Source organism: Mesoplodon bidens (genome assembly GCF_964165515.1).
Source record: "Mesoplodon bidens genome assembly, chromosome: 17".
Taxonomy (NCBI): Eukaryota; Metazoa; Chordata; class Mammalia; order Artiodactyla; family Ziphiidae; genus Mesoplodon; species Mesoplodon bidens.
The window spans coordinates 28,308,664-28,380,752 of NC_138174.1; positions in this window are offsets into that span (position 1 = coordinate 28,308,664).

A 72,089-nucleotide genomic window follows, 5' to 3' on the forward strand; every position below is an offset into this window, starting at 1 on the left:
GGATTAAAATATACCTGTCATCTTTATGTAGAATGCCCATATAGTTTTTTTACAAGACAGAGGATTTGCTGTTTGTTGGTCAGTTCTTTTTCTAAGTTCATATGTAATTGGTATATTCTAGGAAGGAGAATTCTACTGAATATTTCTTCCTAATTTAAAAAAAAAAATCATAGTCAATATTATTAAATCCCTATAATCAGAATTCAAGGATAACATTAAATTCATGGAGGCTGTTATCTTTACAATTTTTCTTACATATGTTTCATTTTGCTCATACGTTTTAAAATATATTTGCTTCAATAACTATTGTATTCATTATATAACAAAAATTGTACTGGTCATCGGGAATCTTAAAGTGCTAATTGCATCCTCACCATGAAAATATTGCATAGTCTTAATTTTGTCTTGAGATTGAGAAACCTGACTGCAATAGCCTGGAAAGACTGTGAAATTTCTTTTTCAGTGCAAACATCCTTATATGCATTAATTGGAACAATTTCTAAAAGTCAGTATCAAAAAGCTCCTAGTGGATTCAACAAGAAATTTTTTAATCCACCTCAATAAATGTTGCAGAGTTGAAAATTTGACTGTTTTTCTCTATCTGGTATTGCTTTCATCACTTCTGGAAGGAGGAATGTTTGTATTTTTACTAGAATGATAATGGTAATAAAAATCATTTGTGTCACAAAGAGAAAAAATTACAAAGAAATCCTACCAATGAGTAAAGAATCAACCTGGCACAAATTTAAGCCAAAAGAGTAATTGGGAGTGGCAGGGGGCTTTCAGCATACAATCACATTATGTTTTGCTTACAAACAGCAGGCACAGAAAGGACTATCTCTTTTGCAGCAGGCACCGTTAGTTGCCTTGTCAGCATCTCTTCTAACTTGATCCTTGTAATATAGCCTCAGATTGCTCAACAGACAATCTGCAGAGACACCTGGGAGGAATAGGAATATTTATAACTAATTGTCATAATGATATCTCCCTTCACAAGTTACTCAGTTGTTCACCTAAGTATGAGCCTGTGAGTCTGGATCCAATGTTCTACGAAGTCTGCTGTTAGGGAGGGGAGGGGAGGTAAGAATTTTTTTTTTCCTAAAGAAAGACACACAATGAGGATATTCTCTGAGGATGAATCACTAACTTCCGTCACATGTGACTTCTCAGAAAAAACCTGTGACCTTGAGGACAGGAGCTAATTATACAGTGAAGGTGTAAGAGTGGAAGGGTTGGTTAGTGAGGCCCGGGCCTTTTGAGAATATTATTATGGATAATCAAACCCTGAGGGTTCTTACCTTTGGAATTATCATTAAATAACAATAGATTTCCTTCAAGTTTAACTGCTGGATTCTCCAACCCGGGAATTTGTATCCCTAGAGTAGGGAATGGGGTTTGTTTGAAGACAGTCCAAACTACTCCAGGATAAATATTGCTAGGGAATCAGTTTCCAAATGTACTCTATTTTTTTTTTAAAATGATAAGTCTAAATATTTACTTCATTTGGCATTATTCTAGCTCTAGATCTCATTTTACAACAATTCTTCCATTCTAAAATAGAAAAATAGCAACAGCATCCAGGGGGCATACACTTTGTAAAGAATACAATGACAATTCAAGTTGTGACAATGGTTGACTAAGTTATTTCACACCAGTTGAATAATCTGGAATGTGTGTGTGTGTGTGTGTTGTTTGAACTTTTGTTTCAATGGAATATAGAAAGTCACATGACAATAATAATTACAAACTAGATAACTTACAACACGGTAATTTTTTAACCCATTGTAGAATTGAGGTCTCAAAGAAACACTTGTACTCAAAGCTAGAAGAGCCTGCTGACTTTCTCATCCTTTCTGGAGCAGTAGGAGAAGGAGAAACTGCAAGAATCACAGGGTAAGAAGAGAATAGCTGAATTTCTAATGAATTTTTAAAGTTTGAGCATATGCCAGAATGACGGTTTAGAGTCACTAGGAGCCCCAGATGTAAGGAGAGTCTGTACTCACTTGCCAAGTTTTCTATGCAGGCGTTTACTGAGTACTCATAAGAAAGATTAGGGGCAGGGTAAGAGCTGAGAGCTATTCCTCACTTGGAGCCTACAGAAGTCTTAACGTTGGCCATGAATGCCTCCAGGAGCTCCAGGTCTTCTACTGTCTCTACTTGTGGGAGGCACAGGTTATTTGAGGGAGAAATGCCCCAAAGCACAGGTACAAGCAGGAGGGCACTGGACGCTAAGCATACCATCCAGGCAGTGGAGGCGTTATGTGGAGTATTAGGCAAATGCTTCCTGCAGATGAGTGAGGTGGAGAAATGCAGAGAAAGGCCCACATCCCAAGGTGCCAGTGCCAGAGTGCTAAGGGTGAGGGCAGTACTGAAGAACTGAGGCAAATGTGCTGGATTCTCATATCAACGATGAAGTGTTAGCCCCAAATTCTATATGAAGCAAAATCTTCATCCAAAAATCAATGCTACATCAAGACTTTTTCAGACAGATTCAATGCTGAAAGATGCATTGTTGGTTAACTAGTACTGTATTCAAGAAATTTTTAAAGATGATTTTTGAAATGAAAGGAAATTATACTGAGAGAAGGCCATAAAGATGAAGAACACCAGAAAGTGTAATATGTCAGTAATTATAAAGCACTTTTTAATATCCAGATGTTAAATCCCTGTAAAAGATTATCCATTTTGCAGAGTAAAAATAATAGCAATGCAGTATGCTTTCATAGCATACGTGAATGTAAAATATTTGACAACAAGAGCACAATGTATGTCAGGAACAATTGGAAACATATTTTTGTAAAATTCTCACATTATGTGAGAGGTAGTAGAATATTTTAGAAGATAACTATACTAAGTTTAAATGTATGTTGTGATATTGAGAAAGCACTAAAAACAATACAATTAGACATAACTAAATAAACAGAGGAAAAAGTGGAACAAATGTTTGACTCATCAAAATGAAGGAAGGAGATGAGAAAAAAAAGCAGATGGGAAAAATAGAAAACAAACACCAAATTCAGATATTTCAACAGATATATTAAATTAAATTACAGTCAGCTCTCTGTATTTTTGAGTTTCATATCCACTGATTCAATGAACCATGGATGGAATTTCAATTCATTGTTGGTTTAATCCATGAATGCAAAACCCAAGGATGCCAAGGGCTGACTTTATTCTTTTCACTACACCATTTTATATAAGGGACTTGAGCATCCTCAGATTTGTTATCCACTGGTGTCCCTGGAAGCAATCCCCTATAGATAACCTAGGAATTGTAACGAGCAGGACCTGTGGGTCCTTACCAGAATAGCACTCCACTCCATGTCCTCCACCTGCCTTTTGTCTGTAGAAAAACTTTAGTCAAGGAATAAATGTAATCAGAGAAGTGAGAAAATGCAGAAGGAAAGGAAACCAGTCAAGCAAGACAAAATAATAGTATAGCCATTTGGCAATGTCAGGACTTTTAGGTGCTTCTCAAGGACTACAGATAATATTCTGAGCCAAATCCTTTGAGCAATTTTGCAGATACCAAACCCTCATTGGGGGAAGAAGTTAACTATATCATGCCCACAAGCAAGTAGACCCTAGACTGGTTGGAACCAGAAGGTTAATGACATTGACTCCCAATTACCTCGCCACCAGTCAATCAGAAGAATGTCCACAAGCTGATCACATAACCCACAACACCCCTCCCTCACCCTGTGTTTAAAAACCTTTCCCTGAAAGTCTTCAGGCAGTTTGGTTTTTTAAGCACTAGCTGCCCTGGACTCCTTCCTTAGCAGCCTGCAATAAATGCTTCACTTTCCTTCACCACAGTCAGGTGTCAATAGATTGGCTCGGATCTGTGTGATGGCAAGCAGACTCAAGTTTGTTCAGTAACAGAAATATTGTATTTTAAATACATAATGGAAAGACAGAGATTGTTAAAACTCAATGGTCTTCAGAAGAAGCAATCTTTACACCTAAAGACAAAAATATGTTGAAAGTAAAAAGATAACAAAAATAATGTATCACTCAATCATGAATGATTAGAAAACTAGTAAGATTATGTTAATATTATTTCAACACAAATAACAAAGAGATAAATAAAGATGTATCACTGATATTAAAATGGTATATTCCAATGTAGTACACATACCATCTCCCTTCTGGTTAATGGAGTTTTCACAATTTACCGAGAAAACTCACATTTTGAGCTATATTTGTTTATCAATGTCATTTTGGCATTTTCCTAAAATTGAAAGTTTTAAACAAACTTAAAAAACAACACCTATTCTCAAAGGTTAATGAAATCTACATCTTTAAACCTCTACAGGTAGTTTATATAAAAATCACCTTCCCTTCCTGCTTCTTTTTTATTTTTTTTCATAAATTTTAAGTTCTAACCACAAAGAAGATAGGTTGTTACAGAATTTTTTCTTATTCATCATCTGTACCTTAATTTGAAATCCTCACTTTAATGTTTCTCACACTTTAGTGTGCATTGTAATCTGAGAAACTTGTTAATAAATAGTCTGAGAACCACCCCCCTAAATTTCAGATTAATTATGGTTGTGATGGAATCCAAAAGTGGTGTTTTTTATAAAGTTTCCCATTTTGATTTTGATGCAAGTGAGCCAAGAGCTAATATTCAAAGAAATACTGTTTTAGTCTTTTCCATTCTGTTGTTTGCCAGACTGAGTGTCCTTGAGAATTTGAGCTCTACTTCTTTAGTTATTATTCCACTAGATAGTAGCTCTGGACTTGTGAATAATAATTGCCGTTCTTTTTCACTGGTGGAAGGGGTCACTCTATAACCCAAGTGTGAACCACATGGAAGGTATCAGAAGAGAACTCTATACAATTCTGGCAAGGAAAGATAGAATGTGATGATTATATAAATACATGTTAATATAGGTCATATAAAGATGCACTTGTTACAGTTGGGCATGATGGAGAATATTTGAATGTGATGTTAGAAAAAAGCATGAGCTGCTGAATTATGAGTAATATGAGAGAAATATACAAAAAGGATGAGGAGAAGAAGCCAGATACTGTGACTTTATAAAAGAGTCCTCTAAAGGAACTATGAACTTGGAGATAGCGAGATAGATAGTTTTCTTGGTAATATTTGTGATTGTCTTCCTTTGATAACAGCTGAGGTTGCTTGTTGTGATGATTGATTATCTGATTCATTTTACATCAGGGTCAAACCTATATGAATGAATAAAAGAGTTAGAACAGGAATCCAATAGACTGTTCTATTAGATTTTTGAAAAAAAACTTGGTAATGCACCTTCACCATGTTCTCTGGACTGGCTTCAGAGCACTGATATCTTCAAATTGTGTATCTTTTCTGAAACAAAATACTAAATACTCATTTTATCTAGATATTTTATTAACAATGTAAAGCTGATTTTATTCCTTTTTAAGCATATTATTACCTTAAATATACAACAGTAGTTTCAATAATTACTTTATTCTTCTTTTTCCACACATAGGTGGGAACACTGTAAGCAAGTGATTTGTCCAAGCCAGGAAAGTGGAATGATATCATTCATAATTAACCCAGAACTTTACTAGATGCCACACTCCTTCCTATTTTGAGGTGTTTGGAAACAGTTTTGCTAATGGTGGAGATAGGAGATGCACTCCAGGAAATTATCCAGGCTTGAGGCAGATATAGTCTTTCTAATCCAAGGAGGACCTGCTTTATGTCTAACCTATCATCTAAGAAAACTGCATTTCTTCTGGTTAACTAATCTCCTAATTCCATGCCCCTCATACTTGTTTATATTTACAGTGTATGGTTCTTTTACTGTTCACATCTCTACTAACCTATCAAGAGATATACTAACACTTATCTATAGTTTGATATCCCTCATGCATTTTTGAAGTAGTTCTATGAAGTCATTTCAGAAAATAGATATAGATAAAAAGAGAAATGCTATTTTTAATTGACAAAATAATTGTTGAAGGACAGTCGCCTTGGAATGGAGCTCTCTTTCTTTTTTGTGGTACACAGGACTCTCACTGTTGTGGCCTCTCCCATTGTGGAGCACAGGTTCCGGACACGCAGGCTCAGCGGCCATGGCTCACGGGCCCAGCCGCTCCACAGCATGCGGGATCCTCCCGGTCTGGGGCACGAACCCCTGTCCCCTGCATCGGCAGACAGACTCCCAACCACTGCGCCACCAGGGTAGCCCATAACTGCATTCTTTGAATCACCTTTGGCTACTACATTATTTATAGACAGAGTCATAGAGATACATCCTTATATTTATAAATTATATGTATACATACCTGTTTTTATAGGTATTCAAAGAAGGAAATATATCTTAAACCAAAGAAAAGACACAAAAACTGAAAACAGATAGGAATTATTTTCATAAAAGTCTATATCTCAGTGTTTAATGTACTCACCTGTTGTGCTAAACACCTGTTATGAACTTTAACTTACTGAAAAGCTTCATGAGGTTTGAAAGGCTAAAGAAGAACAACCAGTCAATGTGACATTTTTCCTTATAATAAGCAGAGGGATTCTTGGCAGCATTAGTCCTTCAGTATGCTGATGTCACTCAGCCCAACTCTACCTTTGATCTGACCCAGATGGTGTTTTGCCAGCTGTTTTTTTGTGTGTCTTGCTGTTAGGGAGGCGGATTAAAACAAAGTGACCAAGTTGCAGTCCCAACAAGAAAGAACACTGAAAGGCAGGAAGAATAGTCTGGAGCATGCAAAAGAGCAGTCCCTCAGTTATTTTTCTCTCTTAGCTACTGACATTTGTAGTCTAAGGCTTCTGTGATCCACAATACCAGTGGTTAAAATCCAGTTGTATATGATTTATAATTTTCATGTCTATTTGAAAGAAAATCCAGAGGAGGAACTCTATAGGTGCTTACCCTTCCAATAGGGAAAATAAAAACGCCTAATAACAAAATTAATAGCCTAAATATTTGATATGCAAGAGAACCATGTAGATATCATGCTGTGCTTTGCTATGAGAGTAAATTGAAAGCAATAAAAGTAATGAGTCTTTTGACATAGCATGCCATTTGATAATAAAGAGCAGATTATGTTATGAACTTTGTACTGGAATATTCCTAAGTATCATGTTTACTAGTATCTAATTTTCGCTTTCTCTACCCCTATTTGAATCACATGGTGTAAGACATTATTTTCTCCATTTCCTGTCTTATTTCTAAAATATAAACATGATGATAGCTAACCACAAATTCGAGCTAATCTATTTTGGTTCTTTTCCCTGCTAAGTTAACTGCAGGAGATTTAAGTTATGATTCTAACTCAGCTATTACTTTAACTGTGACATTGAGTAAATTATTTAAGCTTAAAAAAGTAGTTTAGTCATAGGCAGAATGATAAGTTAATTAAGATGATGCCCAAGGATTCTTCACCTAACACTATAAGATATTTTATTCATTTCTGTTAGATTTCATACAATGTTCCTCTGAGGAGGACTTTTACAAGGAAACTTCTAAGACTTCTAAAGTCCTCTACACCCATAACCCATACTCTTGAGAAGATTCAGACTATTTCAGATTGTGTGTTTCCTACTGACCAAAATGGCCTTAATATTCCACTATGCGTGGTTAAACTTTACACAGGTTCCTTCTTGACTATAGGCACTTGATCTTATTGTTTTCTTAGAGCACTTACTTAGAAAGCTTGCAATTGTAAATTCTTTCTCTGCCTTTTTGAAATGTATGCAAATATTCTCCCAGTCCCTTGCCAATTTTACAAGTGGCTCAAGCAATTGGAAACCATTTCTTTGATGTGTAAACTTCTAAGGAAGTAGGACCACTATCTCTCAATTCCTGTGGGAGGGTAGGAGCAACTTTGATGGGCACCAATTATCAGACACAGAGCCCAAATCACAGAGAGAAAAAAAAAAATTGCAAAGTCAATGTTCTTTACATATCCCATTGATTAACCTTCCCCTTAAAGTCCTCCAATATTTTTTTCCACTATTTCACCCTAATGCTTAAGCACTTTTATTTCAGTTGAGTTGATTTGAACCTTTCTTCCCTATTACAATAGTTTGAATAGTCTTCCTTGTCTGTCTGTTTAAGTTTGTCTGGTATAAAATTTGCTTTGACACTCCTCGCTTTTGTGTGAATATTTTTGCTAGAACTAGGGGGAAAAGCCCATTCTTATTTTCCCAGTTACTGCCACAACTTTCTGTACTCAAGTTTCTAGCTAATTCTTTTTTGCACATCCTATACTCATATTCCCTAATTTTGCTCACATTTTCCCCTGATGCTGCCATTATCCATGCTAATTAATTGAAATTCTGTTACTCTTTCAAAGTCTTGGCAAATGATGCCTACACCATGAAACATTATCCTATTTATTTTTTACTTAAAAGTGATTTTTCCTTGTCTGAATTCCTACTGTACATTTTATACTACTCTCTCAACTTAGTGTTACACTAATAATAATGTATTATTGTATGTGTATATATAAATACACATATATATATGTATAACAACACTATTATATAATGTGTCATATATGTATACTTTATATACATAATAAATACATATATATGACACATTATATATGTAATGTCAGTGTCATTTAGTCTTTTTTTTAAATAGATGAATTTGTATTATTTTTTTTTGCAAGAACAGAAGTGAGCATAAATTATCTTCAAACCAGTGGTTCAAAGAATTCAACTTTTAATTAATTTAAGTGTAATTAATTCAGTTTAAACAACAGAAACTATTGGTTATCATATTAGATAGTATAATTCTAGATTCTTTTAGATAATATAAATATTAATTTAACTTACTAGAATTGGTCTAATATTCATGTTTAATTTTAATAATTATCTAATTAAACATATGCTTGATTTCCAAAATTCTGCATTCTTACTAGATGATGTTTTACAGATTAAAAATATTATTATTACAAAATAAAGATTGATAGGGACTTAGGCTAGTTTAAATTAATTTCATCAGCTAATTCAACTTTATATTACTTCCAGCTAGATAGTGAAGAGGCAAAACAAGAGGAATAAGATGCTTGAATTCTACGTTATTTTAAGTAATGACCTTGCTTTATCCCTATAATTAGCTAATATAGTTGCTCAAATGCAATAAAATGGGAATAAATTTAATGTTGATGGTTTAGTAAGTTGTTATATTTACATGTCCACATAATAAAGAAAAGTATTTCCTTTAAGAGATAAAGGAAACAAATACTTTGATACTGGTTAGGCTATTAGAAAATTAAAATAATCTGATATCACTATTATTTTCTACCAGACAAATTAATTTTCTAATAACATTTGGTGGGGGAAAACATTATAAGTTTATTTTTTTAAACAACACATTCCTCATCAAACTATAAAGATTGCTCATATTGATTTCCTTTATCTTATTTTTTGCACACATTTTTATTTAGTTAGACCAGTGATTTGAGCTTGTGTTTCAGAATTGGATGGAAAAAATACAAGGGGGTAAGTACAGACACATAGATTGAATTAGGAGAGTTATTTAGAGATACAGATAGATGTTAGAGCATCTTTTCATTAGTGTGTGAAGAAAAATGAATGAGAGAGTTTGACTTTTGAGAAATTATGTTATATGGTATAACATATATTATTAAAAATGAAAGCTAAACAATCTTTACTATGCCAACTACAAATTGGCACTTGCCTTCTACCTCTATCTACAAGGATTAAATCATGAGCTACTGAAGCTGCTGACCTTCAACACCTCCTGAATGGAGTTCAGGGTGGAGATCAGGAATGAGGCACTCTGTGCTCTGGGAAAAACTGACAGAACGGGTCTTCAGAAATATATTTTCAGGAGATTTTATGAGCCCAATTCTTGCATCTCCTCGTATCTAGAATAGCACTCAAATTTTTCATGGTGATGTCTGCTCCTTGTAACTAGCAGTAATATTCACAAGACTAGAAGCAAACTTCTGCAAAACTGTGTGCTTGATTGATGTAACTTCCTTCACCAAACTCGCATATATACAAACCATTCCCCTGGCCTCTTCCGAGGGGTTTCTCAGAGCTATCTGAAACGTTGACCCCCAGGACTATAGTCCTCATTTTGCCCCAAATAAAATTTAACTCACAACTTTCATGTTGTGCATTTTTTTTTCAGTCGACAACTATTACAAGTTTAATTGGCGCTTGTTGGTTATATATAAATTTATTTATAAAATATACAAGGAACTATGATAGTATACAGACATTGATTTCACAAGGTATTTGATACAATGCAACAGGTTAAACCATTTTAGTGTAATATGGATGGGCTAGAGAAATGGTTTGAACACAAAATTTAACAGGACAGCTTTTATTTTCCAAATAAAATTAATACATATGTATACATATATATGTAAATATACATTAAATACACGTAAATACATTTTACATGCATATATAAATAAATGATAATGATTGGAAACTCCCATAATAATAGTTTCCCATATCTATATCTATATCTATATCATCTATATATCTGAATTCCAGTTTAAGAGTGTGATAAATATTTTCAAACTGTCATTGAATTTAAGAGAAAACCTTCCACCTCTCCTATTTATCATGTTGTTTTCACTTTAACAGAGAATACATATGCTTGTCGGGTTACCGGAAACTGGGAGAAATACTTAATCCATTAGCAACAGCATGACTAAATAAAATGTTTTTTTAGCTTTTAATGACAGTTGGAAATGGGATTTTTTATAAATAAATGTTAATTACAAGACAATCGCGTTCATTCATTTATGTTCTGCCTATGGTTGCTTTCCTACTACAAGGATAGAATTGAGTTCAACAGAATGGTTTAAACTCACAAAGTGTAAAATATTCACCATCTGGTTCTACACAGCTTTAAAAAAAGTTAACTGACACCTTTTCTTATCTAAAAAAGATTAGTAATGTAAATAAAAAATTTTAGCTATCCACATTTTGATAGATATGTAGGTTTATGATGAGTTAATGTGGAAAAGTTACTGAGATTTTAGTGTCCATAAACTCACTATAATTCAAGGTTTGTGGTGTCCTCACTCAACATGTGAATACAATTTAAAGATTACATTACTTTGATGAACTTTTTTTAATCAGAAAAGCTTCCTTTGGTGGATTAAATCAGAGGTAGGCAAACTATTGCCTGAATGTCAAATCCAGCTTGCAGCTTGTTTTTGTATAGCCTTGGAGTCATAAAAAAATATTTTATTTGATTATTTAAAAATATAACACAAAAACAAAGAATATATTACAGTGGCCATATGTGACCAAACCTAATATATTTATTATACATATTATACCACTTTTTACAGAAAAACAGTTTGCTTATCTCAGGATAATGTGTTTGTGCTCTCTATTAAACAAATCATGTTTTGAAAAACAAACATATAAATAAACAGTACAAAAGATAAGTTTAATTTCTCCTACAAAATGAAAACTTTAATGGAACAGAAGCTACTTATTTTGTAGAAGAGACTACTCAGGGAAATATGCTTTGAGGCTTCTTTTATCTGAAGATATCTCTTGCAGACAAGAATCCCTATTAATTTGTTGTTTACAGGGCAGAATTAGAAGGTGGATGCAAATGTATGGAAGTCACAAATATGCAGACTTCTAAGATAGAGTGTTTTCTATAATAAGATGACATATAGAATAAAATAGCATAACAGTATAAAATAGTCTACTTAGAGTGAAATGGAATTAAGGACTCTAATGTACTTTTATCACATTTTTAATTTTGAAGAACATGTTACATTTCCTGAATATTATTATTTTATCATTAAATTTTATTATTGTTTTATAAAGAATTATCTTCACTAAGTGTGAATATAAATATATTTTTATAAACTTCTCTTTCCAAATTTTTTATTCTTTCATTTTCATCTGTGAGATTTGATTTCTGGTTTACATACTAGAAGTTTTATCTGAAATTCCTATTGATTCTTGACTTTTTCTCATATTTGATAACTGACCATTGAACTGCTGATTGGGAGCCTTATGCTTATAGGTGGATCTTGTCTTCTCTGGAGTTTGTTCTGGTTGTGATGCTATCTTTGAAATCAAGAAAGTTGTGTTTTTAGGCCTTTTCCCTTATGTTCTTCAGATAGTTCTTCCTATACTTAGCATGTAAAGTATGTCTATAGGTCTATCTTACAGAAATCTCTTAGATGGAGATTAGAGTTTTCAATGTTTGGTATTGGATTAAATATTTAACAGCTGGCTTGGCCTTCTCTAGGTTCAGGAATGCCCAAGGATTTGATTCTTACTTAAACTCTCCTTCCACATTAACTCAAGGATGGTATAAGTACACTAAGTACAAGGTAAATCAGGGTTCTGCTCAGTTATTATCTGCCAATCCAAGCATCTGTGCCTGGTTACAGATAGTGTTTATTAAGGAACATGTAATTGATAAATAATCTATAATTGATGAGTAATATATAATTAATGAGATGCAGCTCCATCTGTGTATGGGAGCTTTTTATGTACTTCTGAGGGAGGATATGAACAGTAGTGTGTAAAAACTGAAGGAATTCTAATGCTAATGGATTCACTCCAAAGGTATGCAGTCTGCATTTTCTTCCATGTGGGGCTCAGTGCAGTGTTATTGGAACTTTCAGGTAACATGTATGGGAGGCCTAAGAATTTTGCCATGCTGTTACAATGCATGCTGTGTTGCTGCATATTCTGTACCCTTTCCCATCACTAAATGTTTTGATGATGCCATGTTGCCTTATAAGTTTGACTATCAATTCAAATCCAGGAACCCTGCTTCTGGACCAGAGTGCTCATTGCTGGCTAGACTTTTATTCTATTCCTCTCAGTTACAGTATGATAATGACTTATGCCTGACTTAAATTTAGCCCTTTATTACACTGTTACTGTGTCCCTTTCTTTTGCTTTTTTTTTTCTGAATATAAATCATCAGGCCATGTTTGCTATGCACAGTCACAGTTCCACAGAGTGGCAGAAGAGGCAAGGAGGTCCAACCTCGACTTAAATAAGTTGCTTAACCAACTTTATTTAACCCCACATTCACTTCACTTTTCAGGAGCAGCTAACATTGCCAATTCCTGAACCCTTGGATGAGTTTGTTACATCAATCAGTTCATTCTTCACTTTACATTCTGTTGATTTAGTGTTCAGCTCAATTGCCTCTTCTAAGTTACCACTTTCATCAGATTATGGCTTCCAATATCGTGTTTTTGATTTTTTTTCTCCCATTTGTGTTGATTTTGAAATTATGCTTTAAAAATATACCTACTATCCTTTTGGAGTAGGGGTTCCTCATACATTTGCTCTATACATCTCTTTGGCAGGATAGTAAAGCCTATGGAGTTATCCAAATAATGATTTAAATTCATGAAATAAAATATATAGAAATAAAACAGAAAACAACTGCACTGAAAAGTGGTCATACAAATATTTTCAACAGCTTTTTAAATATAAGAATAAATGTATCTCCAGTCATGCATTAGATAGAAATATTGAGTTTCAGGTTTAAAAATTATCATAATTTGGTAGTAATCAGTATAATCTCAATTTCTACATCTTCAATAGGTAAAACATGTTATGAAGCTACTTGCGTTTTTTAATGATAATAAAGCTATAAATATTGCTAATACTACTGTAGTTTTTTGCCTGTACATGTAATTGAAGGAAATAGACAAATGAAAATAAATATGTACATCAAAGTTTAAATTCATTCAAACTCAGGGAGCCTGGTTATGAATTCCTGATTTAGAGGGTCTTTAAGAATGGAGAAATTAAATCTGTGTTTCAATGTTCCACCTTAAACTGGAAGTATCATAACTTAAATCCATGAAAATAAAAGCAATTTTCCACAATAATAATTGTTAAAAACACATTAAAAATGTTGGAAATAATTCATGTTTGCTGTATATTATGTTTCACCACTCTTGTTCAGAAAAAAAAGCATAATATAAATATATTTAATGGGCAATATGTATTATTTTGAATGTGTTCATGCAGGCAGAAGGCTACCAGAATAAAGATGCAGTGCTGATATTTAAACTGAATTGAAGTATATTCTTGTTATTAAAAAAGGTCATGCTTCAGTTATTGAGGTAAGTGGGATGAGAAATGAAAACATGTTTTGAAGTTGCCATTATTCACATTGTGGAACTTCTAATGTAATACATCAGGGGGCATGGAGTATGATTTGCTGGCACATGAGTGTTTCCAAATATGTGGGAGAGAGAGAGCTTCTCTGAACATTTGCTCATATCTGTGTGGTTTTTGGAACAGAATCTTTCTGATCTCAAATATTATAGTACTTTATATTTTCTTTGTCTACTCGACAATTTGTATAGTTAAAAAGTATGTATATATATATATATATATATATATATGTACACATATATATAAAGCATATATAAATTTTATATATGTATATTGTCTGAAGTGCTTTATTAAAATCTACAATTTTGGGCTTCCCCGGTGGCGCAGTGGTTGAGAGTCCGCCTGCCGATGCAGGGGACACGGGTTCGTGCCCCGGTCCGGGAAGATCCCACATGCCGTGGAGCGGCTGGGCCTGTGAGCCATGGCCGCTGGGCCTGCGCGTCCAGAGCCTGTGCTCCGCAACAGGAGAGGCCACGGCAGTGAGAGGCCCGCGTACCACAAAAAAAAAAAAAATCTACAATTTTAGGAAGGATAAAACTATATACAGACTTCTGGTTCAGCCAAAATGTAATAGACTAATTTTTCCCTGCTCCTTTATGCCAAGCACAACTAAAACCCTGGATATAACACACCAGGCAATCTAAGGACAACTGTGAGGTGGTGTGAGGATGAACTGGTTTAACCCCACACCCCCATAACTGAAGGAAAAACACAACTACAAAGTGTCTTATGTCATCCCATGAAACAGAAGGCAGGAGACCTTGGCTCAGAGTGTTTACGTTTGCTAATCTGGCAACAAAAGGCAGATACAATCATTTAATCTCTGGATCAAATTGGAGTCCCTCTGACAATAGATGAGCCTGACAAAAGTAGCCCTGCTAAAAATAAGTGACCAGGTGAAATATTCTCCTTGTCTGCTGGCTCTCAGACTTCCCCACCAGACTAAGGGATAACAGGATAAATGGGTGGCACTGGCAAGAGGGATTCTACCATAACAAGTATTCCTTAGTTCCCATGCCATGGACATATCCATACTCCATACAGAGACACCAGGGTGGCCAAGAAGCACTGGCAAGGAGGCTCACATCACAAGAACCTACCAATTAAATACCCTTCATGCCTGAACATCATAGGGCTGGGTAGGGAGACAGGGACCATGCCACCACAACTGTGGACAAAGAATGTCAACTGCCACATCAGTAAACAAAGAATGTTGTGGTCATCAAGCCAGCAGCTACTGCAGCCAATACACTCTCTCAACAGTGCATCCTGAGGGGATACAGGATGGAGAAAAACATGATACAGGCCTTAGATAGTTAAGGTGCATATTAAAGAAATAATTTCATTAAGCCCAGACTGTTGTATCTTCCCATACTTAGAAAAGTGCTAAATTCATTAACTTGAGATGTCTGTTTTTTCTTTAATTAGCAGCAATCTTTTGATGTTCTGGCTACCTGTTTTTGTTTGTTTTGTTTCATTTTCTGCAAAAACTCCTGTATACCCTGGCTCCTCCCTTGTGTCTTCAAAACAGCCTCTCAGGACTATCTGAGAGTCTGCATTCTGAGTTTAAGTCCTCAGTAAGTCTGCCAAATAAAACATAATTCTAAACTTTTAGGTCGTACATCTTTTTTGTTTGTTTGTTTGTTTTCAGTCGACCCAGCAAAGGTCTAACCATAAAATCCTCTTTGTCCCTGAAGTTCTGAGATATTTGTCTCCCACTTTTTTAGGTTCTTATTTCTGCTGAAACAGTACCACAAATTTAGTGTCTTAAAACCATGGAAATTAATTTTCTTACATATCTGGAAGTCAGAAATCTTAAAGTAAAGGGGTCATCAGTGCTATATTCCTTCTGGAGTTTCTAGGAAACAATCCTTCTCTTGCTTTCCAGCTTCTAGACTCAGTCTGAATTTCTTGGCTCATGGCCCCTTCCTTCAGCTACAAACTGTATGACTCCAACCTCTGTCTCTGTTACCATATATCATTCTCTGATGTTCTGTCCCCCTTTCTATCTTATAAAGACTCTTGTAATTACATTGCACTCACCCAAATAATCCAGGATAATCTTTTCACCTCAAAATCCTTAGCTTAGTCACACCAAAAAGTCCCTTTTGCCATGTAATGTAACATATTCACAGTTCCAGAGATTAAGATGTAGATGTCTTGGGGGGATATTGTGCCTACTATAGTCTCCCTTGCATCTCCCGATATTCATGTGTTCTCCACGTGTAAACTATATTCACCCCATCCCAACATTTATGTAAGTCTAAATCCACTATAGCATTATTTCAAAATCCAAAATATCATCTAAACTTTATCAGCCTCAAAGTCCCAAATATCATCATCTAAATTACATATAAGGGAATATCTGACTATGACACTTCCTGAGACAAAATTCCTCTCTATCTGTAAATCCAAGGAACTCAAGAAAGAATTTAACTGATCTTAAGATAAAATTGTGGGTCAGGCATAACATTTAAAAACACAACCATTTTAAAAGAGAGAAAATGGAAGGGGAAAAAAAATCTTAGAAATTTTGAAAGTCAGACTGAAAAACTCCATCAGGTTTTAAGCCCTAGGAAGAACAATTTCTGGTTCTGAAGTCAATTCTTCCCTGACTTCATGCTTCTTGGTTCAGTCCTCAGAGTCATCCTTCTTTCACAAGAAAGGTATTGTAGAATGTGTTTTCATCTGAGTAGTTTTATCAGCCATGAACTTGCCTGTAGAACTTTGGGAGTTTGTCAGCTTAGTTTATTTTGTCCTGTCTCTGTCCCTTTCCATCTAAGACGGCAGTGTTTCTGCTGTTATAACATTCACAAGAGCATTGTGCATCACACATATATGTCTCAAGGAATCATTTAATTAGACACAAGGTTGGTACACAGATCTTTCCTAGATAATCTCATCTTTATTTCTGGCTTTTTTTTTTTTTTAGAGGAATCTGTGAATGACATGCCTAATCTCTTCAAAGAACCTTCAGTGCAACAGGACTTTTTTTCCTTTTGAGCACTCTCAGAATATTGTACAATCCAAGTATCTCTGCCTGGTTACAGATAGTGCTTATTAAGTAACATGTAATTGATAAATAACCTATAATTGATGAGTATTTATAATTGATGAGATGCAGCTCCACCTGGAAACAGAAGCTTGTTATGTACCTGTGAAGAAACACATGACCAGAGCATGGTGTCTCCAGAGCATGCTTTCCTTTCAATTAATCTTCTAATTTTAGCACCTCTTGAAATCTGGATAAGTGAAGAAGTTCCCCAGACATCAAATCCTGCTTCCTTTTTTCTTAACAGTTCTTCCTCAGTTCATTTCATTTCTTTCACATTATAGTAACAACAGTAAGTGAAAACAGCAAGAGAAAACCAGGCTTCATCTTAAACACTGCTTAGAAATTATCTTTGGCTAAATGCCCTTGTTTGTCACTTAAAAATTGTACTTTCTGTATAACTCTAAGACACAATTCAGCTAAGCTTTCTACCGTTATATAACAAAGAGATATTTTCCTACTTATCAATAATGTATTCCTCATTTCCTTCTGAATCCTCACCAGCAGCATTTTTAATACCCATATTTAATGGTTAAGAGTCTCTATACAACAATTTATGTTTTCTCCAACAAGATATGTTTTCTCTTCCATGCTCCTCACTTCTGAGCTCTTACCAGCAAAGTCCTTAATATCCATATTTGTTCTGATAGTCTGTTTTTGATTATTTAAATATCCTCTAAGAAAATATACCTTGGATCTATCATATTCTACACTTCCTACTGATTACTTACTAGCAAAGTGGTTAATATCCATATTTCTACTAACAATCTCTTCAAGGAAATCAAGGTTTTTTCTATCATGCTCCTTAAAACTCTTTCAGCCTCTACCCATTACCCGATTGCAAAGCCACTTCCACATTTTTAGTTTTTGTAATAGCATCATCCCACTTCATTATTCATTGCTACTATAAGAATTACTAAAGTATTGTCTTAAAACAAGTCAAATTTATTATCTTACTGATTTGGGGTCCGAAATCTTAAAATCAAAGTAAGGGCATGGTTCAATTTCTTTTGGATGCTCTAGGGAAGAATTATTTCCTTGACTTTTTCAGGTTCTAGAGGACATCTGAAATTCTCAGCTTGTGGCTCCTTTTTCTATTTCAAAGTTTACCACTCCGATTCTCTGCCTGTTGTGTCTTCTCTGACTCTCTGTCTCAATTCTTTAAAGATCCTTGTGATTACACTGGGCCTGCCCAGATGATCCAGGATATTCTTCTCATCTCAAGACTCATAACTTAGCCACATGTTCAAACAACTTTTGCCATGTAATATAACATATTCACAAGTTCCAGGGGTTAGGATGTTAACATCTTTAGGGGGCCACTGTTTTGTCTAGCATACCCACCTAAAGACACTGGACAGCTTAAACTGGGGAAAACCTCTCACTACCATCATAAAACAGCAGGGGTCTTTGGATTTCCCAGAGATAGATAGCATATAACTGAAGAAATCCAAAATTACCTGGCAAAGTCTCTGAAAATGAAAATGTCTTTGGAACCAAAGCACACAAGAGTAAGGCAAGACATGTTTGTTAAACCTAAACATTGAATTCCTGCTAAAATAAAATAGTTAAATAAGATCCAAGTCAAATTATATAATAGACAAAGTGTCCAGGCTATCATAAAAAAATCACTCATCTTACTAAGAAACTGGAAAAATAAATCACAACAGATGTTAACACTAAGATGAATCAGATGTTGGGAGTATCTGACAAGTGTTTTAAAACAGATATCTTCAAAATGTTTCAACAATAAATTAAAGATTCTCCTGAAATAAATAAAACTCTGCAAATTAATATGTTATAAAAAACCAAATGTAAATTACAGAACAAAAAATACAAAACAAAAATTTCACTCAGTTGGTTCAATATTAGACTGGTAATGACATAGATAGAATCAGTAAACTTGTAGAAAGAGAAATGTAATTCACATAATCTGAACAAGTATGGACTAAAAAAATGAACAAAGCCTTAGGAACAATGTGTAAATAGCAAAGGGTACATCATTTGTGCCATCAGAGTCATAGAGAAGGGAAGAAGGAGAATATACCTGAAAGGGGGTCTGAAGAAGTAATGGCTGAAAACGTCCTACATTTGGAAAAATAAATAACCCACAGATACAAAACACTTAGCAAACCCTGAAATGAAAAAAAAAAAAAAAAACCTAAAAGAATTCCTCCCCAGACATACAACAATTCAATTTTGAAAACTAAAGGCAAAAAAAATCTGGAAAACAGCCAGAAAGAAATGACACATTACATATAGGGGAACATTAATTTGAATAAGTGTAGATTTCCTATTTGAAAATACAGAGGCAGAAGGAAGTAGCACAATCTTTTTCCATTGTTGAATGAAAATTACTGTCAACCTCAAATTTTTTTATTCTTTAAACTATCTTTCCGAAATGACAGGGAAATAAACACATTTTCAAGTGAAGGTAAGCTTTAAAAAATATATATATATGTCTATAACAAACCTATTCTTAAAGACTGACTAATTCAAAGCCTTGGAAATAAGAATCACATTGTTCACAGTAGGATCTGGGATAAGACCCTCTACTCTCATCCTTTTCTCTTTGGATTCTGTAGTTCTCTCTACTCCTCCCACAGCCTACATACAAAATGCTCCACAGTCCATCTGTGTAACACTCACCTTCACAAACATAACTTGCTTTAGTTGAATATAATTTTCAGATTCAATTCTACTGAAAATCAAGTCTAAACAGATAAAAATAATAATCACTCAAGACTTGCTATAGGTTTTTTCAGTAATTGTGCCACTCAGTATAAACTAACATTTCTTTAACTAAACACAAAAGTTCCTTGAAACGAAGGATAATGGAATGGTATTTTGGGTAGTCTTTATAATGCTTTTTTTGTGTGTGTGTGGTACGCAGACCTCTCACTGTTGTGAGAGGAGCACAGGCTCCCCTTGCAGAGCACAGGCTCTGGACACGCAGGCCCAGAGGCCATGGCTCATGGACCCAGCCACTCCCGCGGCATGTGGGATCTTCCCAGACCTGGGCACGAACCCGTGTCCACTGCATTGGCAGGCAGACTCTCAACCACTGTGCCACCAGGGAAGCCCCCTATAATGCTTTTTATTAAGAATTAATCTGCTCAAGACTTTGACGTTGTTTTCACTTATGATATTTCAGTATATTTTACTTTATACATTAGAATTTGTGAAGAAATGATCAGATTACATCTAGCATATTGTTTTAATCTCCACTTAATATGTTTTATAATTGTTTACAAACTGAAGAGACTCAAAAGGATCTGTTAGTTGATTGACCAATTTCCCTATGTGCATAATTGGTATAGCACATGCCACATAAGTTTACATTACTACTACAAATAATTATTATAACAAGTAATTATGTAGTGCTTACTATGCACCAAAATCTAATCTATGTGGTCCACATAGAGGAATTCATTTAATTATTCAATATGCTTATTTAATAAATAGTGAATCTGTGTTATAACAAGGGTATATAATTTGTAAAAGGTCATACTTTAATCAGTATTGGTTAACTGCTATAACAAAAAATTCCCAAATCTCAGTGAAATAATAAAATAAAGGTTTGGTTTTATTTAGGTCAAATCCAATGGAAATATTTCTGGTTAGTTGGCTCCCCTACAAAGCCCTCCTTGAAGTGGAAGTGAAGGTCACTACCTGATGCCATGTTGTACCTCTGCCATCTTGTGGCTTCTAGTTGACCCTGACACCACTGTATCTGCAGTCAGAGAGAAGAGAGCATGAGGAAATCATACAACACACTTAACTGGGACCTGGAATTGACACATGTTACATTAGACAAACCTAAGTGCACGTCCTCCTCTATGAGATATGAGAAATTAGAAGATATGCTAAAATATATTTCTTAGTAAGGCAGCCAGTTTCAAGAAAAAGATTCTTACTATGGAAGGGAAATGAATGTCTAGTTGTTACCCAGTCATCTATGATGCAGTGAGTAAACTGAAATATAACCTCAGGAATTTGGCTTTCAAGACTTTGCTACACTATTCTGTGATAAAAAAATAGGATAAATAATACATATTTCATGTTTTATAGTACAGTATATATAATAGTATAGTATATAGTACAGGGATACCTTGGAGATACTACAGGTTTGATTCCAGACCACCACAATAAAGCAAATATCACAATAAAGCAGGTCATGTGATTTTTTGTGTTCCCAGTTCATATAAAAGTTATGTTTACACTATACTGTAGTCTATTATGTGTGTAATAGCAGTATGTCTAAAAGAACAATGTACATACCTTAATTAAGAAATACTTTATTGCTAAAAAATGTTAACCATCATCTGAGCCTATATCAAGTCATAATCTTTTTGAAAGAACATTATCAAAGATCACTGATGACAGATCACCATAACAAACATAAAAATAATGAAAAACTTTAACTATTGTGAGAATTACCAAAATGTGAGATAGGGACACAAAGTGAGCTGTTGGAAAATGGCACCTATAGATTTTCTTAATGCATGTTAATCACAAAGCTTTCATTTTTATAAAACATAGCATCTGTGAAGTGCAAAAAAAAAAAAAAAAAAAACCACAGTATTCCTGTATATGTGAATATATAATATAGTGTAGTATAATGACGTTTGGTATATATTAGTCATTCAATAAAGGTTGGCTATTATTCTATTATTAAATAATTAGTAAGAGGAACCATTTCAACATGTATAAGAATAAAAGTATGATTCGTTAAAAGGTTACAAGGATATCATATTGAATACAAAGGTAGGGATGAAATATGCTTATGGTGAAAGAAAATATAGAAAAACTTAGCAGAGAAGTAGAAACTATGAAAAAAGAAACAAATAGAAATTATGACTGAATAAAAAAACTGAATTAAAAAATAATAATTCACTGGATAAGTTTAACAGCATAATATATGGCAGAGATCAAAATTAACTTTTAAAATAGATCTAAAGAATGCTAGATTTCATAAATGTTAACTTAGAGTATTAATGGGGTTATTTAAAGAAAGTCATAGTCATGAGGCAATCAATAGCTTACATTTAGTTGGAAAAATGTCCAATAAAATGAGCCTATAATCAAATATTTTAAATAATATGTATAAATATGTACACATATGTATGTTTTTACTTTAACTTGCCATTATAAAGGCATATTTCAATCTTTCCTCCATATTCTTGGATGATGGCTTTCTTTTTTGATACATTTTCATAAAAATGTAGAAAATGACGTTTTGTATTTAGTCCCAAATTTGAATTGATTTAAAAAAAAAGGTCAATTTTCAGATAGAAAATCCAAAAGTATTTTGTAAGAACGAAACACTAGACATAATGCACAAAATATTTTGAGATGCACAGGGAACAACTCTTTTCAGTTGGAATTTTCATTGCAATATATCTTACAAATACAGTATAATGTTGAAGGTTATAGCAAGCAAGAATTGTAACATGATTTAAAATGGTTTGCCCTTTACAGAACTCTGACTATATGTATTTGTGATCATGTATTTAGTATGTAGCAGGCTTCAAGAAGGAAACATACACACATACATAAACACAGACACAAAAACTAAGTATACAAGATACAAGAAAGTGACATACATACTTGTATTTTATTTTTATATAAAACCAAACAGATACAATTACTGAAAAATTCAAATGAAAAATCTTGATTTCATATGAAACATGCCAAATCAGGATTTTGAATTAAAATTTCTAATTTCATCTAGATAGCAAGGATGAATTTGGTATAACCTAACTATGGATTAAAACTTAATAAATTTACAAATATATATATATATATATGTACCTCAAATTTGGAGTTAAAAAGTTGAAGAAAACTGAGCATGGTATTGATATGATGAGAAAATTAAGAAATGTGTAATACTCAACCATTTATAATGAAATTAAAATATTTCAACTTCATTCTTAAGCAATATTAGAGAAATCCTTCGGGCATGTAAACAGAATTTTCCAATAAAATATTACTCTGTCTCTAATCAAAACCAAGATGATAATCTAAATGTTTAAGACTGATGGTAAATTAAGGCACCTTCTTAGGAAACAATGGAGGAAACTCATATTTTTAAGAACAAAAGTATACATTTGAGATTCAGTTGAAAGATGCAAATCAAAGTTTTCAATCCACTTTACTGAGGTATGATTGACATGCGAAAAGTTATACATATTTAACGTATAGAACTTGATGAGTTTGTAGATAATATACGCCTGTGAAAACTTCATCAGGATCTATGCCATAAACATATCCATCACCTCCAAAAGTTTTCTCCCATCTTCTTTATCATTATTTTAATTTTTATGAAAAGAGCAAAACATAAGATCTAACTTCTTAGTAAGATTTTAAGTATACAATACAATTTTGTTAACTTTAGGCACTATGCTGTTTCATACCCTTTGACCCTTTGACTACTTCTTTGTTTCTCCCCACCTCTAAGCCCTGACAACCACCATTCTGTTGATAACTCTCTGCTTCTATGAGTTTCACTATTTTAGATACCTCATATATGTGGTATCATGTAATATTTGTTATTTTGTTTCTGGCTTTTTTACTTAGCATAGTGTCCTCAGGTTTATCCATGTTGTCACAAATGGCAGAATTTACTTTTTCTTTAAGGCTGAGTAATATTCCACTGTATGCACATACTATATTTTCTTTACTCATTTATCCATCAGTGGACATTTAGGTTGTTTCCATGTCTTGGATATTGTGAATAATGCTGAAATAAACATGAGAATAGAGATATCTCTTAGAGCTCCTGCTTTAGATTCTTTTGAATATATACCCAGAAGTTAGGCTGTTGGATCATATAGTAATTCTATTTTTAATTTTTTGAGGAAACTCTATACTGTTTTCTGTAATGGCTGCACCAATTTACATTTCCCTCAACAGTGTACAAAGTTTCTCTTTACTCCACATCCTCACCTACACTTATTATTATTATTTTTGATAATGGACATCCTAAGAGATGTAAGGTGATATCTCATTGTAGTTTTGATCTGTATTTTCCTGACTTTCCTGATGATAGGTGATGTAGAGCACATTTTGTATAGCTTTTAGTCATTTGTTGTTGGCCATTTGTATGTCTTCTTTGGAGAAATGTCTATTCAGGTCTTTTGTCAATTTTATAATGAGATTTTTTTTTTTTGCTATTGAGTTGTATGAGTTACTTATATATGTTGCATTTTTAACCCTTTTATAAGATATATGGTTTGCAAATATTTTTGTCCCACTTTGCTTTTTCATGTGTTGTTTGTTTCCTCTACTGTTCAGAAACATTTTAGTTCCCACTTGCTTATTTTTGCTTTTGTTGCCTGTGCTTTTGGTGTCAGATGTCAGAATTTTAAATTATGTTAAATAGACATAACTAAAAATAGATGCCAGATTAAAGGGAATGAGAAATGAAAAGAAATGATGTAAAATACAAAGGTAGAAATAAGAAAAAAGAAGAGAAAAATGATAATTATAAGATAGAGGTAATATAACAGTAGTAACCATTCTTGTTTCAGAAGAAAAAAACAACCCTCTGGAAAGTGCTGCATGCATTGAAGATTTTGTGACCATTTGGTGGTAGATAGGAGAGAGTGGGCAGCTCTATAGGTTCCTCTCCTATAAAGTTATAAAGGTAGGATATTTTTGGAATCTGTGGGAACATTCCCTTCTTAGCTGTACTGTTCATGCTGTTAATCTTCGAAAGAAATCCAACTGTTATTTATCCTACTGTTGACATACTTAATTATTGTTGCACAGAGCAAAGCAATGATAAGATATGAACAAAACAGATGGCTCAGCATTGCCAGAAAACTTATGTTTTTGACATGATTTTTATAAGACACAGAAGAAAGTACAATTTTGTTGAAAATGTCCCAAACAAATCAACATATTTTTACAACACATATAGACATATAGCAATTAACGTACTGTACCATTATTTCATATTTCTTCAATGATGTTTTTCTAAGTGCTTTATAAAAGCATATAAGATGTGTACATCATTTCTAAAGGATGAGATAATTAAGAATACTTGTTTGTTCATGAGTATAGCCAACTTGACACTGTAATGCTCCTTTGCATCGTTGCATGCCATCTTTGAAAATCAAGTGGAAATCTGGAGTTTTAATTCAATTAATTTGGGCTTTAAGTTTGTAGAGTTCTTTGGATTTATTGAATGCATTTGCCATGTTAATTTCTAATATATTGATTTACTTATTGAATTAAAATTAATTATTGTGCTCATGTTCATTTCTAGGCAATATGCTATGACTAGCAATACACATATTGATGGGAAAAGGCCTTGCTTTTTGGTGAATTATTAGTCAAAGGGGGAGGTTGACATATAAATCTACAGTGTAAATTTTATTGTTATTAAGTAAGTATGAAGTTAAAGGCAAGACTTAAGGAACATAAAATTTGGAGCATTAAAGTCAAAATCTCAAGGCTACGAAACTTTCTAGTATATATGATGACATTTATATTTTGCAGAGAATTGGAAGTGTTGTAAAGGCAAAGATAAATGGAAAATGAATTCAAGTTTGTAAGTAAAGCATAAGAAAAAGCACCAATACATTATAATGTGTGATGTACGTAGCCAGACACAAACATGTAATACTTAAGGAAAGAATGTTGAAAGATAAACCTGAAGGGAAAAGTAGTATTGAGTTTTGTTGGGGCCTTGTTTGATATGTGAAATATTAAAGTTTATTCTATTAGTGAAATAGAGCAATATACATGTATAGAGGGATAAAATGAACCCCTTGGTTATAATGTGAAAGAATAATTTAAGGGAGATAGTGCTGAAATCAGAACAGAGTAAATATATGTCAATAGTGAGATATGCATGCTTGCCTGATTAGTAAGTTAATAAATAAGTTAATGAAAACATGTATATATGTGCTAAAACACTGTTGACTAAATGAAATCATACATTTTAGCTTTATTTTCTAATTTTTTTAATTTTAAAAATTATTATTTTTAAAAAATAGATAAAAAATAAATATGTTCGGGTTTCAGGTGAGGAGTCTGATACTTAGAAAATTTAGGTGAATTTTCTATGAACATACAGGAAATAGAGTCACATATTTCACTTCCAAAACAATTTGTTTTACACTCTACCAATGTCTCCATCAATATATAAAAATAATAACTTAAAATTCATCTTTACAGGAAATGTGTTTTCCTAAATATTAAGTAGTTATTATAGGTCTCTTTTTGTAGGTAGAGTGGGGTTTTAAATCATTTCACCATTTAAACAGATCATTAAATTGATTAGATTGGTAAGATTGATTGATAGTGTTATATTTAATAAAATAAAACATCTGTAGAATTTATTTTAATAATTTGTAAAAGCATATGATATCCTTTATTCTAAAATTAACTTTGATAGTTTTAACAACTGAATCACTTACTCTTAAGCAAATACTATTATCAGATTTTTTCTATAATTATTTGAAAACCTTACAATCAAAGTAATATGCATATTAATTAAAACGTGTGAGTCTGCTCCTAAAAAATATGGAAGACTGGTAAATAAATTTTAATTTACTTTCTCATATTTTGTTGAGTTTATTTAGCTTTATTTATGTTCAAACAATAGAGAGTGTTATTGGTAGAAATATATGAATTATTAATGATTTTAAATCTTAGTATAAAGTTTCCACACAAATTTTTAATGAGACTGCTATGTGTTAATATAATTTTTAGTGTTGAGCTCATCGTATACCTCTTTCAAAGCATTTTTTTCCATCTGTGGAAGACACCACACATATTTTTATTTTATTTTATTGCTTCTCCTCTTGTCACCTCTCCCATTAGAGAAATTTCCCATATATGCTCACTCTATTGGTTCATATGACATTGTCATTATCCTTGACAATATGAATAGTGTGGTTTGTATATATCTGTCTTTTAATTTGTATTATTGTTATTGTGATAGAAATTGCATTCAATTTGATACTTATTGTATTCCACAGTTTTCAAGATGTACCCATATTGCTAATAGTCTAACTCAGGACTTGTGCTTATATCACACTGTACTGTCAAAGACATGCAAAATATTGCATATTTCTCATATCTATTTCCTTGATGATAGAATATGGGATGCTACAATCTCACTGCTACCACAAATAAAGCTTTGATGAAGACCCAAGTATACATTTGTTTGGGGATCTGTGTAAGAGTTTTGCTGTAGTACACAACAAGTAGAAGAATTGCTCATGCTCCCTCACAGGGAATGATCATTTTTAAATTGATTAAATACTGTTAATTTGGTTTCCAGTTTGGATGAATGAGTTCAAGGAAAGCATGAAGTTCCCCATATCCCCAGACCTTGATATAAACTTGCTTTCACACTTAGTCAATCAAATATATATTAACTATATTTTATATTTTATAGTGGGTTTTTGTTTTTGTTTTTGTTTTTTCTTTTGTATTAGGGTAGCTTTTTTTTAAACATCTTTTTTAGAGAATAGTTGCTTTACAATGATGTTACTTTCTACATTATAACAAAGTGAACCAGCTACACATATACATTTATCCCATATCTCTTCCATCCTATGTTTCCCTCTCTTCCACTCTCCCTATCCCACCCCTCTAGGTGGTCACAAAGAACCTAGATGACCTCCCTGTGTTATGCAGCTGCTTCCCACTAGCTATCAGTTTTACATTTGGTAGTGTATATATGTCCATGCCACTCTCTCACTTTGTCCCAGCTTACCCTTCCCCCTTCCCAGGTCCTCAACTCCATTCTCTAGGAGGTCTGCATACTTATTCCTGTCCTGCCCCTAGGTTGTCATGACCATTTTTTCTTTTTACTTTTTTTTTTAGATTCCATATATATGTGGTAACATACAGTATTTCTTTTCCTCTTTCTGACTTAATTCACTCTGTATGACAGACTCTAGGTTCATCCACCTCAATACAAATACTCAATTTCATTTCTTTTTAGAGCTGAGTAATATCTGATTGTATATATGTGCCACATCTTCTTTATCCATTCATCTGTTGATGTACACTTAGGTTGCTTCCATGTCCTGGCTATTGTAAATAGAGCTGCAATGAACATTGTGGTACATGACTCTTTTAATTATGGTTTTCTCAGGGTATGTGCCCAGTAGTGGGATTGCTGAGTCGTATGGTAGCTCTATTTTTAGTTTTTTGAGGAACCTCCATACTGTTCCCCATAGTGGCTGTATCAACTTACATTTCCACCAACAGTGCAAGAGGGCTCCCTTTTCTCCACACCCTCTCCAGAATTTTCGTTTGTAGATTTTGATGATGGCCCTTCTGACCAGTGTAAAATGATATCTCATTGTACTGTTGATTTTTATTTATCTAATGATTAATGAGGTTGAGCATTCTTTCAGGTGTTTGTTGGCAATCTGTATATCTTCTTTGGAGAAATGTCTATTTAGGTATTTGCCCATTTTTGGATTGGGTTGTTTGTTTTTTTGATATTGAGCTAAATGAGCTGTTTGTAAATTTTGGAGATCAATCCTTTCTCAGTTGCTTCATTTGCAAATATATTCTCCTACTCTAAGGATTGTCTTTTCATCTTGTTTATGGTTTCCTTTGCTGTGCAAAAGCTTTTAAGTTTCATTAGGTCCGATTTGTTTATTTTGTTTTTTATTTCCAATTCTCTAGGAGGTGGGTAAAAAAAGGATCTTGCTGTAATTTATGTCATAGAGTGTCCTGCCTATATTTTCCTCTAAGAGTTTTATAGTGTGTAGCCTTACATTTAGGTCTTTAATCCATTTTGAGTTTATTTTTGTGTATGGTGTTAGGGAGTGTTCTAATTTCATTCTTTTACATGTAGCTGTCCAGTTTTCCCAGCACCACTTATTGAAAAGGCTGTCTTCTCTCCATTGTATATCATTGACACCTTTATCAAAAATAAGGTGACCATATATGTGCGAGTGTATCTCTGGGCTGTCTATTCTGTTCCATTGATCTATATTTCTGTTTCTGTGCCAGTGCCATACTGTCTTGATTACTGTAGCTTTGCAGTATAGTCTGAAGTCCAGAATCCTGATTCCACCAGCTCTGGTTTTCGTTTTCAAGGTTGCTTTAGGTATTCAGGGTCTTTTGTGTTTCCATACAAATTGTGAAATTTTTTATTCTAGTCTGTGAAAAATGACAGTGGTAGTTTGATAGGGATTGCATTGAATCTGTAGATTGCTTTGGGTAGTATAGTCATTTTCACAATATTGATTCTTCCAATCCAAGAACATGGTATATCTCTCCATATGTTGCTATCATCTTTAATTACTTTCATCAGTGTCTTATAGTTTTCTGCATACAGGTCTTTTGTCTGCTTAGGTAGGTTTATTTCTAGGTATCTTCCTCTTTTTGTTGCAATGGTAAGTGGGAGTGTTTCCTTAATTTCACTTTCAGATTTTTCATCATTAGTGTATAGGAATGTAAGCGATTTTTGTGAATTAATTTATGTTCCTGTTACTTTACCAAATTCATTCATTAGCTCTAGTAGTTTTTTGGTAGCATATTTAGGATTTTCTATGTATAGTATCATGTCATCTGCAAACAGTTTCAGCTTTACTTCTTGTTTTCTGATTTGGATTCCTTTCATTTATTTTTCTTCTCTGATTGCTGTGGCTAAAACTCCCAAAACAATGTTGAATAATAGTGGTGAGGTTGGGCAACCTTGTCTTGTTCCTGATCTTAGTGGAAATGCTTTCAGTTTTTCACCATTGAGGACACTGTTGGCTGTAGGTTTGTCATATATGGTCTTTATTATGTTGAGGTAAGTTCTGTCTATGCCTACTTTCTGCAGGGTTTTTATCATAACTGGATGTTGAATTTTGTCAAAAGCTTTTTCTGAATCTATTGAGATAATCATATGGTTTTTCTCCTTCAATTTGTTAATATGGTGTATCACATTGATTGAATTGTGTATATTGAAGAATCCTTGCATTCCTGGGACAAACCCCACTTGATCATGTTGTATGATCCCTTTATTGTGCTGTTGGATTCTGTTTGCTAGTATTTTGTGGAGGATTTTTGCGTGTATATTCATCAGTGATATTGGTCTGTAATTTTCTATTTTTTGCAGTATCTTTGTCTGGTTTTGGTATGTGGGTGATGGTGGAATCATAGAATGAGTTTGTGAGTGCTCCTCCCTCTGTCATATTTTGGAAGAGTTTGAGAAGGATAGGTATTTGCACTTCTCTAAATGCTTGATAGATTTCACCTGTGAAGCCATCAGGTCCTGGGCTTTTGCTTCATGGAAGATTTTCAATCACAGTTTCAATTTCAGTGCTGGTGATTGGTCTGTATATATTTTCTATTTCTTCCTTGTTCAGTCTTAGGAGGTTGTGCTTTTCTAAGAAGTTGTCCATTTCTTACAGTTTGTCTATTTTTTTGGCATAGAATTGCTTGTAGTAATTTCTCATGATCCTGTGAATTTCTACAGTGTCTGTTGTTACTTCTCCTTTTTCACTTCTAATACTGTTGATTTGAGTCTTCTCCCATTTTCTCTTGATGAGTCTGGCTAATGGTTTATCATTTTTCTTTATTTTCTCAAAAAACCAGCTTTTAGTTTTATTGATCTTTGCTATTGTTTCCTCCATTTCTATTTCATCTATTTCTGATCTGATATTTATGATTTCTTTCCTTCTGCTAACTTTGGGGTTTCTTTGTTCTTCTTTCTCTAATTGGTTTAGGTGTAAGGCTATGTTGTTTATTTGAGATGTTTCTTGTTTCTTGAGGTAGGATTCTATTGCTATGAACTTCCCTCAGAGAACTGCTTTTGCTGCATCCCATAGGTTTTGTGTTCTCGTGTTTTCATTGTCATTTGTTTTTAGGTATTTTTTAATTTCCTCTTTGATTTCTTCAGTGATCTCTTGGTTATCACATAGTGCACTGTTTAGCCTCCATGTGTTTGCATTTTTTTACAGATTTCTTCCTGTAATTGATATCTAGTCTCATAGTGTGGTGGTCATTAAAGATACTTGATATGATTTCAGTTTTCTTAAATTTACCAAGGATTGGTTTGTGACCCAAGATATGATCTATCCTGGAGAATGTTCCATGAGCACTTGAGAAGAAAGTGTATTCTGTTGTTTTTGGATGGAATATCCTTTAAATATCAATGAAGTCCATCTTGTTTAATGTATCGTTTAAAGCTTGTGTCTCCTTGTTTATTTTCATTTTGGAAAATCTGTCCATTGGTGAAAGTGGGGTGTTAAAGTCCCATTCTATTATTGTGTTATTGTCGATTTCCCCTTTTTTGGCTGTTAGTATTTGTCTTATGTATTGAGGCACTACTATGATGGGTTCATAAATATTTACAATTGTTGCATCCTCTTGGTTTGATCCCTTTATCATTAGGTAGTGTCCTTCTTTTCCCCTTGTAATAGTCTTTGTTTTAAAGTGTATTTTTTCTGATATGAAAATTGCTACTCCAGCTTTCTTTTGATTTCCATTTGCATGGAATATATTTTTCCATCCTCTCACTTTCAGTCTGTATGTGTCCTTTGGTCTGAAGTGGGTCTCTTGTAAACTCCATATATATGGGACTTGTTTTTGTATCCATTCAGCCAGTCTATGTCTTTTAATTGGAACATTTAATCAATTTACATTTAAGGTAATTATCAATATGTATGTTCCTGTTACCATTTTCTTAATTGTTTCTCAATTGTTTTTTAATTGTAGGTCTTTTCCTTCTCTTGTGTTTCCTCCCTAGAGAAGTTCCTTTAGCTTTTATTGTAAAGCTGGTTTGGTGGTGCTGAGTTCTCTTAGTTTTTGTTTGTCCGTAAAGATTTTAATTTCTCCATCAAATCTGAATGAGATTTTTGCTGGGTAGAGTAATCTTGGTTGTAGATTTTTCCCTTTCATCAATTTAAATATGTCCTACCACTCTTTTCCAGATTGCAGAATTTCTGCTGAAAGATCAGCTGTTAAACTTATGGAGATTCCCTTGTGCACTCTTTGTTGTTTTTCCCTTGTTGCTTTTTTTTTTTTTTTTTTTTTGTGGTATGCAGGCCTCTCACTGTTGTGGCCTCTCCCGTTGTGGAGCACAGGCTCCGGATGTGCAGGCTCAGTGGCCATGGCTCACGGGCCCAACCACTCCATGGCATGTGCGATCTTCCCGGACTGGGGCACGAACCCGTATCCCCTGCATCAGCAGGCGGACTCTCAACCACTGCGCCACCAGGGAAGCCCTCCCTTGTTGCTTTTAATAATTTTCCTTTGTATTTAGTTTTTGATAACTTGATTAATATGTGTCTTGGCGTGTTTGTCCTAGGATTTATTCTGCATGTGTCTCTCTGTGCTTCCTGCACTTCATTAACTATTTCTTTTCCCATAGTAGGGAAGTTTTCAGCTATAATCTCTTCAAATATTTTCTCAGTCCCTTTCGTTTTCTCTTCTTCCTCTGGGACCCCTATAATTCTAATGTTAGTGTGTTTCATTTTGTCCCAGATGTCTTTGAGACTGTCCTCAATTCTATTCATTCTTTTTTCTTTATTCTGCTCTGCAGTAGTTATTTCCATTATTTTATCTTCCAGGTCACTTATCTGTTTTTCTGCCTCAGTCATTCTGCTATTGGTTCCTTCTAGAGAATTTTTAATTTCATTTATTGTGTTGTTCATCATTGTTTGTTTGTTCTTTAGTTCTTCTAGGTCTTTGTTAAACATTTCTTTTATTTTCTCCATTCTATTTCCAAGATTTTTAATCATCTTTACTATCATTATTCTGAATATTTTTTTTTTTTAGATCGGCTACCATTTTCCTCTTCATTTGTTTGTTCTGGTGGGTTTGTACCTTGCTCCTTTATCTGCTTTGTGTTTCTCCGTCTTCTCATTTTGTTTAACTAGCTGTGTTTGGGGTCTCCTTTTCACAGGCTGCACGTTTGTAGTTCCCATTGTTTTTGGTGTCTGCCCCCAGTGGCTAAGGTTGGTTCAGTGGGTTGTGTAGTCTTCCTGGTGGAGGGGACGAGTGGCTGTGTTCTGTTAGGTGAGGCTGGATCTTTTCTTTCTGTTGGGAAGGTCTGCTTCTGGTGGTGTGTTTTCATGTGTCTGTGACCTTATTATGATTTTAGGCAGCTTCTCTTCTTATGCATTTGTTTGTGTTCCTGTCTTGTTAGCTGTTTGGCATAGGGTGTCCAACAGTGTGTCTTGCTGGTCATTGAATGGAGCTGGGTCTTGGCATTGAGATGGAGATTTCTGGGAGATTTTCACCATTTCATATTACGTGGGGCTGGAGGTGTCTGATGGAGCTATGTTTTGAACTTGGCTCTCCCACCTCAGAGGCAGAGGCCTGTGGCCCAGCCAGAGTGACAAGACCCTGTCATCCACACAACTCAGAATAAAAGGGAGAAAAGAAGAAAAAAGGAAAGAAAGAAAATAAATGTATTAAAATAAAAAATAATTATTATATTTTTAATTAAAAGTAATTTGAAAAAGAAAGATAGAGAGAGCAACTAAACCAAAAAAACAACTCCACCAATGATAAGAAGCACTTAAAACTATATTAAAAAACAAAACAAAACAAAACAAAACAAAATGGACCGAAGGGATCCTAGGAGAAATGGTAAATGCAAAGCTCTATAGACAATGTCACCCAGGAGCATACACATACACAATCACAAAAAAGAGAAAAAGGAAATATATATATAATTTCTCCCCAAAGTCCACTGCCTCAATTTGTGATGATTTGTTGTCTATTCAGGTATTCCACAGATGCAGCAGGGTACATCAAGTTGATTATGGAAATTTAATTTGCTGCTCTTGAGGCTGCTGGTAGAAATTTCCCTTTCTCTTCTTTGTTCACACAGCTCCCGGGGTTCAGCTTTGGTTTTTGCCCCACCTTTGCTTGTAGGTCTCCTGAGGGCATCTGTTCTCAGCTCAGACAGGAAGGGGTTAAAGTAGGAGCTGATTAGGGGGCTCTGGCTCACTCAGGCCGAGGAGAGGGAAGGACACAGAATGAGAGGAACGGTTGCAGTGGCAGAACCTGGTGTGACGTTGCACCAGCCTGAGGCATGCCATGTTTTCTCACAGTGAAGTTGTCCCTGAATCACGGGACCCTGGCAATGGTGGTCTGCACAGGCTCCCAGGAGGGGAGGTGTGGATAGTGACTTGTGCTTGAACACAGGCTTCTTGTTGCCTTCAGCAGCAGGCTTAGCATCTCATACCCGTCTCTGGTGTCGTGCTGATAGCCGCAGCTCACACCTATCTCTGGAGCTCATTTAGGTGTTGTTCTGAATCCTCTCTCCTCACACACCACAAAACAAAGAGGCAAGAAATAGTCTCTTGCCTCTTCAGCAGCTCCAGACCTTCTCATGGACACACTGTTGGCTAGCTGTAGCACACTATCTCCCTTCAGTCTGTGTTCACACAGACAACCCCAGTCCTCTCCCTGGGATCTGACTTCTGAAGTGGGAGCCTCAGCTCCCAGCCCCCACCCGCCCTGGTGGGTGAGCAGACAATCCTCTCGGGCTGGTGAGTGCTGGTCAGCACCCATCTTCCATGCGGGAATCTCTCTGCTTTTCCCTCTTCACCCCTGGTGCTGTGCTCTCCTCCATGGCTCTGAAGATTCTTTCCCCCACCATCACCTGCAGTCTCTGCCCTCAAAGGAGCTTCCTAGTGTGTAGAAACCTTTCCTCCTTCACAGCTCCGTCCCACTGGTGCAGGTCCATCCCTATTCTTTTGTCTCTGTTTTCTTCTTTTTTCTTTTGCCCTACCCAGGTACGTGGGGAGTTTCTTGCCTTTTGGGAGGTCTGAGTTCTTCTGCCTGCATTCAGTAGGTGTCCTATAGGGGTTGTTCCACATATAGATGTATTTCTGATGTATTTGTCGGGAGGAAGGTGATCTCCACGTCTTACTCTTCAGCCATCTTGATGGTCCTCCCTTTTAGTGGTTTAAAAATAGTTTTCCTAAATGTTAGTGAAGTTAAGTAGCTAAAATAATGTGTGTGTGTGTGTTTCATATGTTTGCATGTAGTTTTACATAGATAAATGCATTAAAACATCTAAAAACAAAATCAAAGCCAAGGATCAGTATTTTTGGTGGATTTCTGTACTTCTTTTTTTTAATACGTATAGGTATCTATATTATCTTGCTGGTTTAAGATTTTACATATATATCTTCTCCAAAATGTGACCTGCCTGTTAACTCCATCTATAGTATTCCATATGGAGCAGATATAATTACTTTTAATGATTTCAAAGCCAAAAAAGTTTTATCTTATGAGTTATGCTTTTGGGTTTCCTTTAGAACTATTTCCCTTAATGTAACAAATATGTTTTCCTATATTTTCTTCCATTATATTTTAAAATTGTCTTTCCCATTTAGGTCATTTTTTTCCAGCTTGAGGACACATTTGTGTATGGTATAAAAACTTCTTTATTTTAGTCCATATATTGGGACTGTTTTAAAACAATAATGTCTGCACATTTGTAATACTTCTTTGATCACATACTGTGTTTTCATATGTGTCTCTTGCTGGACACTTAATTGTCTTTTGAAATGTAGTTTCCTATTTATTTCCCAGTAACATGTTTGTCTGTAATTGTTCATTAGTTAATTAACTCACTTGTTTATTTATTTGTTTTTTTTTATTACCATCAGTAGGTAATATATTTTAACATCTGTAGAACAAACCTTCCTATCATTTTTTTAAATTCCATTTCCATAGGTATTTTGAACTTTTTCCCTAAGACTGTTTGTAAAATATATTAAATTAAAAATCTATTAGATGGGGCTTCCCTGGTGGCGCAGTGTTTGAGAGTCTGCCTGACGATGCAGGGAACATGGGTACATGCCCCAGTCCAGGAGGATCCTACATGCCTCAGAGTAGCTGGGTCCTTGAACCATGGCCGGTAGGCCTCAGTGTCCAGAGCCTGTGCTCCACAACAGGAGAGGCCACAACAGTGAGAGGCCCACGTACCGCAAAATAAATAAATAAATAAATAAATAAATAAATAAATAATCCATTAGATGTTTAATTAAAATTGAATTGGATTTCTAGATTGTTTTGAGAAGACCTGGCATCTTTATCATGTTAACCTGCACCATAAAATGAAGACTGTGTGTATTTATTTATATTGCCCTTTAAAATTTTTAACCACATATAAAAATTATCTTCATACAAATATTCTTCATCTTTAAATAATATATCCAGAAAATTGCATTAACAAATGCAGAGGACAATACATATCAATATGATATGTTCCCTCTCTACCTATCAATCATAAATAAGTTCAAGTTATTAGTTATTCAAATGCACTGTATCATAGCATATTTTTTGTATGCTGTAATACTTCTTTTCTTTCGATCATACATGTCTAAAATATACTTATTTTCATTCTTTTATTTTACACTTTTGAAGAAATGCCTACATTTAAATATGTTTCTTTGGGATAGTTGACATTTCTTTTTTCTTAACAGTTGTCTATTTCCCCATTTCTCTCACTCTCTACTTTGCTCTCTCTATCTCTCTCTCTCTTTTTTTTTTTTTTTTTTTTTGGCCAGGCCTTGATCTTATATACTGTGACAAATTTCAAAAAAATCTGAGAGTCTTTGCTCTGATCTGTAGTTTACTCAATTACACTTCAGAAAATACTTGTTGAAAGCACTGGGGCTGGTGGCAGGAAGAGAGCCTGAAGGGGTTAGTGCACCACAGCTAGCCCAGAGGGAGTCCGGGAAAAAGGCTGGAGCTGCCGAAGAGGCAAGAAACATTTTCTTCCCTCTTTGTTTCCTGGTGCACTAGGAGAGGGGATTAAGAGCGTTGCTTAAAGGAGCTCCAGAGACAGGCGCGATCGGCGGCTAAAGGCGCAGACCCCGGAGATGGGCGTGGGACACTGGGGATGCTGCTGCCACCGCCAAGAGGTCTGTGTGCGAGCACAAGTCACTGTCCACTCCCCCCTTCCGGGGAGCCTGTGCAGCCCGCCACTGCCGGTGTCCCGGGATCCAGGGACAGCTTCCCCGGAAAAGAGCATGGAGTGCCTCAGGCTGGTGCAACGTCATGCCAGCCTCTGCCGCTGAAGGCTCACCCCGCACTCCGTGCCCCTCCCTCCCCTCAGCCTGAGTGAGCCAGAGACCCCGAATCAGTGGCTCCTTTAAACCCGTCCTGTCTGAGTGAAGAACAGACGCGCTCCAGCGACCTACATGCAGAGGCAGGGCCAAATCCAAAGCTGAGACCCAGGAGCTGTGAGAACAAAGAAGAGACAGGGAAATCTCTCTGTGGAGCCTCAGAAGCAGTGGATTAAAGCTCCACAATCAACTTGATGTACCATGCATCTGTGAAATACATGAATAGACAACAAATCAACCCAAATTGAGGAGGTGGACTTTGAGGACAAGATTTAAGATTTTTTTCCCTTTTCCACTTTTTAAAACAAATTGTCCCAAATTGAGGAGGTGGACTTTGAGACCAAGATTTAAGACTTTTTTCCCCTTTTCCTCCTTTTACAACAAATTATCCCAAATTGAGGAGGTGGACTTTGAGAGCAAGATTTACGAATTTTTCCCCCTATTATCTTTTTGTGAATGTGTATGTGTATGCTTCTGTGTGAGATTTTCTCTGTATAACTTTGCTTCCACCATTTTTCCCATGGGTTCTATATGTCTGGTTTTTTAAAATATTTTTTTAATAATTACTTTTTTTATTTTAATAACGCTACTATATTTTATCATACTTTATTTTATTTTACTTTATCTTCCCTCTTTCTTTTTTTCCTAACTTCCCTTCCTCCCTCCCTGCCTCCGCCCCTCATTTCTTTCTTCCTTTCTCTCCTTCCTCCCTCCCTCCCTCCCTCCTGTCTTTCTTTCTTTCTTTCTTTCTTCTTTCTTTCTTTCCTTCCTCCCTCCATCCCTCTCTCCTGTATTTCTTTCTTTCATTCATTCCTCCCTCCTTCCCTCTCTCCTGTCTTTCTTTCTTTCTTTCTTTCCTTCCTCCCTCCCTCCTTTCTATCTTTCCTCCCTCCCTCCCTCCTTTCTTTCTTTCTTTCTTCCTTCCTTCCTTTATTTTCTTCTTTCTTTCTCTCTTTCTTTCTTCTACTAATTCTTTCTTTCTACTTTTTCTCCCTTTCATTCTGAGCCAGGTAGATGAAAGGCTCTTGGTGCTGCAGCCAGGAGTCAGTGCTGTGCCTCTGAAGTGGGAGAGCCAACTTCAGGACACAGGTCCACAAGAGATATCCCAGCTCCACATAATATCAAGTGTCAAAAATCTCCCAGAGATCTCCATCTCAACACCAGCACCCAGCTTCAGTCAACGACCAGCAAGCTACAGTGCTGGTCACCCAATGCCAAGCAACTAGCAAGGCAGGAACACAACCCAACCCATTAACAGAGAGGCTGCCTAAAAACATAATAAGGCCACAGTCACCCCAAAACACACGACCACACGAGGACCTGTCCACCAGAAAACAAGATTGACCCTCAGCCAGCAGAACACAGGCACTAGTCCATCCCACCAGGAAGCCTACACAACCTACTGAAACAACCTTAGACACTGGGGACAGACACCAAAAACAACGGGAGATACAAATCTGCAGCCTGCAAAAAAAGGAGGCACCAAACACAGTAAGATAAGCAAAATGAGAAGACAGAAAAACACACAGCAGGTGAAGGAGCAAGATAAAAACCTACCAGACCTAACAAATGAAGAGATAATAGGCAGACAATCTGAAAAAGAATTCGGAATAATGATAGTAAAGATGATCCAAATCTTGGAAACAGAATAGACAAAATGCAAGAAACAGTAAACAAGGACCTAGAAGAACTAAAGATGAATCAAGCATCGATTAAAAACACAATAAATGAAATGAAAAATACTCTAGATGGGATCAATAGCAGAATAACTGAGGCAGAAGAATGGATAAGTGACGTGGAAGATAAAATAGTGGAAATAACTGCTGCAGAGCAAAATAAAGAAAACACAATGAAAAGAACAGAAGACAGTCTCAGAGACTTCTGGGACAACATTAAACACACCAACACTCGAATTATAGGGGTTCCAGAAGAAGAAGAGAAAAAGAAAGGGACTGAGAAAATATTTGATGAAATTATAGTTGAAAACTTCCCTAACATGGGAAAGGAAATAGTTAATTAAGTCCAGGAGGAACACAGAGTCCCATACAGAATAAATCCAAGGAGAAATACGCCAAGACACATATTAATCAAACTGTCAAAAATTAAACACAAAGAAATCATACTAAAAGCAGCCAGGGGGGCTTCCCTGGTGGCGCAGTGGTTGAGAGTCCACCTGCCGACTCAGGGGATGTGGGTTCATGCCCTGGTCTGAGAAGATCCCACATGCCACAAAGCGGCTGGGCCCGTGAGCCATGGCTGCTGATCCTGCATGCCCGGAGCCTGTGCTCCGCAATGGGAGAGGCCACAATATTGAGAGGCCGGCGTACCGCAAAATAAATAAATAAATAAATAAATATATAAATAAAAAAGCAGCAAGGGAAAAACAACAAATAACACACAAGGGAATCCCCATCAGATTAACAGCTGATCTCTCAGCAGAAACTCTAAAAGCCAGAAGGGACTGGCAGGACATATTTAAAGTAATGAAGGAGAAATACCTGCAACCAAGATTACTCTACCTAGCAGGATCTCATTCAGATTTGATGGAGAAATTAAAACCTTTACAGACAAGCAAAAGCTGAGAGAGTTCAGCACCACCAAACCAGCTTCACAACAAATGCTAAAGGAACTTCTCTAGGCAAGAAACACAACAGAAGGAAAATACCTACAATAACGAACCCAAAACAATTAAGGAAATGGGAATAGGAACATACATATCAATAATTACCTTAAATGTAAATGGACTAAATGTTCCCACCAAAAGACACAGATTGGCTGAATGGATACAAAAACAAGACCCATATATATGCTGTCTACAAGAGACCCACTTCAGACTGAGAGACACATACAGATTGAAAGTAAGGGGATGGAAAAAGATATTCCATGCAAATGGAAATCAAAAGAAAGCTGGAGTAGCAATTCTTATATCAGACAAAATAGACATTAAAATAAAGACTATTAGAAGAGACAAAGAAGGACACTACATAATGATCAAGGGATCGATACAAGAAGAAAATATAACAATTGTAAATATTTATGCACCCAACCTAGGAGCACCTCAATACATAAGGCAAATACTAACAGCCATAAAAGGGGAAATCGACAGTAACACACTCATAGTAGGGGACTTTAACACCCCACTTTCACCAATGGACAGATCATCCAAAATGAAAATAAATAAGGAAACACAAGCTTTAAATGATACATTAAACAAGATGGACTTAGTTGATATTTGTAGGACATTCCATCCAAAAACAACAGAATACACATTTTTCTCAAGTGCTCATGGAACATTCTCCAGGATAGATCATATCTTGGGTCACAAATCAAGCCTTGGTAAATTTAAGAAAATTGAAATTGTATCAAGTATCTTTTCTGACCACAATGTTATGAGACTAGACATCAATTACAGGAAAAGATCTGTAAAAAATACAAACACATTGAGGCTAAACAATACACTACTTAATAACGAAGTGATCACTGAAGAAATCAAATAGGAAATAAAAAAATACCTAGAAACAAATGACAATGGGGACATGATGACCCAAAACCTATGTGATGCAGCAAAAGAAGTTCTAAGGGGGAATTTTATAGCAATACAATCCCACCTTAAGAAACAGGAAACATCTTGAATAAACAACCTAACCTTGCACCTAAAACAATTAGAGAAAGAAGAACAAAAAAAACCCCAAAGTTAGCAGAAGGAAAGAAATCTTAAGATCAGATCAGAAATAAATGAAAAAGAAATGAAGGAAACGATAGCAAAGAACAATAAAACTAAAAGCTGGTTCTTTGAGAAGATAAACAAAATTGATAAACCATTAGCCAGACTCATCAAGAAAAGAAGGGAGAAGACTCAAATCAATAGAATTAGAAATGGAAAAGGAGAAGTAACAACTGACACTGCAGAAATACAAAAGATCATGAGAGATTACTACAAGCAACTCTATGCCAATAAAATGGACAAGCTGGAAGAAATGGATAAATTCTTAGAAATGCACAACCTGCCAAGACTGAATCAGGAAGAAATACAAAATATGAACAGTCCAGTCACAAGCAATGAAATTGAAACTGTGATTAACAACCGTCCAAAAAAGAAAAGCCCAGGACCAGATGGCTACACAGGCGAATTGGGTCAAACATTTAGAGAGGATCTAACACCTATCATTCTCAAACTCTTCAAAAATATACCAGAGGGAGGAACACTCCATAATTCATTCTACAAAGCCACCATCATGCTGATATGAAAACCAGGCAAGGCTGTCACAAAGAAATAAAACTATAGACCAATATCACTGATGAACGTAGATGCAAGAATCCTCAAAAAATACTAGCACACAGAATCCAACAGCACATTAAAAGGATCACACACCATGATCAAGTGGGGTTTATTCCAGAAATGCAAAGATTCTTCAATATATGCAAATCAATCAATGTGATACACCATATTAACAAATTGAAGGAGAAAAACCATATGATCATCTCAATAGATGCAGAGAAAGCTTTTGACAAAATTCAACACCGATTTATGATAAAAACCCTCCAGAAAGTAGGCATAGAGGGAACTTTCCTCAACATAATAAAGGCCATATATGACAAACCCACAGCCAACATCGTCCTCAATGGTGAAAAACTGAAACCATTTCCACTAAGATCAGGAACAAGGCAAGACTGCCCACTCTCACCACTCTTATTCAACATAGTTTTGGAACTTTTAGCCACATCAATCAGAGAAGAAAAGGAAATAAAAGGAATCCAAATTGGAAAAGAAGAAGTAAAGCTGTCACTGTGTGCAGATGACATGATACTATACATAGAGAATCCTAAATATGCTACAAGAAAACTACTAGAGCTAATCAATGTATCTGGTAAAGTAGTAGGATACAAAATTAATGCACAGAAATCTCTGGCACTCCTGTACACTAATGATCAAGAATCTGAAAGTGAAATCAGGAAAACACTCCCATTTACCATTGCAACAAAAAGAATAAAATATCTAGGATTAAACCTACCTAAGGAGACAAAAGACCTGTATGCAGAAAATTATAAGACTCTGATGAAAGAAATTAAAGATGATACAAATAGATGGAGAGATATACCATGCTCCTGGATTGGAAGAATCAATATTGTGAAAATGACTCTACTACCCAAAGCAATCTACAGATCCAATGCAATCCCTATCAAACTACCACTGGCATTTTTCACAGAACTAAAACAAAAAAGTTCAAAATTTGTTTGGAAAAACAAATACCCTGAATAACCAAAGCAATCTTGAGAACGAAAAACGGAGCTGGAGGAATAAGCCTCCCTGACTTCAGACTATACTACAAAGCTACAGTAATCAAGACAGTGTGGTACTGGCACAGAAACAGGAAGATAGATCAATGGAACAGGATATAAAGCCCAGAGATAAACCCACGCACATATGGTCAACTTATCTTTGATAAAGGAGGCAGGAATGTACAGTGGAGAAAGGACAGCCTCTTCAATAAGTGGTGCTGGGAAAACTAGACAGGGACATGTAAAAGTATAAGATTAGATCATTCCCTAACACCATACACAAAAATAAGCTCAAAATGGATTAAAGACCTAAATGTAAAGCCAGAAACTATCAATCTCTTAGAGGAAAACATAGGCAGAACACTCTATGACATAAATCACAGCAAGATCCTTTTGGACCCACCTCCTAGAGAAATGGAAATAAAAACAAAGATAAACAAATGGGACCTAATGAAACTTCAAAGCTTTTGCACAGCAAAGGAAACCATAAAGAAGACCAAAAGACAACCCTCAGAATGGGAGAAAATATTTGCAAATGAAGCAACTGAAAAAGGATTAATCTCCAAAATTTATAAGCAGCTCATGCAGCTCAATAGCAAAAAAACAAACAACCCAATCCAAAAATGGGCAGGAGAATTAAATAGGCATTTCTCCAAAGAAGATATACAGACTGCCAACAAACACAGGAAAGAATGCTCAACATCATTAATCATTAGAGAAATGCAAATCAAAACTACAATGAGATATCATCTCACACCAGTCAGAATGGCCATCATCAAAAAATCTAGAAACAATAAATGCTGGAGAGGGTGTGGAGAAAAGGGAACACTCCTGAACTGCTGGTGGGAATGTGAATTGGTACAGCCGCTATGGAGAACAGTATGGAGGTTCCTTAAAATACTAAAAAGAGAACTACCATATGACCCAGCAATCCCACTACTAGGCATATACCCTAAGAAAACCATAATTCAATAAAAGACATATACCAAAATGCTCATTGCAGCTCTGTTCACAAAAGCCCAGAGATGGAAATAACCTAAGTGTCCATCACCGGATGAATGGATAAAGAAGATGTGGCACATATATACAATGGAATATTACTCAGCCATAAAAAGAAACAAAACTGAGCTATTTGTAATGAGGTGGATAGACCTAGAGTCTGTCATACAGAGTGAAGTAAGTTAGAAAGAGAAAGACAAATACTGTATGCTAACACATATATTGGAATTTAAAAAAAAAGTCATGAAGTTCCTAGGGGTAAAACAGGAATAAAGACACAGACCTACTTGAGAATGGACTTGAGGATATGGGGAGGGGTATGGGTAAGCTGTGACAAAGCGAAAGAGAGGCATGGACATATATACACTACCAAACGTAAGGTAGATAGATAGTGGGAAGCAGCTGCATAGCACAAGGATATCAGCTCGGTGCTTTGTGACCGCCTGGAGAGGTGGGATATGGAGGGTGGGAGGGAAGGAGATGCATGCGGGAAGGGATGTGGAGACAGATGTATATGTATGACTGATTCACTCTGTTATAAAGCAGACACTAATAAAAAAAATTTTAAAAAAATTAAAAAAAGAAATTACTTCTTACCTCAGAGCTCATTTTTACCATCGTTTTGTTTTCCATTGATCAACTTTTAGATATTGTTTTCTTCTTTTCCCACCATCCACTTTATAGATCAAATTTCTATGTTGATTTGCATGTTATCCATTATATTTTATTTTTCTGGTTGTTACCTCTATAATATTGTTACTTATACTTGTGTTTTTTCCCTCCTTTCTCAGAAATATCACTATCTCACCTTTGTATTGTCATCAGAAAGACAAATTAAAATGATTTTATTGCCCTTTGGTCTTTTCCTCTTCTTTCTCTTACATTTTGGTATTATTGCACATTATTAATTCTTAGGATGTGAAGATATAATTTTGTTATTACTTTTCAAACAGCAAATAGTTATTATTCCTTTTTGCTTTCCATACATCTGCTGAAGCATTGTTTCAGTCAGTGTCCAATCAGAAAAGCAGAAATCTATTATTGTGTTTTAAACAGATGAATTTAAAGACTGGCAATTAGGTACAACTGTGATTGATGTGCTGGAGGGGAATAATCAAACAGGCAGCTGAAAAACTAAAAAAAAAAAAAAAAAAAAAAAAGGTTAAAGGCTAAAATTAAAAAAGTAGCAAGGAAGCAAACAAGCAAACAAACAAAAGACCAAACCAACACTTTACTAAAAACCTGGTTAATGCTCAGTGTTGTGAATGTATTAGTGAACATTTTATTATTTATTTATTTATTTATTTTTTGCAGTATGTGGGTCTCTCACTGTTGTGGCTTCTCCTGTTGCAGAGCACAGGCTCCAGACACACAGGCTCAGTGGCCATGGCTCAAGGGCCTAGCCGCTCCGTCACATGTTGGGTCTTCCCGGACCGGGGCATGAACCCATGTCCCTTGCATCGGCAGGCAGACTCTCAACCAATGCACCACCAGGGAAGCCCCCTTTTATTATTTTTATAGATCTAAGCTCCAAGCTTCCTAAACACTGGAGTAATTCAAATTTATTTTGAAATAAAATTCAAACTGAATGATCTGTAGATCTCTGCCATAAAAGTCTTTTTAAGAAAATCAAAAGCATTTTCTCTTAAAGCAAAATCAGGCTTCATTTATATGGCTGGAAGTTTTATTATCATTAACTTAAAATTGTTAAAGATTATTTTTATGTTTTTTTTTAAACTGTTTTGTTCCTTCAGGGACTTTTTCATTAAAAACAAACCAACTGGTGTTGCATATAGGGAACACATGCAAACACTTTGGCTTGTTAATTGTATGTGTGAGTAGATAAAGGAATAACTGCTGTGATAAATATTCTCAAATAATAATACAAAAGTGAAAAGCAAAAGAAAGTGTGGACAAAAAAAGCTGACTCCTTCCTCCATTCCTAGAGGGAGATCACACATAAAGAAAGTTCCTTTTCCTTCCAACTGGTGGGGTTCCTCAGTGTGATTGATGTCTCAAATTCCCAGTGATAATTATAGCAAGGAGTGCAGCACCACTCTCCTCAGTGGTGAAGGCGATACAATATATTTTCAACTGGCACTGCAGGGGAGCAGAGATTTTTCTTTTTATGTATCATTTATAAATTGATATGGTAACCCCACCAAGCAGTAGCTTTTAAAACTTAATGAGGATGAAAAATTGTGTGTATGTTCAACCGTATACCTGTGTGTGTAAGTGTATGTCTAACATTTGACGTTTCTAAGAAGTTGACAGGAGGAAAATCCAAGCACTTGAATATATTTTGATGTTTTCCCTTATTTCTTTGTAAAAACAACTCTATCTTTAACTTGTATATTGATAATAAAAACTCAGGACAAGTGATTTTTTAAAGTGTCCTTGTTTGAGATTATAACACACCATCACACTGTAACTGTATGATATTCTAACTACCCTGGCTATTGACTATAGCTGATAGATTTTGTAGGTAAAAATATGATTACAAGTTAAATTTCAAATAAACAATGAATAAGTTTTAGTATAAGTATGTGCCAAATATTGTGTGGGGAAAGTTATACTAAGAAAATATTCATTCTTTATCCGAAATTCAAATTTAACTGAGAATCCTGTGTTTTATCTGGCAACCCTAATATTATCTTCCCCAGATTTCATTCTCAGAAAGAATCATTTTGAGGAAAATATAAATTATTTCAATGTTTATGTATGGCTACAGAACAAATACTTAGATGGATTAAACAGAACTTTGAGAGTGGGAAAGCTGATATTTTTCCTGCCTCTTTATTTCAGTAAAATCAAGCAGTGAACAATGTTCCATAAAGGTCAGTTGGCAACTGTTCCATCTGCTCTGGGTCCCTAGAATAAATTTCCTGCTGGGGCCCTGCTACACATGAGCACATGTTATTTGCACAAAGACCAAAATCTTATATTGTATTCTTGCTTGATCCCTGCAGTGGTTGCTGGCTCAGCAGCGTCAGTAATGGTGTTTGTGGCCAAATTCTGAACCTTCATTATGTTGACTGCTGCCAATCCCAGGAAGAATGAGTCTAGCAAGTTAAAACAACATGAAATGAAATGCTAGAATATATGTACTATGGACGAACAGGTAATACCCTCAGATTACTTTTACCAGATCTGTTTACTCATGCCCCCGGTTGTGTGAGTATTGACTTTTAAAGACTCACAGCCACACCCTTTCCCAGAGAATTGCCCTGGGAAAATTGAAATACCTCAGAGAACATGTCTTCTATTGCCCCCACCTACCCAGTCAATGAATGATGGATAATAGACTGCAAAATATCTCAAGGTAGGACAACTTGTGATGCAATTAATACTCTTGATCTCCCTATGAAATCAGGCTGAGTCTAAACTTCAGGTAACACCATAAATTTGCTTGGCTTTTTCTCCTGCTCTGTTCTCACAGATTTCAACAGAGAGCACTACCTCAATAAAAACCTTATGCCTAAATCATCATCTCAAATTCTGCTTCTGGGCATCTCAAACTAGGACAATATCCTATTGTCATAAAGGAAATTGTTTGTTTATAGAAAATCAAATGGGAGGGTCAAATAATTATCTGTTGAATGTTAAACCATATGGGAAAAACTATACATACTCAATACTAACTATACTCCCTAGCTCCTCTGTATCATCTAATCTACTGTCCATCCCTTGTAGTGTATTTTGTCAATTACTGTATTCTTCATCTCTGTTTGGTTCTTCTTTGTATTCTCTAACTCTTTGTTAGATACTCCTAACTTCTCACTCTGTTCATCCAATCTTCTCTCAAGTTCTTTGAACATCTCTATGATTATTACCTTGAACTTTGTATCAGGTAGATTGCTTACCTCTATTTTACTTAGTTTTTCTTCTGGGGATTATCTTATTTCTTTCTTTGGAATGTATTCCTCTGCCTCCTCATTTTGCCTTATTTGCTGTGTTTATTTCTATGTATCTGGTATGTTGTTTATATTTCCAAACCTTGGAGAAGTAGCTTTTTTAGGAGATGTCTGACGTGTCCCAGCCACACATTCCTCTCTGGTCACCAGAGCTATATGTTTTAGGGGTGTCCCTATGTGGACTAAGTGGGTCCTTCTCTTTTGACAGGCTGACCACTCTGCCTGGTCTGGTAGGCATGCTGGCCCCTGATCTGGTTGGTTGTCTGGTCCTGTCTTGTGCAGAGGCTGCCTGCTGTTGGTGAGCAGGGCTGGTCACAAATCAGCTAAATGCAGAACCCTTGGGTTCCCAGCTCTAGTATTTGCCTGCTGGTGGGTGCTACTGGCTCCTGACATGGCTGGCTGTGGTTTCTGGGGTGTCCCAAAGCTAGTGTCACCACTGGTGAGTGGAGCTGGATCCTCAGGCAGTTGGCTGAGGTGTACGAGGTGTCTCAGTGTTGACCTGCTGGCGGGCAGGGTTGGGGCCCAGGGATGCCCAGGCTAATGACAGCATGCTGGTGTTGGATCCAGGTCTGGGGTCTTTAGCTGCCAGGTTCTGGAGATCCCAGAGCTAGTGTAGGCCTGCTGGTGGGTGGAGCATTTCCTGGTACAGCTGACTTTGAGGTTTGGAGTATCCTGAAACTGGTGTCTGCCTACTGGTGGATGGGGTTATATCCCAGGATGGTTGGCTGAGGGGCCCAAGTTGTCCCAGAGCTGGTGTTGGTTTGCTGGTGAGCAGAGCTTGTGCCCATGGAGGCCTGGGGTTACTGTGGCCCACTGGTTGGTGGTGCTGGGTCCTGGGGTCTCTGGCTGCAGGGTCCTAGGGGTTCTAGAGTTGATGTTGGCCTGCTGGTGGTTGAAGATGAGTTTTGACATCTGGTTTGGGGATTCTGGGGTGTCCCGGGGCTAGTGCTGGTGTACTGATATATGGGACCAAGTCCTGAGCCCTCTGATAGACAGGCTTGTCCTGGGAGGGCTGTGGGCTCAACATGTCTTAAGGCAACTGATCTTCTGATTGGTGGGGTTTTGTCCCCACACAGTTGGCTGCTTGTCTTCAGGCATCGCTGAACTGCTGAGCAGGGTCAGTTTCTGGCTCTAATAAGCTAAATGGAAGATTCCTAAAATGGTGCTTGCCAGCACCAATATACTTCTGGGAGAATGAGCTCCCATAAATGTCTGCTGCCAGTGTCTATGTCCCCAGGGTCAGTTCCAGTTGCCTCCTGTCTCTCCAGCAAGCTCTCCAAGATCAACAGGTATGTCTGACCCAGGCTCATTTCAAATTACTACTTCTGCCCTAGGTCTCAGAGCATGTGAGATTTTATGTGCACCCTTTAACAGTGGAGTCTCTATTTCCCACATCCTTCTCACTCTCCCTAAAGTAAGCCCTGCTGGACTTCAAAGCAAATGTTCTTAGGGCTCATTTTCTGGGTGTAGGAACCCTGGACTGGGTAGCCTGATATGAGTCTTGGACCCTTCGTTGCTTGAGGATATCCTCTGCAATTGTAATTATTCTCCCATTTGTAGGTCACCCACCCAAGGATATGGGTCTTGACTAGACTGCATTGCCACCCACTTATGCATATCATTGAGGTTTCTTATTTATATTTTTAGTTGTAGAAGATATTTTCTGCTAGTCTTCTGGCTTTCTCATTAATAGTTATTCTGTAAATAGTTGTAATTTTGGTGTACCCATGTGGGAAGGTGAGATCAAATTCTTCCTACTCCTCTGTCTTGGTCACATTCTCTCACTTATATTCTAATAACAAAGTAGGAACTGTGTCCTATGATGAAATAAATTTGTGGAAACAACATTGAGATAATATAACAATGTCCACATATGGAGGCAAGGGTGAGAATGCTGAGTGCCTTCGCATAAAAATTTAGAAAAAAACAGAGGCAAAATTATCGAATTATGTTTAAACACTCTTTCATGCTCAAGATGTTGATAAGTATATTTGTATAAAATATTTTATAAGGGCTCAAATATATAATTGCTTTCTTTTGATAAAAATGAATTGCCTCCTGAAAATCATTTTATGGAAATACATAGATGACAGTGCATTTTACTGATTTTTTTTGTCTTTTGTTGTATGTGGGCCTCTCACTGTTGTGGCCTCTCCTGTTGCGGAGCACAGGCTCCGGATGCGCAGGATCAATGGCCATGGCTCACGAGCCTAGTCACTCCACGGAATGTGGGATCTTCCCGGACCGGGGCACGAACCCATGTCCCCTGCATTGGCAGGCGGACTCTCAACCACTGAGCCACCAGGGAAGTCCTGACATTTTTTATTAAGTTACATTTTTAAAAACAATTCTCAAATCTTATCAGCATTCATATAAGTAAACAGTGTGTTTTACTGCTCACTTCCTAATAATTTAACCTGGCACCATCTGACAAAAAGATTGTAACTATTACAAGCCACTTTAACATATTCGAAGTATCTCTTCTTGCAGAAAAATAATATGTTCACTTATTAATATATGCAAGATATGGATATAAAGTCCATTTTGAAGATACATATTTTGCCTATGATTTCCCCATAGTGAAATAACATGTTAAAAAGAAAGGGATTTTTGTTCACTTGTTTTATTTTAATTTTGTTTTTACAATTAGCTAAACTCAAAGCACTCAGAACACAATCTTTTTCCAGATTTTTGTGTTCTTACAAAGATATACAAGTTTTCAAATATAAAATCACTGACTTCTTTTTTTTTTTTTTTTTTTTTTTGCTTTACACGGGCCTCTCACTGTTGTGGCCTTTCCCGTTGTGGAGCACAGGCTGTGGACGTGCAGGCTCAGCGGCCATGGCTCACGGGCCCAGCTGCTCCGCGGCATGTGGGATCTTCCTGGACCGGGGCACAAACCCATGTCCCCTGCATCAGCAAGCGGACTCTCAACCACTGTGCCACCAAGGAAGCCCCACTGACTTCTTAATTGCATAAATATAAGATATGAATGAGACTGTAACTCACTTCCAAAAACTTTTTTTAAATCAATATTTTCTAACAGGAAAGTTTAAAACTAAATTAAATCATAAAAATAAAATGACATTTTTTCCCATCCATATTTGTTAAAGACACCAAATATACCTAAGAGAATACTACCATATATATAAAGAAAATGAAAGCCAGACAAAAGTCACAGAATCTTGAAGGAAATAGCTATATTAAAAAAAAAAATCACCCCAATACTAAACACATGTGACCTCCATAATAGACAATTGAATTCTGAATCATGTCTCTGAGCTCATTGTGTTGTGTTGCATAGGCATCTTATTTGTCTGATGTTTCTTAAATTTTATTCTTAAGCAGAAAATCTGGTGAACATCTGGAAGATGGCAACTCAGCCAGGCAATTTACTTGTGCCCATATAACTGAACACAACATAGTGTCAACATTTACCTCTGCTAATTCCTGACTGCAAACCCACTTTGGCTAGACTGTCACAAACCTGGACTAATGAGAAATATAAAGCCTCAGAAGGATCAAAGATTCAGTCTTTCCACATTAATAACAGAAGTTGGGATTCCATATGTAATTGTTTCAATCTGCCTAGACAACTGTTCACCATCAATATTCCTCTACCCCCACAAACACAATCCTGGCCTCATCCATTGCACAGAAAAATTGTAGATAGGTTTGCATTTGGGATTTTCTGTGATCTGCTGAGTGTGTATGTCTTATATGTTATGTGAGACAATATCCCATAGTTTCTTCCACGGTCAACTCTTCCTAAGATATGCCTGTGGTCTTTTAACAACAACTAAAATTGTCTGAAATTATCCCAGCAGACCTTGGTCAAAATGCAGTGCTCTTCAGACGAGCCCCAAGTGTCTGGTCTATTCTAACAGAACAATTTCTTAGTGTCTAGTGGTATCAACATTTGCTTTGAGCTTTCAGTTGGGTAAGGCAAATAAAATATTTTAAATAATGATTTCCAATTACTTTTTCAAAAATAGGGGATGTCCTGATTTTATTTTTTCTGAAGCTGAACTTGTTCTTTGGGAAAAAATATTGCACATATTCATCCACATTTGTGGCAACAACACCTACAATACAAAAATAAATTGCATAACTATACAATACTCCAGCCCAAAGGAGTACAAATTCCAAATCTACTTGGTTCAGACTGCAGCTTCACTCTCCAAATAAGATTTATGACTCCACTGGGACTTGCATTATTGGGCAGTGAGGGAAATTTCCTAAGGAAGGGTACCATGTATTTAAGTCATGACAGAGTTCTGACAGATTTCCTCCTAGAAAGGAAGGGAAGATTGAGAGTTACCTTAAATCCCCTTAAGACTCTTTTGATGGGAAGCAGTGAAGCAAGTTTAAGGTAATGTCGTTTTCTGCTGCTTTATCAGTACTAAGATAAATTTCACCATCTAAGCTGCAATTTATCAACATTTTTAGTGATAGTGCAACAAATCGTCCCAAAAAGAAAGTTGTTCAAGTTGCTTTCCCAAAACTAATTGTTTTTCTGGTATTATGAAATTTAGATAAGTTGTAATTTTCTCGGTATGTTTAAATAATTTTATGACAGGAAACAACCTTAAGGGGACCCAGGTTGCCTGATTTTTAATACAATCTGTAGCCGAAAGGTGAAGCTGTTTAAATATTAATTCTGCAATGTCATTCATGACTAGATTCTGAAAAATATACTTCGGGTGCTACTACAGAATCCTCCCTGAATATGTTTCATGTCAATTACTTGCTTTAATAAAGGTTAGGAGTGGATGACTTAGAAATAAAACACAACAGTAAAAACAATCCTTTTATCCTTTCCTGCACTTATTTTCTTTTATCATTTATCCTTATACTTCAATTCCTTTGTGTTTTTTTAACTGGCTACGACAATGGTGCAGAATGTTAAAAATGTATATCTCGGTTCAAAATCAGGTAATAATAACCTTCTCTGGTAATGATGAACATAGAAGCTAAATATTAACCATTTTCAAATTTTCCTTTTTAACTTGCTGGCGGTAATCTAATGAGGTGTCAATGTAAAAGTCTCTCTTTCAATATTCATGCCCACAATTATATGAATATGCAAGACTCCTCGTGCTCCTAATACAGAACAACAGCAAATATAAAGCGAGTCATGGGGAGACCTTCAAGATGGCAGACGGATAAGACATGGACATCACCTTCCTCCCCCAAAATACATCAGAAACACATCTACATGTGGAACAACTCCTACAAAACACCTACTGAACGCTGGCAGAAGACTTCAGACTTCTAAAAAGGCAAGAAACTCCCCCACATACCTGGGTAGGGCAAAAGAAAAAAACAGAGACAAAAGAATAGGGACGGGACCTACACTTCCGGGAGGGAGCTGTGAAGGAGGAAAAGTTTCCACACACCAAGAAGCCTCTTCACTGGCAGACACAGGGGCTGGGCAGGGGCTGGGAAGATTCACAGCCATGGAGGAGAGCGCAGCAACAGTGGTGCAGAGGGGAAAGTGGAGAGATTCCCACACAGATGATCGGCCAACTAGCACTCACCAGCCTGAGAGGATTGTCTGTTCACCAGCCAGGACGGGTGGGGGCTGGTATCCTGAAGGGGTCTACTGCACTACAGCTAGCCGGGAAGGAGTCCAGGAGAAAGTCTGGACCTGCCTAAGAGGGAAGAGATCATTGTTTTCAGGGAGCGCAAGGAGAGGGGATTCAGCGCAATGCCTAAACGAGCTCCAGAGATGGATGCGAGCTGCGGCAACAGCGTGGACCCCAGAGACGGGCATGAGATGCTAAGGCTGCTGCTGCCGCCACCAAGAAGCCTGTGTGTGAGCACAGGTCACTATCCACACCTCCCCTCCGGGGAGCCTGTGCAGCCCACCACTGCCAGGGTCCCGTGATCCAGGGACGCCTTCCCCAGGAGAACACACGGCATGCCTCAGGCTGTTGCAATGTCATGCTGGCCTCTGCTGCCACAGGCTTGCCTCGCATTCCATACCCCTCCTTCCCCCCTAGCCTGAGTGAGCCAGAGCCCCCGAATCAGCTGCTACTTTAACCCTGTCCTGTCTGAAGGGGGAACAGAAGCCCTCAGGCAACCTTCATGCAGAGGCGGGGCCAAATCCAAAGCTGAACCCCAGGAGCTTTGTGAACAAAGAAGATAAAGGGAAATTTCTCCCAGCAGCCTCAGGAGCAGCAGATTATATCTCCACAATCACCTTGATGTACCCTGCATCTGTGGAATAACTGAATAGACAACTAATTATCCCAAAATTGAGGTGGTGGACTTTAGAAGCAACTGTAGACTTGGGGTTTGCTTTCTGCATCTAATTTGTCCTGGCTTTATGTTTATATTAGTTTAGTATTTGGAGTTTATTACCATTGGTAGGTTTGCTTATTGATTTGATTGCTTTCTTCCTCCTTTATATATATATATATATATATATAATTTCCTTTTTCACTTTATGTGAGTGTGTATATGTATGCTTCTTTGTGTGATTTTGCCTATATAGCTTTGCTTTTATCATTTGTCCTAGGGTTCTGACTGTTTTTTTTTTTTTTTGGTATAGTTTCTAGGACTTGTTATCATTTGTAGATTTGTTAGTTTGTTTTTTGTTTTTGTTTTTTGTTTTTGATTTGGTTGCTCTTTCTTTCTCTTTTTTATTACTTTTTAATTTTTAATAATTACTTTTTACTTTTTATTTTAATAAATTATTTTCTTTCTATCTTTCCTTCTATCTTTCTTTCTATCCCTTTTTCTTTCCTTCTTTTCTTTCTTCCTTCCTTCTTTCTTTCTTTCTTCCTTTCTTTTTCTTTTTTTCTCCATTTCTTCTGAGCTGTTTGGCTGACAGGGTCTTGGTGCTCTGGCCGGTTGTCCGGCCTGAGCCTCTGAGGTGGCAGAGCTGAGTTAAGGACATTGGTCCACCAGAGACCTACCAGCTCTATGTAATATCAAACAGCAAAAGCTCTCCCAGAGATCTCCATCTCAATGCTAAGACCTAGCTCCACTCAAGCAGCAGCAAGTTACAGTACTGGACACCCTATGCCAAACAACTAGCAAGACAGAAACACAACGTCACCCATTAGCAGAGAGGCTGACTAAAATAATAATAAGGTCACAGACACCCCAAAACACACCACCAGATGTGGATAGCACAGCCTTCTGAAATTGAACCAGAAAGACATAGAAAATATAAACAGAGATATCACAAGCACTGAAATTGAGACTGTGGTTAAAAATCTTTCAACAAACAAAAGTCCAGAACCAGATGGATTTACAGGTGAATTCTAACAAACAGGGAAGAGCTAACACCTCTCCTTCTGAAACTATTGCAAAATATAGCAGAGGGAGGAACACACCCAAACTCATTCTACGAGACCACCATCACCCTGACACCAAAACCAGACAAAGATGTCATAAAGAAAGAAAACTACAAGCCAATATCTCTCATGAACATAGATGCAAAAAGTCTCAACAAAATACTACAAACAGAATCCAACAGCACATTAAAAGGATCATACACCATGATCAAGTGGGGTTTAATTGCAGGAATGCAAGGATTCTTCAATATATGCAAATCAAGCAATGTGATCAACCATATTAACAAACTGAAGGAGAGAAACCATATGATCATCTCAATAGATGCAGAGAAAGCTTTGAAAAAATTCAACACCCATATATGATGAAAAACTTCCAGAAAGCAGGCATAGAGGGAACTTACTTCAACAAAATAAAGGTCATATATGAGAAACATACAGCCAACATCATCCTCAATGGTGAAAAACTGAAACCATTTCCACTAAGATCAGGAACAAGACAAGGTTGCCCACTCTCACCACTATTATTCAACATTGTTTTGGGAGTTTTAGCCACAACAATCAGAGAAGAAAAAGAAATAAAAGAAATCCAAATCAGAAAAGAAGTAAAGCTGTCACCATTTGCAGATGACATGATACTATACATAGAGAATCCTAAAGATGCTATCAGAAAACTACTAGAGCTAAACAATGAATTTGGTAAAGTAGCAGGATACAGAATTCATGCAGAGAAATCTCTTGCATTCCTATACACTAATGATGAAAACCCTGAAATAGAAATTAAGGAAACACTCTCATTTATCTTTGCAACAAAAAAGAGAAAATGCCTAGGAATAAACCTACCTAAGGAGACAAAATACCTGTATTCAGAAAACTATAAGACACTGATGAATGTAATTAAAGATGATACCAACAGATGGAGAAATATACCATATTCATGGATCATAAGAATCAATTTTGTGAAAATGATGATTTTACCCAAATCAATCTACAGATTCAATGCAATTTCTATCAAACTTTCAGTGTCATTTTTCACAAAACTAGAACAAAAATTTTCACAATTTGTATGGAAACACAAAAGACCCTGAAAGGATGAAGCAATCTTAAGAAAGAAAAACAGAGCTGGTGGAATCAGGCTCCTGGACTTCAGACTATACTGCAAAGCTATAGTAATCAAGACAGTATGGTACTGGAAAAAAAAAACAGAAATATAGATCAATGGAACAGGATAGAAAGCCCATAGATAAACCCACACACATATGCTTACTTTATTTTTGGTAAAGGCATCAAGAATATACAATGGAGAAAAGGCAGCCTTTTCAATAAGTGGTGCTGGGAAAACTGGACAGGTATATGTAAAAGAAAGAAAATAGAACACTCCTTAACACCATACAGAAAAATAAACTCAAAATGGATTAAAGACCTAAATGTAAGGTCATACACTATAAAACTCTTAGAGGAAAAATAGGCAGAACACTCTATGATATAAATTACGGCAAGGTCCTTTTTTACCTACTTCCTAGAGAAATGGAAATAAAACCAAAATAAACAAATTGACCTAAAGAAACTTAAAAGCCTTTGCACAGTAAAGGAAATCATAAACAAGACCAAAAGGCACTCCTCAGAATAGGAGAAAATATTTGCTAATGAAGCAGCTGGCAAAGGATTAAACTCCAAAATTTATAAGCAGCTCATGCAACTCAATATCAAAAAAACAAACAAACAAACCAATCCAAAAATGGGCAGAAGACCTGATATACATTTCTCCAAAGAAGATATACAGATTGCCAACAAACACATGAAAGAATGCTCAACATCACTAATCATTAGGGAAATTCAAATCAAAACTACAATGAGGTATCATTTTACACTGGTCAGAATGGCCATCATCAAAATCTACAAACAAAATGCTGGAGAGGGTGTGGAGAAAATGGAACCTTCTTGCACTGTTGGTGGAAATGTAAATTGACACAGCTACTATGGGGAACAGTATGGAGTTTCCTCAAAAAACTATAAATAGAACTACCATACCACCCAGCAATCCCACTAGTGGACATATACCTTGAGAAAACCATAATTAAGAAAGAGTCATGTACACAGTGTTCATTTCAGCTCTATTTACATAGCCAGGACATGGAAGCAACTTAAGTGTGCATTGGCAGATTAATGGATAAAGGTGTGGCACATATATACAATGGACTATTACTCAGCCATAAAAAGAAATGAAATTGAGTTTTTCGTATTGAGGTGGATGGACCTGGAGTATGTCATACAGATTGAAGTAAATCAGAAAGAGAAAAAACAAATACCACATACTAACATATATATATGGATCCAAAAGAAACACAAAAAGTAAATGTTTTTGAAGAACCTAGGGAAAGGACAGAAGTAAGGATGCAGATGTAGCGAATGGACTTGAGGACACGAGTAGGTGGAAGGGTAAGCTGGGATGAAGTGAGAGAGTGGCACGGACATATAAATACTACCTAATATAAAATAGATAGCTAGTGGGAAGCAGCTGAAAAACACAGGGAGATTAGCTCGGTGCTTTGTGACCTCTTAGAGGGGTTAGATAGGGAAGGTGGGAGGGAGATGCCAGAGGGAAGAGATATGGGGATATATGTATATGTATATGTATAGCTGATTCACTTTGTTATAAAGCAGAAACTAACACACTATTTTAAAGAAATTATACTCCAATAAGGATGTTTAAAGAAAATAAAGAGAGTCTTATCTTGGATTTTACCTTTATATATTCTGAGGTGTGTGAGTCTTTCAAAGTAAAGTATTCTCTTGTTTATGATACATCTAGCTCAATTTCAAAATCTTTGACAGTGGCTAAATGTAGTTGCATAAGTAATATATAGTGCATTAACCTTCACAGTAAATGTTCTTATTTTGTGAGTTTAGTCATAATGGGCTTTTTTAAACATTGACTATCTCTGCTGAATAACTGTTTTCCTTCAGAGTCATTTAAACATAGGTTTTTGTTTCCACTTTTGTTTAAATAAAAGAATGGTCACCATGAAATATATTAACCCCTCCTCCCACTCTACTTTTGTTTAGTCTTTTGGATATTTTTTTAGCAATAATATAACCAGTCTTAAAGTTCTTCTCAAAATGGGTCAAGTAATTCAATTTATGTTAATAATTACTTTTTTCAAGGTAAAATCTTGCTCCCCACACCCCACTCCCAAATCTGATCTTACCACTCTGTCGAATGACTTTACTAAAACTTCAGTGTCAGATTCACAGAATCGGCTTATATTATATTCAGTAAGGCACAATTTTATTTAAAATGTACATTAAATAATTCTCTTCTCCACACATATCTTAAAATATTCTTGGTATTGATGATCCATCTCCCTTTTATGTATTTTTTTCATTATTCTCCCCAGACAAATTAATATTAGACTTTCTGTCTTTTGAAACTCCCTGTCCCACAAGTTTTCAGTAAAATTTTCACTGATTGCTTTATTAATCTGTATTCTGCTGGTATCAAAGATCAAAGTTCAACTCCATGTAGGTAAAACAAAAGGGAACTTAATTAGGTCAGACAACTTGGAAATCCAGGAAATATACCTGTGCTCAGGCACAGTTAGACCCTTCTGTTCAAAGAATGTTGTGATATTTCACCTTAGGTTCTGCTTTTTGGCTTCACTGCTCTGGTTGTTTCTTACAATGGAGAGGATTACTTGTTGTGTCAACAAATATCTCTGACCAGACCAGCAAGAGGCCAAAGCATGTCTTTATCTATAAACTTTAATAGATAAATATACTATAATAATAAGTTACGTTCCTCTGACAACAGTTTTATATTAAGTATTGAATTAAATTTTATTTAAAAAAATCATACATTTAGTTTGTTTACATAGACCTTGAAGAAAAATCAGTTTAATAGATTTTTCAGAGGAGAGTTCCTTGGTCAGAAGAAAAACTTCCTCTTATTTTCTTCTTTTTCTCAGTATTTTTCAATAGTCATCAATTTGAAAAATGAGCAGTTAGCAATTTTATAACTCCATGGAGTGATTATGGTCACTAAAATACTCCCTCATATGCAGGTAAGTGTGTATAAATGGCCTATTTTGTACTAGCAGAAAACAGAAAATATGCAACACAGCTAAATTCTCTCTATTTCTTACATTCAACATTTTTACCAGAAGCCTTAATGATGTTGTGTAGAACTAGTGATATGCTGTTATTTCATTTTCTCTTCCATCCTTTCTTTCTTTTTTTTTTTTTTTTTTTTTGTGGTATGTGGGCCTCTCACTGTTGTGGCCTCTCCCGTTGCGGAGCACAGACTCTGGACGCGCAGGCTCAGTGGCCATGGCTCACGGGCCTAGCTGCTCCGCGGCATGTGGGATCTTCCTGGACCGGGGCACGAACCCACATCCCCTGCATCAGCAGGCAGACTCTCAACCACTGCGCCACCAGGGAAGCCCCATCCTTTCTTTCTTATTCCCATTTTGAAGAAAAGAAGGAGAATATGGATCACCATTTCTGAACCCATATAGCCTTAAGTAATTCCAACCTAAGATATCATCAATAATAATAATACAAGTAGCTTAAAGAAGTCATGGATAGAGGACTGTTTCAGAGTTTATGAAATGAGACCACTTTGTTTGAAATAAAAATTTTATTTTGTAATTGACAGCAAAATGGAGCAACAATTAGAAACTACCAAGATATAAAATCAAAGCCAGAGACAGAACTCCAGACTCTCTCTATACCATCATGTATATTCATAGTAGCATTAAAATAGGTATTTTCTAGTTTCAAATCCATTTATAGAATGAGAAACTTTATTTCAGAAAATATTTAAGGATTATTCATTATGTGCCATGTACTGTTTACAATGTTAAATAATGATGAAAAAGTTGAAATGTACCCTTCACAATCACTCAGAATGAACAAGAAAAGGAAAAAATGTATAATATTTATAAATTAAAATTTATATATCAGACTAGATTCCAGACTCAATTCTAGATAGACATTACAAGAGAGATATAAGATATTTTGGCAACTTGAAAGATAAATGTGGATTTTCCATGATATAAGAGCAAAATTATTATTCCTAAACCTTTGGTAATAAAACTAATTAAAAAAAGAGAAAAAAAAACTTCCAAAAGTTTATCAATCAAAAATGTATCACTGGGGCTTCCCTGGTGGTGCAGTGGTTGAGAGTCCGCCTGCCAAGGCAGGGGACACGGGTTTGTGCCCTGGTCCGAGAAGATCTCACATGCCACAGAGCAGCTGGACCTGTGAGCAATGGCCACTGAGCCTGCGTTTCCAGAGCCTGTGCTCCGCAACGGGAGAGGCCACAGCAGTGAGAGGCCCGCGTACCGCAAAAAAAAAAAAAAAAAAAAAAAAAAAAGACCCATATACTAACCACCTAAGACAAAAAATAAAATTTGCCAAGACCTTAGAAACCTCATTGCTCACACCTCTTTCCATCTGTGCCTTGCTTATAGAAAACCTCTTCTATTACACTTGTGATAATTATCCCCTTTACTTCATACATTTACCTCTCGTGTGCACTTAGAGATAACATGGTTTACTTATGCTTATATATTTTTGCGACTTTTATCCTCTACTTAAAGTCATGTTTTTGAGATACATTGATGTGAATGCAAGCATTTGTATTAACATTTACTCCTGTGTAATTAATACTGTATATTTTGGTGGCAACACATTTATATTTTCTATTCTGTTGTTGGTGGTCATTGGGTCATATCCAGCTTGGGTTTATTATGAAAAATGCTATGAATAATCTGCTTCACATCACTTGGTGCATAGATATGGGAATTTCTCTAGGGTATATCCTTAGAGTAAAAATGTTAGGTGTAGGGTATGAGCATGTTTAAATTTACTAGGTAAAGCCAAACTATTTTGTAAAGACCATAAAAATATCTACTCTAAACAGCAATATATGAGAACTGTCACTGGTGTATGGTTATACATTTACAACCAGGATATTTTGTATTACTCTTCCTGGTTCAATTGATTTCTTCTTTTATTCCCTGTATTCCTATAAACAGGGACTTAAATCTAATTATTAAATTCAAGTAAACGTTTTTTGGTGGGAATACCACAGAGATGTTAAAATACAATTTATTTTGCAACATCTCAAACATTGCATAAAGTCAGAATCTCATTGTTCATGATCCTAAAGTTTGATCATTTTGTTATGATCATGGCTCAAGTTTTCTCCATTTTAAACGTACATTTTTGTACTTAGAAAATAATCTCTGAAAGACATATTGAAGCAATATGAATCATTTTTCAGCAGCTAAGTTCTGGGGGGCTTTATAATCATAATTTTCTTATCCAATCACTCCTTTTGTATTTATTAGCGAGCAACCCTTTTAAATCAAGCAATATAATGACCCTTAAGGAGGCAGGGTAAATGCTTACTTATTTCCTTTTAATTACTGATTTTTCTGAATAAAGGTGTGATGTCATAGATACTTCAAATGGTGTAAATGAGTCTCTTTTATCAATTTTTGAGCAGCATTAACGACTCATTGATTTATATTTAATATTTTATAATTAATGAGAATCACTGAATACAAATGTGGCTGTTGTGAGTACCACAAAGCTCACCTCTGTGTTCCTTGAAAACTCTTTTAGTCTCTGAGTTCCTCTTTGTTTTCTCGTATAACATGGTCCTAAGGCTTACTTGGTGCTTTCATGACACAGAACTTATCTAAACCATTTATCCTCAAAACCTTGGATTTTTTAGTGGAAAATTATATTACGAATGAAGATCTGGAAGCTACATCTATTTATTGCTACTGAGATAGTTTTACTTTCAAGATTTGTAAATAAAAAATGTTTAGAAAAAAGGTGTAGAAATATATAAATTCATAGACAGATAGATAGATGGAGAGATAGATCAAATAATTTAAAATTAAATTGGGTGTGCTTATTTATAGTCCTTTCACATAAAACAAAATTTGTAATTATTAATAATATTAATAGACTTTACTTAACGTGTCACCCATCATCATTAATGAAATATTTTAAAATTATAATTAATATACTAATAGTAACAGACTATTGGCAAACTTTATTTCTTTGTAGTTTTTCCCTTGTAACATACCCCATTACAGATGTACAATAAGAGAGTATATCGTTCTGAAGTTACTTGAAAAGATTTACGTTTTTTCTGTGGGATTAAGTCACCAATTTGAAATCAGGAATCAGTTGTCCACTTCTGTTGCTGGTCACTAAACAGAATCATTCTGTTGTCACTCTACAGAGCATTTAATCTAAAACAAATTCTGATTACTCAAAATATGATTTTTTTATGGGCTTGCTGTCTACAAAATTAAAGAGTCCAATCAAGGAGATGCTCAGTCTCATTTATTGGCTAAAGTTCTATTATGCTTATGAAACAATTTCTGATTTAATAGAAATATAAATTCAGACCTATTGAGATGTTACTGTTTCTTCAGTAATAGAGCTTTTCAGTCCATAAATACAGGTTCAGCCATCTTTTGTCATGACCAGTCAGATGTGCTTTCCTCAGTGTGGTTGCCTTGTGCCAGTATGTTTCTTTCTTTCTTGAGTACCATCGTTTTTTCATAATACTAGTTTTTAATTCACAGATATCTTCAAAACATTATTTTAAAGGTTAAAGTAAATTACAAATAAACTATCATTCTAGGCAAGTGGCACAAAAGAGAGTTGGGGCAGAACCAAATATATAAGTTTATATTTCTTACCACTGGAAAAATTTGAAAGAGTATGGAAAAGCTGAAGATATGGCTCAAAAAACTTCTAATTGATTTTAAATGAAATAAATTCGAAAATTAGGTAATAAAAGTATTTTCTAAAATTCAGACATATACATGTATTCTAAATGTTTTGGAAAGTAAATGAAGAAAAATTGCGTGGTAAATATGCCAAAAGGAAATAAAGCAAAATGTTACCACTGGCTAAATCTAAGTGGGATGATTTATTTTTATTTTTAAATTCTATTTACATTTGTTTTCTGCAATCTTTGCAATGCAATTCAGGATCCAATCTTTACAATGAGTATATATTACTTTAAAATAATGAACTAATTATGGCAAAGTCACTTTGCCAGCTATGTTAAAATCCAAGGGTAAAGAATGACTAAAATGACAATGACACTGCCTATCTTAATTTCTCAATGGCTACTGCAATATTAATTTAGAAATATTGATTTAGAAATAATTTAGAAATAAAAGACATAGAGTGACCCAGTATGTTTAAAAAAGAGAATTATAAAAAAACTATAATTCCTTTTTTTCTACCCAATACTTTTAACTGTATCTTGTCCTAAATATATGTTCCAAATACCAATACCAAATCAACTTTTCTTATAACTGCAGTGTGATTTCCTTTGACGTGTATCAGACTCTTATCTCTCCTTTTCCTTAATCATAGAGAGAATACATTTACAGCATCATATTTGTTATTCGAATCACAGAACATGAAAGTTTATCACATTTTTTTCTTATAATCATTTGAAAATTTTCATATGTTAGCTATAAGTCCATTTTCTTTTTGTGCTTTGATATCTTGAAAATATGATTTGGAAACTTATCTAAAAGAAGAGATATAAAAATTAGGTCGGAGACAGGTTCTACATTGATCTTAGAAACAACTCTCTTTTAGATTATTTGAGAAATGCAAAGCATGAGTATTCAGTATTTAGCAGATGCATTTATTGTTATAGGCAAACAAAGTAGCATCCCCAAACTAGTCAAATATATGAATATATATCTCTTTTCAAACACATGAAAATAATATTTTTACCACTTATTTTATTATGTGAATAAAATGTTGATAGACCCAGAAAGATATGAAGGGTACCCAAGACTGATTAGATTTTTTAAAAGTTTCAATGATATTTTACAAAATAAGAAAATTACCCACAATAGAATTTTCCTATTTGTTATTTATGAATACAACTTTAGACTTAGCTCATTTTTTTTTATAATCTTCTGGATAATTTCATCTTTTAGACTACCATCTAACTTAAATATGAATCAGTACCTTATATACTTCTAATAGTCTATGAACCAAGAAAAGGAGATTTACTGCGTTCCGTGTATTTGGGAGATTCCATTCATGAAGCACTGTTCCTTAACTAGAGCAAATCCTCAGTACAAGGACAAAAACTTTCATTAATTTTTCATGATGAGAAAACAACCAGTAGCTTCATTATGTTTACATAATGAAGCATACAACTCAATCTTAGGTTTTTGTCCTCAAACGTGTAGGTTTTTTCTCAGTATTCTTTGAAGTTACATTAATATTCTACCTATGGATATTTTGTTAACTCAATTTAGATCATCTATCTGTCTGTCTACCTATCTATCTATCATCTATCTGTCATCTATTCATCACCTTTCTATCTAATCTAATCTGTCCCTTCCCAATCCTTCACCATATTTGATTTTAAATATCTTTTTACATTTTCACACAATCACTGTTACTTCTTCCAACATGATTCCAATTAATCTTATTTTTTCTTAACACTTTAAAATAAGTTACATAAAATACAGTTAACACATTTAAAGTGTTTAAGTCAATTTTTTTTTAAACATTTATTTATTTATTTATTTTTTGCTGTGTTGGGTTTTCGTTTCTGTGCGAGGGCTTTCTCCAGTTGTGGCAAGCGGGGACCACTCTTCATAGCGGTGCGTGGGCCTCTCACTATCATGGCCTCTCTTGTTGTGGAGCACAGGCTCCAGAAGCGCAGGCTCAGTAGTTGTGGCTCACGGGCCTAGTTGCTCCACGGCACGTGGGATCCTCCCAGAACAGGGCTCGAACCCGTGTCCCCTGCATTAGCAGGCAGATTCTAAATGACTGCACCACCAGGGAAGCCCCTAAGTCAATATTTTTTAATGTATTCACGAAGTTCTGAAACCATCAACACTATCTAATTATAGAATATTTTCATCACCCAAAGGAAACACGGTTCCCCTTAGCAGTTACTTCCTGTTCTACCCTAAGGCCAGCTCATAGGCATTTACTCATATACTTTCTGTTTATATAGAATTGTCAGTTCTGGATGTTTTATATAAATGGAAGAATATAATGTATTATATTTTTGACTGGCTTCCTTCACTTAGCAAAATATTGTCAACGTTCATCCATGTTGTAGCATGTATAAGTAATTTATTCCATTTTATAATTGAATAAAATGCTATTGTATGACACTTTATACCATTTATCAGTTTAAAGGCATGTGTTGTTTCTGCTTTTGGTCATTATGAATAATGTTGCTATAAACGTTTGTGTGCACTTTTTTATATTGCATAGATTTTTATTTAAAGTTTATACCTAGAAGTGGAATTACGGGGTCATATCATAAAACTATATATAACACTTTGAAGAATTGTCATACTGTTTTCTAAAGTAATTGTACAATTATACATTCCTTTGACCAATCTACAAGCGTTCCAATTTCTCCATACCCTCAACAATACTTGATATTATCCGTCTTTTTGATAATAGCTATCCTAGTGGGTGTAAAGTGGTAGCTTATTGCTGTTTTGATTTGCATTTCCTTAATGTCTGAAGCTGTTCAGCAAATGTCAAGTGCTTACTGGTCCTTTGTTTATTTGTGTACATAACCATTCTGATTATCATTTAAGTGGTATTTTTACTTTTAAAAATATTTAATATTTTTATAATTGAGTTGTAATAGTTCTATAGAACTATTACATTCTAGATACAGATATTTTATCAAGTAAATATTTTCTTTCATTATGTGGCTTGTCTTTTTATTTTCTTGGGGAGATCCTTTAAAGCATACATGCTTTAATTATGGATGACGTAAAATTCATATTTTTTCTTTGTATCTTGGCTTTTATTGTCATATCTTATAAAGCTTTACCTATCCCAAGTTAATGAAGATTTATTCTTGTGTTTTCTCTGAGATTTTTATATTTTTAGCACTTACATTTAGATTGTTGATCCACTTAGTGTTAATTTTTGTGTTACGGTGTAAGGAAGAAATACAACTTCATTATTTTGCACTTTGTATCCTGTGGTTTTAGCAATATTTATTGAAAAACACTGGAGGTACACCCCACCCCATAGAATGCCTTGGTATCCTTTTCAATTATCAATTTATTATTCATGTAAATGTTACTTTCTTGACTCTGAATTTCATCCCATTGATCTAAATGTCTACCCTTATGCCAATATATTACTGCAGCTGTGTAATAATTTTTGAAATTAGTAATTTGAATGCTCCAATTTTATTATTTTTCAATATGCTTTTGGATACTTTAAGTATATACATTTTCATGGGCTCAGCAACTAGAATTTTCATAGGGATTTGTGTTAAATATGTAGATCAATTTGGGGAGTACTGTCATAATAACAACTCTAAGTCTTCTGATACATGAACTTGGGATATCTTTCCATGTATTTAGGTCTTCTTTAATTTCTCTCAACAATATTTTGATCATGATGTATAATCTTTTTGATATATTATTGGATTAGGTTTACTAGTGTTTTGTAAAGGGTTCTTGTGCATATATTTATAAGGGATATTGGTTTGTGGTTTTAATTTTTTGGGATGGCTTTGCTTGGTTTTACTGTTTGGGTAATACAGGCATACCACCTTTTATTGTACTTGCTTTGTTTTGCTTTGAAGATATTGCATTTTTTACAAATTGGTGGTTTATGGCAACTCTGCATAGAATAAGTCTATCATTGCCATTTTGCAAACAGTATTATTTTTTATCACTTGCTTTCATCCTGATAAACTATTTAATAGTCATATCACTTGCTTTCCTCCTGATGAACTCTTTATTATGTCATACCTACTAACTCTGCATGCTCTCAGTTGTTATCTAAATGGGAATATCTTATTTCCCTTTTACTTTATAAAATAATTTTGTAGGATATAAGATTCTAGGTTGACAGATATTTTGCCTTTCAGAGCTTTGCATAGGTCATCCCACTGCTTTCTGTTTTTCTCTGTTTCTGATGAGAAACCAGCTGTAACTGTTATTGAGGTTTCTTGTATGTGACAAGTCAGTTTTCTTTTGCTGCTTTCAGAGTTTTCCTTTTATCTTTTGCCTTCAACAGTTCTACTATGATGTGTTTGCTTGTAGATATCTTTCTATATATTCTACTTGGAGGTAGTTGAACTTATTGGATGCATAGATTAAATTGTTTGTTTAATTTGGAAGTTTTTGCATTTAGGTTTTTGAGCATATTTAGAATAGCACTTCGAAGGTTTTGTTTGTTTGTTTGTTTGTTTGTTTTCTCTGAAGTACCATATTTGGGTCACCTTGAAGGCAGTTTTTATTGCCTGTTCTATTTTTTCTGTGTATGAGTCAGAGTTTCATGGCTTGTTTGTTTTGTATGTCTCATGATATTTTATTGAAAACTTTGTTGTTCTTTCTTTATTTATTTAATGATTTTGATAGACTCTTTCAGGAAAGTCTATTACCCCTGCAGAATCTAACCTCTAATGTTGCATCTCAGAAGTTGCACTATCTTCATGATACCCCATACACTGTGGATGACAAACTGCCCAGTCTGCCTCTATTAGTATCACACTCAGATGTTTATTTCCAATGATTACTAGTTGATTACTATTCCAACTAAGTCAGTCTCTTCTGCAGGATAATCATTGGGAACAGTTTTTGGGGTTTGACCCAATCCCAAGAAAGCTCTCTTTTTCCTATTTCTTTCTGATAAATGACTAGCTGGTTTATTATTTTATCTGTTGCTATAACAAGGAACTACCAGCCACGTCTTAATTATTTATCACTAAGATCCCCATTTTTGACAGTGTCCTTGGGTGTGAAGATCCCCAAACTCTGCTGCAGATAAAGTCAGTCACTTTATGGAGAGCTACACATTTCTGTTATTATGGCTTACCACTCCACCTGGGAAGAACCTATGTGCCATTCATCCAGAGCTGGGGGAATGGGGAGTGGCTCATTTGCCTTACATTTGCATTCCTACTCTAAGGAGAACATGGGGCATGGATGATAACCTCTGGTTTCTTGGCTTCCTTTTCCTGTCATTGGAACATCTGCCATATGAGTGATGTGGTAGGGTGATCAAGGTCTGGGATTCTCAATCTGCTGCAACTACAGTAGTTTTGCACTCTATGAGTAGAAACTTGGTAGATGAAGCAGATTGATTGATTTTGCTCTGCTTACCTCAAATAAAGGTTTTGCAACATAGATCTGGGAAATGAGAAATTTTTGTCTGCCACTATCAGAGAGAATCCATATATATATATATATACATATACATATATATACCAATTATATATATATATATTATATAAAATTTCTCCATTTGCTGTGTGAAATTAAGACAACTCCAGGGACCTTTTTTTTTTTTTCTTTTCTGCAATTATATTTGTTTCACTAGAGAGAGGGTCCATGAGGAGCTCAACCTGACTTTCTAGGAATGGTTCTCCTCCTACTATATTTTAATAATTATATTCTGAGGCAATATGTTAGTCTAAATATCTTGTAGTTTGATGACATATATGTGGAGTCAAATGTTAATGTTGATATATGTTTTCTATGCTATGGCAAACAGGACAAGTAATACACAATATTCTAATTCTTTGTTGTTTTATTAATTTTTAACCAAAATTATAATAAAGCTATCTGCATCATTCCTTCAACAAGATTGTGTCAATATTAAATAAAATAAATATTTACCCAGGATGCCTTGAACTTAGAAAATAAAATTTATCTGCCCAGTCTAGAACCTTCTTCATGTAAGGTAAATGTACTTCTTCTCTCCTAGGAAAGATAATGGGCCATTAAAAAAAGAAATAATGAAAGCTCCATACTTACATTTCTAAAGAAAGCATATAGCACAGAGAGAATTGGCAGCAAAACAGAATAAATGTAGAAGCACTTTTGGGTAACTTGTGTCTTCTCTTTTATTTAGGCTCTCTACTTCATTTTGGATTTTAGCCCTAGGATTATTTTTGTAAGGGTCTTTGAAACTTACATTATGGTTCAAGAACATTAAAAAAAGAATGATAATTCAATTTACATAAGATGTCCTTCTCAAGATCTTTAGTCCATTATGCACAAGTTCCCTCTTATTTCTGCTCCCACAGTAATCTAATTATTTCACTCATTTTCTGAACAATCTAACCCTTAATGTGAATAATCCCAACTATGTAGTTTGTTTTCCTGATCTGAGGTGTTCTGTATGTGGTCATGATGCGGTGGTCATGGACTATGTGTATGCTGAGTACATACATGTTACTTTTGCATTTCCTCTCACATAGACCATGGATCTATGCTCATCAGGTTAATAACATTATGCATTGACTTTAATTTCTGTCTGTCTCCACTGAGACTGTTTCCAAGTCTGATATGTACAAGTCATTGAACATATTTTTTTATCATAAAATAGTCATCATTTTAACTAGTAGTAATGTAGTTTTCCCTTCAGTGTATTGATAGCCCATAGACTAAGTTCTAAACAATCAATTACACATTTTAAGCAATAAATGAGGATGATAATTTTCTTGAAATTGATCCCTTTTTTTTGGAATAATAATCTGCCACATAGGAAGATTTTTGTGTGAACATAAAAATTCTCATGACTTTTAACCATATGAAAATTAAGTCTCAGACAGTGCCTAAGTAAGATAATTTTACTGTGGCAGTAAAAGTTGATACTTGATTAGTAAAGACTAGTCTTCATTACCAAACATTATGTTCAGACTCCTTTTCTATCCTTACTTACAAGGAAATTTATGCTTTGCATAACTCATAAAATGTTTCTGGATTTTTAAAAGAACTTACTAAAAATTTCAGATATTTTGTTTTAATGTTTACAGAAGTGAGAATTATTTATATTTAATGGGTTGATAATAACATTAATAATAGTTAACATATATGTAGGACATATTCTGTGCCATGCATTGTTGTAATTCTCTTCTTTCCTCTGAATCCTTTACATAGTGAACAATGACAAATGACAGAACTGCCAATAAATGGTTAATAACAATTCTGCAATCTTTTCTTTCATTTTATAATTGTGGTGAAAGAAGGATGATGTGTTCCGGAAGTAAACAAATAAAGACAATCCAGTCAAATCTTCACATGTACGTGCTAGTGATAGAACTCTTAGAAACTATACAAATGTTTTTGCTAGCTAGAAATTTCTTATGTATGGAAAGGTCTCATCAGAGCATTCTATGCCTAGTGTGAATAGAATACTTTGTAAACAAAGCTAGAATCATGGAATTTTGAGGCATGTTTCATAGCGAATATCACATTAGCTGTGCAACAATCTGAGTATAAAGTGGAGGTATTTCAGGGTTGAACATTTCTCTTTTAAGTCATGGTGATAAATGTAAAAGTTAGAGTTTCTGTATATTAATTGTGGCCTGAGTGTGTCCTGATAAAGCAGGATAGGAGATGTAAAGGCATTCCTAGACTCCACCTTGTTCCTCCTAAATATTCTTTAGTTATTACTTACAATTAATAGTAAAGCTTGATGCTGGGTAAACTTTCTAATTTGTGATAGCTTGATTTGATGTTCTTTATTTTATCCATTAATGCTGCATTTTTGTCTAAAAAAATCTACTTAATCCATATCTTTCTACTTCACTTTTTCTGGTAAACAGGGCTTTATTATTTTATCTTAATCAGTTGAAATTTAAACTAAAAGGAATATACTTATTGAACATATTTACATTGTGTAAAATATAGAAAGGAATATACTTTTTGAAAATATTTACATTGTGTAAAATATAGATATGCTTAAAATAAGAGAATTTATAATTTACTTAGTTGTTTTCTAGAGAGATAAGCAGGTTTTTTCTAACTCTGAATTTATATAATTAATCCATAAAAGTCTAAGTACAATCTTAACTAGGACCTAGCTGTTGTTTATGTTTTAATTACTTTAATAATAATTTTCATGCTGCATTAATTACCAAACAGAATTTGAAAACATTCTTTCCTAATTCCCCCCACTATTTTACCAACCAGAGGGCTTTATGGCAATCTCACCCTGCTGAGGTTCAGAGCATTAAAAACTGAATACTTAAAATTAAAATATAACTTGTCACACAGAATGAGAACTTGATGCCATTTATAAGGAACAGGTGAATGTTTATTCAGGCATGTTTGATGTCCCAGCAGGAATTATTTCAGTTAAATATCAGTGTCATTGCCATTAGAGAATACTGAAATAAGAGCAAAAGACACACACACACACACACACACACACAATAGGAATTTAAGGCATCTGAACTGAACCAGATTTGCAGGAGGATGGGTTAAATTTGTCTGGATTACCTAAAGTAAGAGAAAGTAGCCTCAGAAATAGATCAAGAAAGTTTGACCTTTGTTGTTACACTGAATATGAAATTCCTGCAGACACCATTATCTGAAATTTTCTTCTGGTGAGTGAAAGATAATACCTTTTTAGAAAGTTTAGGAAATGAGAATGACTAAGAAAAATGCTTTACGTTTTTGCACTTAGTATATAGTTTCTTGAACTAACAAGTTAGAAGTTATTTTAATGAAGAAAAATACACAAGATGAATATTTGGTTTAATCACACATGTAAATATGCTTAACTGAAGGGGGAGAGAGAGAGAGAGAGAGGAAAGAAGAAAAAGAAGGAGGAGGAAGAGAGAGAAAGAATAAGAACATCCTATTTAAAAATATTTTTATTTTTAAAATACTCCAAGATACTATGATTTGTAAATATGTATATGTGTTTTCACAACAATTATAACAGCTTAATGTAGGCAAAATTAAGGCATGTTTTAGTACCAAAATACCACTCAACAACACAGTACATCAACAACCGTTCACACAGAATGATGTAGATAATTAATCTAATTTTCCCTCTGCTTCATTTTGTGTTCTATTAGTTTTCTTATTCAACCTTTCAAGTCACAAATCTAATTTAAAAACTCTTAACTAGTCTAACGCATAATGTGTTCTATCTGCGTTCAGTGTCTAGCAGTGAGCAGAGAACCTGGAATACTAATTTGCTTCAGAGTGTGCAAAATACTCAATAATCAAATAATAAAATCCCAGATCCAGCACTTCTTAATGACATAACCAAATGAGTCCAATGCCTTGAAACGTGAGCATAAGTTAAAAATAAATAAATAAATAAAACAACGAAGAATAAAATAATGTAAAAGAAGAAGAAAAAAATCAAGCTAACCAGTGCCATATATTCAGTATCCTGGGTCTCTACTCAGAACGGTCCCTATTCAAGATTAAAAAAAAAAAAAAAAGGAAAGAAAAAATAACATTAAAATTAACAAGTTTGAATAACAACTTTGCTTACTAGTGTTGCTATTTTAATACTGCTTATTTCTTATATTCTCTCTCT